Source organism: Eurypyga helias, unplaced genomic scaffold (assembly GCF_000690775.1).
Source record: "Eurypyga helias isolate BGI_N326 unplaced genomic scaffold, ASM69077v1 scaffold5824, whole genome shotgun sequence".
Lineage (NCBI taxonomy): Eukaryota > Metazoa > Chordata > Aves > Eurypygiformes > Eurypygidae > Eurypyga > Eurypyga helias.
Genome location: NW_010246699.1, coordinates 1 through 66241, shown reverse-complemented (window position 1 = coordinate 66241; position 66241 = coordinate 1). Strand labels below are relative to the sequence as shown.

The 66241-nt window shown below is 37.3% G+C and overlaps 1 protein-coding gene across 1 annotated transcript; it reads left to right on the top strand.

The window, feature by feature from the left end:
• Positions 1-31545: 31545 nt before the first annotated feature.
• On the top strand, positions 31546-63446 carry LOC104504182 (glutamate receptor 2-like; the record flags this gene model as incomplete). Its single annotated transcript, XM_010150482.1, has 11 exons — positions 31546-31712; positions 33583-33644; positions 35131-35370; positions 38605-38801; positions 43000-43053; positions 45426-45587; positions 59901-60068; positions 60348-60452; positions 61158-61268; positions 62364-62570; positions 63076-63446. Coding segments are annotated over 11 exons (1844 nt in total), but the record flags the coding sequence as incomplete, so codon positions are not given.
• Positions 63447-66241: the final 2795 nt, after the last annotated feature.

Here is a 66241-nt window from a genome sequence, read left to right as displayed (position 1 = left end):
CCCCTGAAAGGATATTGGAGTCACCTAAAAGAGAGATTTCCTATGGAGTACTATAAAACCTCCATAACTGTAACAAGTTTTTCATATAGTAATTTCAGCACAGAGGTAATAAATGCATGATCTTGGATGTTTAATCCTGCTGGCTCAAGAGCCAGTGTTGAGCATTTCTGTTTTAAATCAAGTCTTACAGCTCTGCAGGGATCACTGCACCATGACATTATGACAAGGGGATGCTGATTCATGCATAAACCTTAGATCCTTTCATTATATCTTCAACCAGCAGCTTTGAAAACCTATGAATATCTAGCATGTTGCAACCTGGGAGTTGTGGCAAAGCTTTTCCCAGCCATTTTGGAAGATAATGCTATAGATGACATTCTTAAAGAAATAGCATTCAGCATACTGCTAGCAAAATGATTACAAAATAAGCAAGAAAATATAGCCTCTAAGTGATAAAGATGGGAGGAATTTATATGTGTTTATTGGAATTAAAATTACTGTGGACACAGCTCAAATGTATTTCACAATAAATGATTAGAACTGATTTTTGAAGGAAAGGAGGAATATATTAAATGCTTATGTTGCAGTTAATTTGTGTTCTTGGTCCTTCTCATTTCCTTTTCACTATTAAAACAGTTCTTGGGCTCAGTGAGCAGATGTGAAATGGGTTTTGTTACCCCCTTGTAATGAAAATGGACAAGATCAGATGAATTTCTCTAGTAAAATGGTACAATAAAACCAGGATGTAGTCTACGATAGGAACTCTTAGGCTTTTGCTGCTCTCAAAACATTCCTCCCCTCAAAATCAAGCTCGGTAGCAAACTTCAAATGTTCTTCTACTCCTGAGTCTTATTCATAAAGAAACCTGGGGTATTTATTGTGTGACAGGGCTGTCCCTGCTGTGCATCTTTGCTCCTGGCTCACAGAGCATTTTCACACAGATGTGATCCAGAATGTGGGCAGATAAAAATATGACAGTTTTGGCTTGGCTGCTTGGCTTTTCAGATTTTTATTATGTGATTATTGCATTAATTTTGTACTTATATCTGAAATAAAAATTCACTGTGCGGTTTTGAATATAGTACGAATATATATTTTACTCTTATAAAGCTTGAAGTGAGTATATTTAATAGCAGTTTGTGAGTAGCATATCAATCAAGCCTTAAATATACCAATCAAGCTTTTAAATCGATATTATTAGTCAATCTCTTCAATACGTTCATACAGTTATATATGCTTTTATTTAAGATGTGAAAATGTAGTAACCTTTTTCTATTTATGGTGATGAAATCTTTAATTTGCACTGACTTTGATAGAACTATTGGCTGCACGTAGCTGGGGATGTACTTAACTCCTTGCGTACATACGACTTAGTGTACTATGCAGTGTGTTATGCACCCTAAACCAAGGGTCGCTGCGAAGTGATACTGTCGCTGCCTTTTTCTTTAGTTCTGCTATGAAGCTGCTCATGAATAAAATATTTTTGATAATTAAGTCATGTTTAACAGATAATTCTTTTTGAACAAGTTGATAATTACTGGGGATGTATACAATAACTGGGAATGTGTTAGTAATTTGAAAAGGCATTAAACGGGTGAAGACTATTCTATTAGCATTATGTGGAAAATTAAGATAATCAGCATAATTAATTTACCAGGCGAGTTCTGTGAAAACATGATTAAATTGTAAAAACAAAAAATTTGCTCAAGGAAAATATATTTTAAATTAGTAATTCCTTCATACGTGCTGGTAGGACGTATGAAGGAAGCTGAAAGGAAAATAGGAAAGCTTTTAGGAAGCTGAAAGGAAATAACCAACTCTAAACATAAGTGTGTGTATATATGTATGTATGTATACACACACACATATATATATATATACATGTGCATAGTAACCAATAGTTTACTTTGAATGTCACATAAATAAAAAGCAGAACATTAAACACCTACAATCTATTTTCTGAAGATTATCTCCGAGCTCTTACTAGTGAGATAATTTATCACTTTAAGTCAGTGTTCTCACCCCTATGAACTTAGTGCATGAATTACTGATTTTTTTTTTATATTGAAGGTTCATGCCCATATACTGGAACCAACGTCACTGCAACTGAAGCCAAGCAATGTCAGGTCAGACTGAAAAGATACCTGAATAGCTAAAAAACTTAGTTGTATGTATCAAACTCTCTCTAAATGTGAGTGGGCTTCTCATGTGGCAATTAATTGGAAATGTATTTTCTGAAATGAACAAAATTTTTCCATTTTTTTGTAACTGTTCATTCCATTTATCAGAACATGAGTACAGAGGCACCTGCTATTAGAAGTCTGTAGGTGAGGGATTAATTCCTTTTGCCATCCGGATTTCTGAAAAGGTGTAGGGCAAAAGGCTGCATATTTTTAATACACAACATACAGGTTTGTGGAGCATCATTATTATTTTGTCTTGAAAGCTCAATGTTTTCCTTCAGTAATTTAACAAATCTGCATTGACTGCAAGTATGCATTAGATGTAACCTTGTTAAAGCTGAAGATGAGCTTTGGTTTAAATTAATAAGCCCTTCCAATAATGACTTCTTTATGGGTAAACAAGGAGTGAATAAAAGCGTTAGAAAAACACAGTCAATGTTTATTTTAAGAGAGATCAGCAGTAAGGAGTAGAAGTGGGTTTTAAATAACTGCATGTTGAACAAATTCATATTGCACCTTCTAAAATCAATAACTGTGCTTAAAATATCACTATTGCATTTATTTCTGTGCAGTTACAGAATGGTATAGATCTTTTTTGAGATAGTATTTGCTTTTATCTATCTGTATCTAGGCCCACCATAGAACATTTTTGACTTTCTAATGTAACCCTGCTGTGCCCCTTTGTCTAACAATTATTCTATTACAGATCTTTGATTATTTTTTCCTTCTGTGCTTTAAGAAAGGTTCTCAAATCAGGCAGTTTATAGGGATATTCCTGGTTTCAACCCCTAAAGCTCCCATTTGGAAATTAATATACTGAGTTAACATTTCTGTCCTGAATCTGATTTAATGTACAGATACTTAATGCATTTACCTATGGCTGGTTGCTTTATGGGAGTGTAAATAAAATTTTACGAGTACAAGATATTCATTATGATTCTGCAATGAATTGTGGTTCAACTCCATCTACTACTATCTCCTGCCATGTGCTCCTAATCATGACTCAGAGAAATTAATAGGACTTCTTTTGAAGGTTGAAATGTTACATGCAGTTCAACTCAAGGTGATGGAATCAAGCATGAGAAATGTCTTATTTCAACTCTAATCTACTATTTTATTTGATATCAAAGGAATGATATTCAGGTCTGTGTTCATTAACTTAAATTAGTGTCTGATTGCTTTTTATGCTTGGGGTTCTAAGTCTGTAACTGAATTACCAATCACTTCTGGTAGTCCATGAAGTGTTACTGGGCATTATGGTATGTGAAAATAGTATCTTTGTTGCTTAATTACAGAAGGGAAATGTGCTTGCATTTTGCTGCTGAAAAGAAAGGGTACTCTGCCATTTGTGTTTTAAAATGGACATACTCTTTCCAAATGATTCTCCCAGTGAAGAAGAGTAGGACAAAATTATTTAAAATGTTCATATTGGCCCTGACTCATAAATGCATACTCATACAACTGGTGGAAGAGTTTCAAAGCTCAATAAGGGACAGTGGATAACTGTATGAAATGTTCAAAACACATATATGAGCAGGTGCTTGTTGTGCTATCCTACCTATTCAGTTTATTCTCAATTTCAGGTAGTTAATATTGCATTGGTTTGATGCTGCAATTTTTCAGGCCGTGGTTAAGGCTGTCATACCACTGTAATTTATTCTCAGCATACATGCGTTTGAAAGGTTAAAAACGTGACTTGGGGTGGAAAAGATGCCACTGCTTATTACAAATGGTCTGAACTGCTTTTCTTTCACACACGTTGAAAATTACAAGTAACAGATTCTTTCCGAGCACTTGGTATGATAAATAATGTAAACAGCAATCAGGTGGTGTGGAGGCTTTCTCATCATCTGTACAGAGAAGACTGCTTTCAGAGGTCATGTCAGTAACAGGGCTGGAGAGCTCAACAGAAGAGTTTTGCAACTGCTTTGCAGCCTGGAGAAAGGATTTGTTTTATTTTCTTTGGTTTTCTGCCTTTTATGAATGTATTTGGAAGTTGTAGGATGCTGGCCTATAGCCGTAAAACAAAAAGGCTCATGTGGTTTACCATCCCATGTAATGTGGGTCGAAAATATTTGAACGTGTTTCATTCCCTTATATATGTGTAAACTCAGAATATCTGCAAATTTGGCTAATGAAACAGACTGTACAGCTGTCTTGTTGGAGTAATTGGTTGAATAATCTCCCAGGTCTTTGAAATTGAGGACGTTGAGGGTTAGCTTGCTCAAAATGTGCTTCCTTGATACTAGTTATGAGTTGTTTCTCACAAAATGTCTTCCAAACCCAAATGATGGGGTTTTTTCTTATTTTTTTTTTTCCTCTGACAAATGTAGCAAATTCCATAATACTTTAATAATACAGTCTCAGAGGGGGTTCTTGGCACAAATGTGGGATCTTGCAAGCAACCAGACCTTCCTCTGTGATTGTGCCTTGTGTATACATACTGGTCTCAAGGAGTTTATTCCAGGTGTAATTTTGAAAAGCAGGGGAAATGGTTTACAAGGCTAGTTTATAGCACACTCATATAAGCTACAACAATGTTACTTGTAGCTGAGGCTGGATTGATCCACACTGGCATTACAGTGAGCAGTTAGGAGAATCATCCAGGATTTAACCCAGTTATATCATATCTTGTCCCTGTTAGCAGAGGACCTGAATTTAACCCTTTGTCTTTCACTTCCCAGTTGAATGTCCTTATTGCTGGGGCTTTTTTGTTTTGACATCAGTCTCTCTCTGTTGGTCACTCTTCTTCATTTTTCTTGCCTTGATTACTTTTTTTTTCCCCTCACCAAAAATGATCTCAGTGATCTTAATGATCCTGATGCAAGAAGGGGGAAAAGTAACATGTAGGTTTTGGGAGCAGGAAGACAATTTCTTGCCTTTTGTTATTATGATAAAGTGTAGAGGAGGGAAAAAAAAAGACAGTGTTAGGAAGCTTCAGTTGTCAATAGTTGTTCAATCAACAAATATTAATTGCCTAGATTATACACAGCTTGAAATTTTGGAAACCATTGTAAATGAACACTTGGTAACTTAATCATAAAATTTTATTAAAGACTACATGGATTTGAGGGATCAGGAAATAGATGAAAATATGAGTCATTATACATTATAAATTGCGGTATAAGTGTGGTTTTAATTTCACTCACAGCCTTACATCTGCCTCATTTTAAGGTGCTTTGATTTGGTGAGAGTAGATCATGCTGAAGTTCTGAGAAGTCATTCAGTCCTTTTACTGACTAATTGGATTAGTTCATGAATTGACCATCCTGATCCTCTAGTCTGGGCCTTCAGAATAATGAGGCTGGAATACTTTTGCTCAAAAAATGGTCAAGCTTCCACTGATGGTAGTAGGAACAAAACCAATTTCAAAATCCCTATTATTTCTGATTCTATATGAGTGTGGAAGACTGATGTAATTTTTTCTTTATAGAAAGAGGCAGGGATTAAACAAATCCTAAAAATTGCTAAAATGTTTGAGCATCTCTGGCACCTACAGAATGTTTTTTTCCGAACTTTACAGTATATGCTCATATATGATCCTTTTTTTTTTTAAAGCAATACACATGTTCCTTAAGTGTGTTGTCAGGATTCAGTATGGAAACCCTAGAAAAATTATTAGACCTTTTCAATTTAATATAAATATGTAATTAGAACTGTTAGCTAAAAAATGAAAGGTTTGGTCTGTGCTTGTATAGGTGAAGAGGAAAAACATAATGTTCCTTGCCTTCCTTTGCAGTTAATCATGGATGCTGTGCGAGGATTTTACTAAAGGATAAATTTGAAATTTTCATGTTTTCTTAACTCCATTTTCACTCATAGGAAAATGCATTTTGGCTGGACTTCAGAGACCTCAATAGTGAACTTCTACTACAGAAGTAAGAAAGCATATGTGAGCTGCAAATACTGAATGTTTAGCATGTGGAGCACTTAATATTTCTTTGAGCTTGTCTCTTCTATGGTGATATGATAAAAAGGTAATATATTCTGCAATGTCTCAATTTGTGGAGGCACTTTAAATTCACATGCAATTAATATACCTTAAGACCTAGTTTGTGATACTCGTGCTATTCTGTGTGACCTCAAGGTGCGGTTCCAGAAAATATCAGTGTCCTGTAACACATCTTGCAGCCTATGGGGGTGCCTCAGATACTCCTGTATCAAAATAGCACTTGGTATATATACTTAGTAACCTGAATAATTTCTTGAGTTTGAGAAAAGTGCATGTCTGTAAACACCCAAACAACTTTTAGAAACTCTGACATTTTTGTAGGCTGTTAAGTTAGCTGGTGTTTGTAGCGGAAAGTGTAGATCATACTAAGTCATGATGTAGTCATTCCAAATAAATACATACTTTCAAGGATACGATATGCCTATTCCAACATGTTGAAGAACCTCCAGTATTACTAAGCATCTGCTTTTCCTGTTAGATTTGTCCTTCTGGAGATGATCAAAATGGTTCACTTCAATTCAGGATTTTTGTTTTCCTTTCTGTATGGAACTGTTTCTGCCTTCCTTTTGGACCCGTCAGTACAGTGGTTCAGTCAGTGCTGTGACTGCTAGCGTTGCTTTCCTTTTTCTGGTACAGAGAATTGCTATTTCCTTTGCCTGTGTTTCTGGCTTTATCTTGCACTCCAGGAACCTGCAGTGTTCAATTTTTGAAGTATTTCGTTGTTGCATGACCTCTTGAGGTGTGCGTGTTGCAGCATGTACAGGCCGTTTTCCAAACTAGGTATCAACTGCCTTTAAACAGATGTATTAGAAAAAAGTTCACTGGTGTATTTCCTCTTGTCAGATGAGTGATATATTTCAACAACAAAGATTTAATTTGGAAGGTTGTTTATTTTGTGTGTGTGTCTTTGGTTTTCTGTTTGTGTGGTGTGTGGGGTTTTTTTTAAATCACCTTCTTCTGTTCTCATACTGCTTTAAACAGTTCTTCAAAACAAGTGATGTTACTGCTAGGTCACTAAAAACACTATGAAAATAATCGTGCTGAGTATTTAATTTTGACACATTGGTTCTGTAGCAAGAAATTTGTGCCTTTAAGTGTCTTTATTACTAAATGTTGTTTGCAACTTCCCGAGGAAGTTAGTGGTGTTTGCAGCAACCTGGTTAACCTAGTCATATCCTCCACCTTTTTTTAAAGGTGGATTTCCTCCACCTTTAAAAAAAAAAAAAAAAAAATTGGGTTTTCTTCTTAAAGCTTCCTTTTCCTCCTTTCATCTCTGCCAACCAGTTAAGTATACCAAAAGTACCTGTTTCAGGAACCCTAGTCCTTGTCTTCAGAATTGTCTTCTGCTTTCCAGGTTCACGTTTAAGAATACCCTGCTCAGTGACTGATTTTTTTTTTTCTTTTTCTTGTTTCTTTAGGATACAGATTCATTGAATGATAGCGATATTAGTGATGCATGTAAAGTGTGGTGGGTGTTTTTTTGCATGGGAGTTTTGTTTGGGTTGAGTGATTGGGGTTTTTTTTGTTTGGCTACTTGGTTTTCTGACTGCTTTCTGTATTAGAACTCAAGATAACTCATCTTGATCCAAAGCAGCTTCCTAAACGTGTATGACACACTGAGAGACTGTATAACTTGACAAGCCAGGAACAGCTTGGAGTTCAGATCCGTCTGTCCTACACATCCTTCCAGACTTTTAAGTCAGAGGTCGGATATGCACATTGCAGTTTACATGGCTTCTGGTATTTCTGGGAATTCCTCATTCTGTAACTCTTGGTGGCTAGTAGTCATATTTGTTGTGAGTGCTTCCTAGCTCTGGTGACATCTCCGGTTCTATTCCACAAAGTAGGCTAATACAGGCCACTCCTCAAAGTGGAGTGATTACATCAGTGGATAAGGGAAGAGCTGTGGAGGTCATCTATCTGGAGTTATGTGAGGCCTTTGACATGGTCCATCAACATCCTTCTCTCTAAATTGGAGAGATATGGATTTGATGGATGGACTGTTGATGGATGAATAATTGGTTGGATGGTTACATCTAGAGGGTAGTGGTCAATGGCTCAGTGTGGAGATGGGGATCAGTGACTAGTGGTGTCCCACAGGGGTCCGTGCTGGGATCAGTGCTGTTTAATGTCTTAATCAGTGACATAACAGGATTGAGTGCACCCTCAGCACGTTTTCAGATGACACTAAGCAAGGTCCTGCACCTGGGTTGGGGCAATCCCAAATACAAATACAGGCTGGGTGGAGAAGGACTTGGGGGTACTGGTGGATGAAAAGCTGAGCACAAGCCAGCAGTGTGTGCTGGCAGCCCAGAAAGCCAACCGTATCCTGGGCTGATTTTTGATTTCCTCTGTAGAAACAGGAAGCAGAATTTCAAGGAAAAGAAGGCTTAAAACCGAGTAAAGCAGTCTTGTTGAGATTGGGATTATTTATACATAGCATGAAAAAAGAACAATTTAATCCTGAAATCAGAATAATAGCATGAATAACTATAGTGATATGTTGTTGAGTATGAAACGTACATCAAGAGAAAAATGAACAGAACCGCCTATTTCTTGTGTGCCTGTACCTTTTTACAGGGAGTGAAATAGGTGATCACAAAATCTTATGCAGCACTCAGGAATAGGTTTACTAGATTTTCCTTCAAAATATGAAATCAAGTTGATGTAATTCACTCTGGGAGCTACTGTAGGGCTGAATCCTGAAAGGTCTGGGGTAGCTAACCTGCCAGTGACAGTTATCTGGAATCGCAAAAGCTCAGGAGGCTTGTGGTTCACAGGGTCTGTGCCTGTTTTATCCATGCATTTGATGACAGTTCATCCTATTTTAGCTCAGCCATGTAATTATGAAAAAAAAAATACGGAAAACATTTGGAGTCTTTAAGAGTAAGCATTGCAGAGAGTTCACACGTGGCTGAATTAAATAGTGAATTTTTTATTACTAATTTACAATGACTGACAGAAGAGGCTGTAATTCTATTCCTGTCGTGATACTGGCTGGGGACCAGTGCACACTACCATTCTTTTTTTTTTTTTTGTGCGTGTGGATTTCCTTTGCACACTGAAGGTGTTGTTTTGAAGGGACAGTCGGTGCTATGACACCCCCCCAAAAGTCAGCGGAACTCTCTCCCAGACCAGAGGTGTTCCACAGGGCTTCTGGGTCTGCTATTCACAGGTAGCCACAGTTGAATGGAACACACAGTCCTTACTAAAATTAAGCCACTTGTTTAGGTAGCAATACCACCAGGTCTTAATATTAATTCGGAATATCAACTGACTGGCCTAAATAAACTATAATTGGTCAAAAAACTTAGGAATTCTGCTAATTTTCAAGATGGAAATTGCTTTGAACTACTGCTTGTTCTTCAATGCAAATATTCTCTTGCATATTACTTGAAAACATGGCTTAAGAGGAAATCTTGTTGAACAGAACAGGCGAGAGTGAAGGTCTGCACGTGCACCTTGCTTGTCTTTAAAATTATTCTTTCCCAGATTCATTATCTTTTGGATCTTCAGCTATACGTGTCCTCTCATAGTGAATGCATGGAAGTTTGTTTTTTTTTTTTTTGAGAAGTGGTTGATGTTAATTACATATAGTTGTAATTCATTACAACAACATGTTTTTAAAAGGAATAATTTCAATTAAATCATCAGCATTGCAATTGAGGTTTTTGATAAAATAGCAGGTAGCAGTTACTGATTCCTCTGAAATATGTAACACCTTGATGGTATTTCTTTCAATATTTTAATCCTTTTCACAAACTCTTTGACAAGTGAAACAAACCCAAACGCCTTTCCAGAAAATATGTGTGTGTACCATCTTGTGGTGATGATAATCTACCACTTTTTAAGATTCAGGCAATGCTTAGAGCACAGAATGTTTATTTGTTCACCCTTTGAGCGTAGTCTAGAAAATGTATACAAAAGATTTTTTTTTTTTTTTTGTTCAATAACACTTGAAGATCGTGATGTAATGGTTTTCTTTTTCTTTAATTTCTAATTTCATGTTCTGAAACTTGGACAATTATGCTCATTTAGCAGAAGCTGATTATACCCATTTAGCAGGCTGGATGAGACTTTGAGCAGCCTGGTCTAGTGGAACGTGTCCCTGCCCATGGCAAGGGCGTTGGAACTAGTTGATCTGTAAGGTTTCTTCCAACCCAAAACATTCTATGAATCTATAAGATTAATCTACTGTATGTTAGTTTGTAACCAAAAGACTGAAACTAGACTGTAACATTGGAGAATAGAGCTCTTCCCTCCCTAGCATGACCTCTGACCTGCCTCTAGTCGGTGAAGATTGTGAGTGGTTGGGGCTTAAAATACAGGGACATGTGTCAGTTAAAAAAAAAGTCATGTATACTGTGAAGGGATTGAGTAGATTTATTATAACTTAATCTTGTATGTTTGGAGTCCTCCAAAACAAAAGTTATTTTTAAAAGTGCAAGAATAAGACAAACTTGAAAATAATTGTGAAGTCATTATTTCAATGACATACAAAAGAATGTCTGTTATAAAAGAATACTCAATGGTGGTTAAACAATTCCATAGTGACTGGATGTGGTATAAAATTTTAATGAGTAATCATTTAGGATCCTCTGATTAGCATGAGTGATTTCACCTTTCAATAAACATTCTAACTACTTATTTTGCAACTTGCCTTCTCTGGCTGCTGGTAGTGCCTTACAAAGTGCTATCATCTAGTGGGTTTATGCCCTTAGTTACACTAGCTGTACCTGCACTGCAGGCTTTGGGCCAGTTGGCTGCAGCCAAAGTCCAGGCATGGTTAGGGAAAGCGCAGGCCAGAACCTCTTTGTAGTAGGCCATCTGGTGTTGGCCACCTTGTTTTTAAGGGAAGAGTGGTTATCTGTTTGGATGAGTTGCCCAGACAGTGAGAGTAGGGATGGAGAATGTGTAGGAGCTTATCTTGTTTGCTGTATTACTATTGTACTAATTATTTTGGGACATCAGGGATTTACCTGGCATTTTGTGGGTGACTTCAAATTCTCTTTCCTGCTTTCTAAATAAATAATAATTTCTAAATAAAAAAAAGAAGGGGGGAAGATGTTACATTATCAAGAAAAGGCCTTATACTTCAGACAAAAGATGCCAAATTTACTGTGGTGTGTCTTTTTTTTTCAGTTTTTTTTTTCTCTGCTTTCCAGGAATTCTTACTAACTTCTGGCAATGCATTATGGTGACACTAGAAATCTCAGAGCCTGTTTCAGATGCTCATGCTGCCAAGTTCAATCCAGGTATAAGACATGATACATAATAGACATGATACTTTCTCTGGGAGAAAAATATATTGCTATTTTGAGAGCACTCCTCTGTTGTTTGCTTTGCTGTGTTTTACCTCATGTAGCATTAACAGAAGTGAAATGTTTGATATAAGAAATTGATTGTTTTACTGGGTCTAATTTAGTCCCGAATGTGAACAGCAGTGTTTGCATTATTCAGGAGTTCTCTTTTAACTGTCAGTGGTGTGTAATTCTAGTCTGGGATTTGATATTTCCACTTAAGAAGAAACATAAATTGGACTGAAGAATGGCTTTTTCATACCAAGCTGTAGTTTGAAGGCTTTCTAGTAGCAGCCAGTCCTTCATTTACAATAACGTTTGGTAGGTTTCAAGACCTTGCAATCTCTGAAGACAGATGCTTTTTTCAAACTGTAGGCTGATGTTCTGCTAGGCTTTCAAAGTGAAATGATTTTGAAGTGGACTTGTCTTCAAGCCTTTGCAATTCTGTGGGAGCTGAGTTTTTTGAGGGGGTTAGTTGTGTTTTATTGGAGTTTTTTTGTGTGCATGTATTTGGGGTCTGTTTTTGTGGATTTTTTCCTTTGAAATTATTTACTGGAAGACTTAGCTTACCTTATGCTTAAGTTGAACAAAGTATATATGCTCTGGATTAAAATGTATGGCCTAAATATTAGTCCTTAGGGAAGAAAAATGGAAAGAGAAATGCTTCTGTCAGTCAATTTGCAGCATAGCACGAAATGGTTGATTTTAAAAAGGTGAAGATACTGATTTTGAATGCAGACTGTTATCAATCAGATGTAGATCATATATGTAATCATCTCATAAATCAGATCATTACAACTCACACCAATAATCAGTGTACAGAAGACTTGCATTCTGATATCAGTGCCTTTTCTGAAGTCCTGGTATTAATTTCAGATTACTTCCTTTTCCTCAAGGGTATCACACACTAATGACAAGGGGAGTGTTGAAGACGATTAGAAGCTGTTAAGAGCACTTGGGATATTACATTTAGACAGGTCTGCATCTGTCAGTAGTTTTGAGGGACTTGAACTAAGTAGCCTTTTTATCGATCAGTTCTTGCATCAGACTGCTATAATACATGGGATTGCTAATTGGAGATGATGTGGGTTAGTGTTCCAAAAGCCTGCAACTACTTCTGCATTTATAAGCAGGTATTGAGTGATTTGCTGTAGAGGTAGTAACTGTGCAAACAGTTTCATGGTAGAACCCTTCAGCAACTGTAAATAGGAACCAGTTTGTACTGCAGGGCATTGTCCACTTTTAGTTGCGCTACGTTTGTGTCTGGATGCCCCTGGAGGTGTTACAGGTTTATGACATTAGGCATTGCACAGCTGTATAGAAAGTGCCAATCGTTGGCCCAAAAAGCTAAGAACTGAACTAGTCAAGGGAGACAGAAGAACTTTCTTTTCACATGCAGTGCAAAAGAAGGGTGAAGGCAGATTCAATTATTTACTCAGGGTCATAATTAATGTCTGCAGCAGAGCTGGATAGAAGTCTAGATCTCCTGAAGACAGGTGAGAAAAGAATTGTCTGACAGAAAAAGTCATTGTTTTGACATGAGTTTCCTTTCTATTAAGTGAAGGAGAACAATCCATCAGGAATTTCTCATGGTTAAGGGAAAAAGAGAAAGTTGAAGAGGGGGAGGAAGACATAGCAAGAAAATGTAAGTAGGCAGGAGGGAGGGAGAGAGTGAGAAGTGTGTCAGCATTTGAATGAAAGGAGGAAAATCAAAATCACTTTCTCTTCTGCATGATTCAGACCCTTGAAGTAATGTATTGTTTTAAATAAGTGCCAGTTGGACAACACTTGCACTTTTCCCTATCCATTTTCATTATTTGTGACCCAAAACTTTATTTTGGACCTTAGAAATTCATTTTTGGGATAAGGGAGAAGGAAGAAATGGGGAAAAGATAGATTTCAACGTAAAGTTTCAGTTGACATGATTGTCTTACCAAAATGTTTCTGACCAACCCCATTCTTAAATCCCACTCCAGAATATTAAGTTGTCTTATTCCTGTCAATTATTTTGTTACACTGCTTTCGGTCAAGAATCATTCTATTCCAGAAGTTGCGTAGGTGCATAAAAACAGATTAACTCTTACACGTTCTATCTTGGAGAGAAGTCACACTAAGGCACAAAAAATTGAATAACCTCAATAAACTGAGATGGTCTTAAGTGACCAGAAATTTAAACATACAGTAATTGTTAGAAGGAAGGAAGAAACAAAGTTAAATGCATCTTGATCAGTGAGGAACTGGTGTGAATCCAGTGTTATGTAATGATATGTATATTGGAAATGGTCTTACAGAACCAGGCTTTCTACCCAAGGTGCTTTGCATCTTTCCTTTTTTTTTTTTTTTTTTGTGGATGGGAGCGGCTATTCCCTTTTGTCCTTGACTGATTGACCAAGCTATTACTTCCTCTTTTTTTCCCCATGTCCCTGAAAGTCAGAAATAAACTAGTTTACCTGAGACATCTGGCAGAATAAATTATAGTAAGACACCAATTCCAATTATAGTAATAAAATTAATGGTTACTTATTGGAAAAGAGAAGATCAGTAATTAAGTAATATATAAATAGAGCTGAATTCATGATGCTGAAATTCAAATATTTCTATACCTAAAGTTTATTTTTAAATGGAGGACATTGGATAAGATTGAGAGATGCCTCAAAACAATATTGATCTTGTTTAAACAATTATACCAGTTGTCCTCCTTCCAGTATGTGAATGAAATTCTCAGAAACCAGAGATTATGTTTCTGTTGCCATTGCAGAGATGTAATTGTTTAAAGGAACTGATTTAGCATGTTGTTATTTTTCTGTAATATTTATTCAGAACAAATCTCTGGTGGTCTTACCAGTTTATAAGACTAACTGTTAGAAGTTCTGCTGTAGTCTCTCTAATTGCAACAGGGGGAAAAGCAATATTTCTGCCTAAATATTTGCTTTTGGTATGCACTAGAAGACCTGTAATTAAGATTATAGAGTACTTGTTATTCAAAATCAAGTTCTGCATCCTCTGCATATGAAGAACAACTTGAAAACTGGTTTGACAGTGTAGTGATCATTAGACCTTTATTATACAGAAATTGGACTCATTTGATCAGCAATACTTTGAGAGATTACTTCCAGGGAATGACTGGTTGTGCAAAGAGGAGTATAATGACTCAGGATTCATATGAGATTTATCGCATCAGGATGATCGTGATGTGATACAGTATTTATCTAACAGTAAATAAGTAATGAGAAATGATAAAGTATTAGATACAGTATGTGATGGTGATGCAATGGATAGTAGGTTCCTATGCGTAGAGACAGAGGAAAAGAAATACTTTGCAATCTGTAAAGCAATTATGAGCTGAGATGGGAGAATGCAAATTCAGGCTGTCTTTTCCTGCTAATTCAAGTTCCGTTTTTAAACTCAACAAACTCAGTGTTAACCCTCTAACAATACTAGTCATAGGGAAATTAATTTTTACTTCCTCCTTTCTAAAATGAAGCTAAGATTCAATAGGCTCTCTAAAGACAGAGCAGGCAGTAAAACAGAAGAGAGACATGAAAAAGACCAATCCCATCCTCTTAGTATTACTACTTGTAATCAAGCTTGAATTTAATGTGTCAAATCTGTCTTCCTGGATATCACATCAGTAATAGGTGCTTTAATTGCTAAACTTCTGTCCAAAAGGTATGAATATATTCCAAATAATATTTACCCAAAGGCCAGAATTCCCCTTGTGATGGTGACATGTGAAAGAAAAGCAGAAAGTATACATGTAAAATGACTAAACTCTCCAAATCAACTGTCATTAATTTCCTCTAGGTTTAAGCAGATCAGTTGCCCATGTCTTCCAAAATATTTGGACAGATTTTCCTTGAGTTTTTCTTCATTCTTTCCCCATTAGTTCAGTCTCTGCTCTCAATCCTTTTCTTATATTTGAAGTACCTAGTTGGCCTTCAAATGTGTTGTTTTTATTTATCACTTCATTATTCTCTTCAAAGGGTTGTTTGCCTCAAGTCTCACTCTGTTTTTCTGCTAGTTTATTTTGAGATGCCACTAGGTATTTTATAATAGCAAGTACACGTTTCCATAGCTTTCTTCTGTTTTCATTTGGTCTGTCTAGAAAATTGAGTGACTGAAGATCTCAGGAATTTCTCTCCAGAATATGTTTCTGTTTAAGGTCATACATTTCTGTCTCTAAGATCATGTATGTCTTTGCACAGAAAAAGCTAGTGGTTTGCCAAGAAGGTGATCTAGAAATGTTGCAGTGCATGCTAATGGTCATTGCTCCCCTCTTCCTTTTCCCTTAGTTGGTAGTTTTCATAGACTTATTGCAAATTTCTGCTAATGTCAATAAAAAACTTGACGTGGGTTTAGCATTGTTTGTGCTACTTAACAGGGTTGATGTCCTTGGCGGCTTTCATCTTTCACACTGTTTGCATGAGACCTAATGACCTCTTTTTTTTGTCATTAGCTTGCTCCAAGGCCATCTGCATTTTGCTGTGATTTGGTAAAAGTTGGCATTAACTGCCCACTCCCAACTTTGGTTTAGGATTTAAAGAGCTTTGGGTTCCTTTCTGACACTGCCATGCACTAGACTGTCACTCTCACAATGACTGCAACTTCCATAGGTTCTTTAAGTATTTATACTTGTTTTTTTTGAGTGTAGCCAATATGCCAGAAAGCACCAAATACACTGCAAGCCCTCTCTTCCCAAAGGACCATTAAAAAAGATTGCTTCTCTCCACTGACTGACCTGCCAATATTTGGATTGAGCATTTGGTACCTCATGTGAGCTTGTTACAAGGGATCTGATCACAAGTAGATAGGCTTCCCTGAAATATTTTGTCTTTTGGATCTTAATTCTATTCACAGTACCCATGCTATTTTTTTTTCACTGAAACCACTCTGCTAAATCACTCAACAGTGCTTCCATTTTTATTAAAATGAGACTGAAATGTGCCATACATGGAAGATGGTTCTCCACTAAAGATTACGTGGTTAATTATAGTAATGGTGGTTACTACTGTCATTACATTTATAAATAGAATTGATTTTTCTAATGATAGCTATTCCAGGCCTTTGAATCCAAATGGAAGTCTTTCCTTAATTTCTTCTGTTGCAAGAGTCACCCCTAAAAGGACTACTATTAATTTTAATGATCTATAAGGTGTTAGTCCCGAATGTTTTTTGAGATTTTTTTTTTTAAAGCAGCAATAAAACCAACATTCTGCTGTTCTTGTTTCCTCCTTACCCCACTCTCTGATGTGTGTACCCCAGTTCATCTGCTAGCGTGACTCATCTAGATGATGCTGGTATCATGACGCAGGCTAGTCCTTTCCTTTATTGTAAAGCAAATATTCTACTTCGTTGTGTATTGTCATCAAACAGTACAAGTTCTGCACTGTTGCAGAAAATGGCAAATGTTGGTTGCCAAGCAGCTTAATCATTCCAGGGGCAAAGAATTGTAGGGCTGTGCAACTTCTGGTCCTGAAACTGAAAGTGGTTGAGGTCATGCCATGTTAAAGGGAGACAGAAAAGCAGTGTGTGTAGAACTTGCAGTTGAAGAACACCTCTGAAAACAGCAGCTTGCCATCAATGACACAGCATTCTTTCTAGCTTAGTAAAAAAAGGGACACCTTCAGTGCTTAAGCTCTTTGCCATAAGAAAACAGCAAGGGATGTGCAATGGAGTTCTGTAACTGGTTATCCATATCCTGGGCTGTGTCCAAAGAAGTGTGGTCAGCAAGTTGAGGGAGGGGATTCTGCTCTCATGAGACCCCACCTGCAGTGCTGCATCCAGCTCTGGGGACCTCAACATAAGCAGATTATTGACCGGTTGGAGTGAGTCCAGAGGAGGCCACAAAGATGCTCAGAGGGCTGGAGCACCTCTGCTATGGGGACAGGCTGAGAGAGTTGGGCTTCTTCAGCCTGGAGAAGAGAGAGCTCCGGGGAGACCTTATTGCCCCTTCCAGTACCTGAAGGGGCTACAATGAAGCTGGGGGGGACTGTAGTGACAGGACAAGGGGTAATGGCTTTAAATTGAAAACAGGGAGGTTTAGATTAGATATCAGGAAGAAATTCTTCCCAGAGAAGGTGGTGAGGCACTGGAACAGGTTGCCCGGAGAAGCTGTGGATGCCCCATCCCTGGAAGTGTTCAAGGCCAGGCTGGATGAGGCTTTGAGCAACCTGGTCTAGTGGAAGGTGTCCCTGCCCATGGCAGGGGGGGTGGAACTAGATGATCTTTAAGGTCCCTTCCAACCCAACTCATGTTGTGATTCTATGCAATTATACTTTTTCAGTGATGGTTTTGCAATAGTTTTTTCTTGGCTTTGCCTTTAACATTCACAGATAATTTTTCTTTTTTTCATCTGCCTCCCTTCTTCCATTGCAATTAACGGTTTTGCCTTTCTTTTATGCTTCTCCCTTTTTACTTATAGAAGAATTTATTGGGGCAGTCACTCTTGTCATAAACGTTTTCACATTGTGGAATGAGGTACATCTAATAGTAGTAAAAAAAAAAACCAAAACAAACTCACAGAGGTTGTACAGTGTTCTGTGAGAACATTAGGGCATAAGTCGTCTTTGATCTATGCTGTACTGTATTGATTTAACTTCTAGTTCACTAATTAATATTGTGGCTCTTTGGCCTTTATTAAGCCTTTGAAAGTAAGTCTTAAGATTTCGGCTTTTTTTTTTTTTCTTTTTGCTTGCTTGTAGTGAAGGCTTTATTTTTCAAGGAGTATTCCAGAATAAGAGTGTCCACAGTAGAGTTATACTGTCATAATCAAGAGTGTCATTAATTCTGGTACAATTTGTGCTGGTAATAACTTTATAAATACAAATTCTTTGGGGGTGTGTGTTTGAGTGTGTCTTTTTTTTTTAAATTTTCTATCATTTTAAGCTACTGGAGGGGGGATTTCCCCAACTCCCTGCCCCCCCGATACCTCTCTAAGAAATGTTACTGAGGGCTTAAACATAAAAACCCACTTTGTACAAGGTGGTGTTGGTACTGTGCAGTAATAGCAGCTTAGCATCCGTTAATGGTACTATGTAGGTCCTTTTGCAGCGATTGAAATGCTGAGATTGCCTATGCAGACATACCCAACGAAAATTAGGATGGCTTAGCTAAAATCATAAAGTTAATGTGTATTTTGAAACTTCCTAACAAGGGCATGCTCTGGTCAACTAAACCCCTTTCATTTCTGTATGTTAGTGCCTGAAGGGAATTTTCATGTACTTTGTCACTGAATGTTAGAGCTTTCATTGCTTAGCTCCCGTAGTGGACCTGAGACTTGCATGATTAGTAAAAGTATAGTAGGAGACAACAGTAGGGTGGTCCTGCCCTGGAAGGACAGTGACTTAGATGAGAAGATCTTTGCAGTGTTAGTTATCCCCTGTGATTTTGTATAAAACTGGTAGGAACTTCCTTGAATCAAATCAAAAAGTTGTCCATATGGACAGCTTAGAACTGCAGTGCTACCATGGTAATAATAGAAAGGACTGAAAAAATTAAAAAGGGCAATCAAAGAAGTTGAAAGTAAAGGAACATTAACCATTACACCATTCTTTGACTAAATCATCGTTTACATTGTCATTTTAATGCAGTTTCACAGTCTAAGTCGGTATCTCCCAAAAAGAATCTTAGACAGTAAACTGTTTAATGGATTTTGTCTTATAAACACAGGCCAAGTACAGGAACGCAGGCATTTTTACGTAAGAGATAAATAATGTTTGAGATATCCTTTGCCTAAGGTACTTAGCACATGCTTGCTCAAAATTTGACTTTCATGGTTGTCATTTGAATTTGTCAATGAAAGCTGTGAATAGTTACATTTAGATAAATTACGTTGTTTATCTTACATATTTTTTGAAGCAGGTTAAGCCTTTTGCCAACAGTGTTGCTTAACCTTTTATGTTGTGTCCCTGCTCCATGTTGTTCTGAACTTCTATTTTACACTGAGGGTTATTAATCTATTCTGTCATTGTTGTGTAGAACGCAATACTGGTTTTCTCTGACAGCTGATGTAATTGAGCCTACTGATGGCAAGTAATTCATTAATTTTAAATTAAATCCCTAACTAGCATGTTTTCAAGCACATTCTATCTTTGTAAGCTAGTAACAAAAGCAATATAAAATATTTTATATTTTTAAGTACAAAAAATGCATATCTCCTTTGAAACTAGCAACTAGATAATGAATGATAGATGTGTAGTATTTTAGTGTACACCCTATTGACCTAAGTAATGCAAACCAGATAAAAAGTAGTCCCTTTACTTTGAAAACATTCTTAAAATGTCTTTTGAACACACAATGCATACGCGTATCTTATGCATTGCATGCATATTTCATATAACAAACCTGATTTTTATGTTAGGATAGCATAATTGTCTACAGTTTTCTACTTACATGACTTTTAAAATACTATAAGGTAGTGACCTCAAGCCTCAGCGTACTTTATTAAGCAGGAAAGGAGAAGAGGTTTTGCCTCATTTCTGACTTCCAGCAGCCTGTGTCTTTCTTTTTTTTTTTCTTTTTCCCCTTCCCTTTTTCTTTGTCATTTAATCTTTCAGGATATTATATGATTTATTTACATTTACAGTTTACTTAACTATATTTTTGTCTGTAATTCTTTTTTTTTTTTAAACCTGTAAAAACACATCTCTTTATGAATTGCCAGCTACATATAAAACCTGCAGGCTGCTATAAAAAAAGTTTTATTTCATTTGCATTTTTATCTTCATTCAATTTAAAAGAGAATGGTTCCTATATTCACTTCTGTTGTACTGGGTTCAGTTCAACAATATGGGTTAACTGTTGGTGCAAAAACGTTCTGCTGAGGGATCTGCATATAAATTGATCAAGCCATACGTTTTAAGTATCTTATAAAGGTTCAAAATTTCTGTACCATTCTGGCAGTCTGCCTCCATAGTGAGGGCTTGATGAGGTATTTGACTTGAGTTTATTTGACAGAAGATAGCAGCAGAATCTACATTACCTCCTCTGTTATTTATCATTGTCTAAAGAAATGTATTCTTGCTGTTACCTAAACCATCTTCTTTAAGCTAAAGACTATAAAAATGCAACTTTGTTCTGGACTCATGAAAACCAAATACATCTGTGCTCTGCCTGATGCTGTAAACTCATAGCTGTATAGACTCTGTGTCCGGGAGCTGAGTGGAGAACCGTGTTGTCAGTGGGATTACTTTGGCGTCTGCAAGGCTAAGGGTGTGTTGGGCCCTGTAGCCCTGTGACCAGCATGATGGATTGCTCCCGGGGTGTCTGCGGTAGCAAAGTTTTCCATCCCTCTGGAGAGTGGGGCTTTGTTTTTTCCTGCGTGGAGCTGTTCTGTATGTTACAGTGGTACCTTGACTTAATCGAGTGCTATTTGCACAATGGTGAGGGAGCTTGGATTATTAAGCTTCTCGTGTTTGATCTGCTTACTGTTTCAGTAAATAGCAAAACTTCCAGTGACTCCAGTGAGAGTAAGATTAAGCTGTTACTGTATTCCATATGTTTGCATAATAAAATGGTGGTTCTCGCAAATACTTCCAGTGGTAATTTCAGGTACTGAAAGGCCAGCTCTGCTCAGGATGCTCTGAAATTGGCTTTATCTGTTTCCTCTGTTTCATTGAGGATGAACCGAGGCATCTTTTCAGGGCAAGGCATTTAACAGTACCTGCAAAAAAGGATGCTTGTTGAAAATGTCTAAGAGCTGGGGGAGGAGGGAGAAATCCCAGTTCTGGTTTATGTAATAGGTTCAGCTAGATCATCTCCAGCATTTTTAGCACGCCTTAATACAGAGAACAGCAAAAGGCGTTATGTGTTTGACCCTGGCTGGAGGCCAGGTGCCCACCAAAGCTGCTCCATCACTCTCCTCCTCAGCTGGGCAGGCGAGAGAAATAAAGCAAAAAGCTTGTGGGTCAACAAGGACACAAGAGATCACTCATCAGTTACTGTTGCAAGGAAAACAGACTCCACTTGGTGAAGATTAAATTAATGCATTGCAAATCAACTCAGAGTAGGATAATGAGAAAATAAAAAAACAAATCAGCTGATGTTGTGCAGTTTTGTTTTTTTTTTTTTCCTTCTTAAACATGTTATCTCAGAGGTGCTACCACCATCGCTGACTGGCTCAGCCTTGGCCAACAGCAGGTCCATCTTGGAGCTGGCTGGCATTGGCTCTGTTGGGCATGGGGGAAGCTTCTAGCAGCTTCCCACTGAAGGCACCCCTGTAGCCCCCCAGCTACCTTACCATGCAAACCTGATACATGCTTGTTCTGGCTTATGCAGTATTAGAGGGTGCTTGTGATTCTGTATTAAATTGGCAGTGTTTGTCTGCAATACAGAAGCCTTTCTGTCAGTTTGTGGCCTTTTAGAGAATGAAGCCTAGTAAGCTCAGGGACTTCTTGAAATGGATTGCTTCTAGTGAGATGAAAAGCGAGGGAGAAGGGTTGTGTTAATGGAGAGAATGGAGTTCACAGGCAGAGCAGTTCTGAAATAAGTACATTGGAATTGCCGAGGCCAGGGAAGACCTGTGAGCTGCAAGTTTTGGGTTTGCCTCGCTGGCATGCAAGCCAGAATAAATGAGACTTTGATTCCATACTGATGGCTTGGTTTCAGAGGAAGTTGGAGAACCCATTTGCTGTTGGTTAGATGCTGTAAATTTGTCCTTTTAAATGCATCATCCTTGTCGTGTGGTTTATGTTGCTGTCAGTGAGCTTTAGATCAGCCCTTGTTCTCCAAAGGGGAATGTTTTTAAGCAGTACTCAGTGTAATGAAGTATTTTGTTATATGCAGGTGTAACACAGAATTTGTTTGTTTCTTGTAGTAAACCCTAAGTAAATTTATACAACAGAACTGACATTGAATATGTGATGAAAAGAGCTGATTTCAGCTTTGTTGCATGGGTCGTGAATTCAAGTGAAAGCACACACACCTGTGCTTTAGTGGTGGCTTGCCACCTAGGATGAGCCATATGGTTAAATAAGTGTTATTGAACAAACTAGGTGGCATGCTACAGCTGAGATCTAGGCATGCCCTTCATTGCTTTGCATGCCATATGCTACAGAATGCTGTATTCTGGTATATTACGTGCTGATGAAGTGTGTTTTTTAGAAGCTATTTTAAAAGCCTGATGCTGTGCGCATTAGAATGCTATGAGTGCAAAAACAGATTACTCCAGGCAAACAGTGTGAGATACTGGAATCCCCTGAACAAAGCTAACGTAATATAGGTAGCATTTCAGCTAAATACAATGTTTGGCTTATTAAGATAAATATTTTTAATAACCTTCATTGGAGTAACCTAAATGCTGTTTCCTGATCTAACTAGGGAAAAAAACCAAAACAAACAAGCATACAGCCTTCCCCCTCAGCGATATTAGCCAGTATTTGAAATAGCTACTGAATTTCACGTAGGGGAAACACTAGAAAGTATATTCTTCCCTTCAGTATTAGGATAAAACAAGAAGTCGTAGCTGTTTAGCTTGAACTTCAGCAGCTGATCAAATTGTTGCTTCTTAGCTGTGAAATTTGTGGTCTTCATCAGTGAAAGAATAAAGCCAGTGTCATTATAAACTTGATCATTCTGATACTTCTATGAGGAAACAAGAAACATTTTCAGGCTACAAATAATTTCAGTTTGATTTGCCAGAAGTAACCGAGGATGTTAATAGAGCTAGGGCACAGTAATAGAGTATAGGATGTTAATAGAGTGGGGCACTGTAGGAGCTCAGTTGTTTTATAGCTCTGAAGTCTAATTATTCAAGACTGGACTGCTCTCCCTGCAATGCATAGTGATCATTCCAGCTGGCTTGGGCTAGAAATTTTAAATAGCCACTTGTAAGTAAAACAAATCAGTCTACGAGATCTGCAGCAAGATTTTCTGTAGGTTGCCAGGGCCTGGTATTCAATTCATTAAACAGAAACATAAATCATGACACTTGTTTGTAAGTCATGAATTTTTAAAAGTTGACAAGAGAGATGAAAGGTAATACTTGTTTGGGAAGTAACAGATTTAGAATTATTTTGATCAATTAGGACTTCAAACAAAACACCAAACTGGGCATGAATGGTAGGACTGTGCAAGATGTCAACATGGGTAAACAGAGTATCTTTTTTGTGGGAGTTGGTGTAACCTGTTTGTATGACTGTGTGAAAATTAAGTACCTGTTAAGAACAGGAAATTAAAGAAGCTTTAAAGCTTGATACTAGTATCCTTGGGGGTAAACTTTTTGGAATGCTGTCAGTTAAAGAATCTGAAATAATGAATTGACAAAATTTACACAGCCCAACATAACCTATTCTAGTGGTATGCCATCATACCAAATTTTATTTCTGTCTAAATGGAAATACGATTTTCATACTTGCTGAAAATACATGATGCCTCCACCTGAGTGATTCAGTTTGGATTAAGAATGTGGGGGTGTTTTTTGAGGGAGACTTCCTAATCAACCTTGACTCTGCTGCTTGGCTCTCATTATGGAGTGGTTTAGGAGCACAAGGAACACATTCTCTTTGAATTAAACTCAGTTGGAGCATGTGTTTTGGGAATTCTACCAAAGCACTCAAACTGGGAGTGGGCATTTAGTCCACAGGGATGGCCTAACGTTAGTCCAAAGTAAAACCCCTGAAACCCATATATTCAATCTTCAGTACCAACTTTCCATTCTACAGATGTGCTCCTTAGGGCAGTGCACTGCTTGCTAACGTATACATAGTGAAAGTCACGGTATGAATGACCAGAGCACTCTATATGCTATGAATGGCTTTTCAAGTAGCTGGCGTATTCAGACCAGATCCTTAGTCTTGCCTTTTGATGTGCCGTGCAAGTGGTAATTTGTTTTCTTCTCTAATGGCCATAATTATTTTTAAGGGACTTATAGGCTGCTTAAAAGTTGATGCATCTCCCTGAGCCTGGAGCTCTCTGGAAGGACCCTCTACTAAACAGGGTTTTTTTGATATTTGATATAAAGTATATGTGGATATTCATCTCTGTGATGTAAATGTGCCTGTGTTTTGACTATATCTGTGCCTAGAAGCTCTTAATAAGCAGAGTCAATTTCAGGTGCCTATGTGCAAGGGAAATTGCAGAGCTTTATTTGCTTTACTAAATAGTGTTGGTAAATATTTTAATTATTTTTTTCTCAGTTTAATTATGATCAAGTTTTAAAGTATAAAACCAAACCCTTATGCTGAAAAAGCTCATTTTTCAAAAGTGAGTTACTGATCTATGCACACAGAAGTGTGTAGAAGTCATTTTGGTGGTGACTTGGGCTCACTACAGAAACAAGTTAGGGTGAGTGGATAGCATATATTTATAAAGCCTAATCAAGTAATCCTATAAGCCTCTGAAGAACTTCTGTACAGTGAGAGAATATACATGATATAACAGGAGGTTTACAGTAGGGAACTTGAAGACCCAGAAACCATGACCCTCTGGCACAGTCATAATGGCAGAGTGGAAATATGTTTTCATACTGTTTTAGATGTTGGACAGGTTTCCTTTATAAACAATTTTATTATTAGTTTGATATAGGGTATGTGCATGACTACATAGCATGCACTACAATACAGGTGCTCAAACTAACTCATGAAATCAAGACAAAACTTCAGAGGTTAAACAGTGTAAAACTTTGCCTTAGCTAGTTAGCCCTGCTCCTGTGATAGGAGCTAAAAATCTGGAACTGTAATTTCAGCCACAGTGAAGCATATATTGTAATATTTTCCACTTTGGAGGATGAATCACTGCTTTGTTAAAGGAGCTGATAATTATATGCTTTATCACATCTTTGGAAGTTTTGGTTAACAAGAATTTATTCCACCAGAGCTAAACTATTTAGAGCTAAAAAGGTAGAAACTTTTAATGCATTTTGAAGTGCATCAAGTTGTTAAAGATTAAAGGAGCTAACAAGGGAGAGGCAAGGAATATCAATTTTATTCCTGGGCTTGCAATGAGTGCTTGTTTGACTTTACCATTTTGAAGCTCTCAATGCTATTTTATTTTTGAATAACTTCTTTTAATTAATACAAGTTTCATAATCAGGACAATAAGCTGATCACTAGGGTGTCCTAATTAAGAGGATTTTACTGCATGATTTTGATTGGTATTCTGAATAATGTTTATTGAACAGTATTTGAGTACTTCACAAAAATAAATGTTTCTGTTATTTCTGCAGTAATTGGAAAAATAGGGCATGCAGGTGGGAAGGTGTGTGAGTATTAGACCTTTTGTAAATACAAATAAAGCCCAGCAAGTAGGTTGACAGCTGATTATCCCAATGAATGTCATAAATCCTTAAGATGTTACAGGAAATTAGTCTATGACTGGAAGCGCAGACTAAAAAGCCACAAAAGAATCACCTGCAGGATAAGCCAAACTTTGCTGCAGTTCAGTGGTTCGGGTTGGAGCAGTGCTGGGTGGAAGGCGTTGCAGGTGGAAAAGGCCCATTGTTTTTCCTACGAAGGGTAGAAGCAGTTAGCCCCAAGACAGCATAGGGAATCGAAGTTTCGCATCTTGCTTATGGTTACATTTACGATTAGTCTGTGTGAGAGGCTGCTCCCTGAAGAGGTATTTTAAAATCGGCTTCATCCATCTGGATGGACGGAGACTGCAGGACAGGTTCGGGAGGTGGTTGCAGTAGAGCTGCGTGCTGCGGTGCTTGCTGCGCTGCAGTGACAAGAGGTGGTCTGGGTGGTGTTGGGGGGTGAAGGAGTCTCACAGTTGCTTCATTTCAGAGCGAGATATGTAAGCAATAAATGTCTAGGACTAAACATCTGAACTTCCCCCAATAATGTGTGTGGCAGGTCACAAATGACCAGTTGGAAAGTAACAGTTGGCATCTTTAAAAATGTAGTATGAAGTCTTCTCATAGTAACAAATCACTTCCAAATCTTCTGCTATACCTTCTCTGCCTCAGGAAATCTTATTTTTGCCTTGTAGCAGTTGCCTTAAGATGGATTCTTTTTTTTATTAGTGTTTTTATGAGTCGGCCTCAAAGTCTCCTAGCTCGCTCTATCCTTTTAACAGAGAAAGTTGATTTCCTTTTAAATGGTGTAAGGTGTTGTCAGGCAATATTAGACAGTCTGTTCATGAGTTGTTGTCCCTTCTAGCTCAAGACAAGGAAAACAAGTTTCATAAATTGAATCACAATCTGCTGATGTTTTTAACACAAAATAGGTGTATATACCAACTTAATTTTCTGCCTTCCCTAATCCTTTTACCAGTTTTCAAATACACAGTTTTACACAACAGCGTTTTCTTGGGAACTGAAAGATGATTAGTTTAATGAAATGTAGAAAAGGGATGCTTTCAGCAATGCTGATTAAGGGGAAGAGGAGATAAGCCTTCTGTTACATATGACATTTCTGGTCTGAAAAGTTTGTGAAAATGGTTATGCCAAAAATGGAAAAACATATTTTTAGTTGGGGCAAATTACATTGGCTCCATTAAATTCAGTGAAATTATGCTGATTGCGCGAACTAAGAGCCTGACCCTGAAAAAGCCGGCTTCTGTACGACTTGCAGCGTGGCTCTGAAAAGGCAGTAATTTCTTCTTAGATTTGATTATCTACTTCTATATCTAGGTGGTAATACTTTGTCTGACACTCACATTTTTGTGTTAACTGCAAAGTTGTAATTGTTGGAGAAGGGACAAACAGTGAGAAAGCCAGACAGGCAGATCTGCAAGGTGAGTTGTTAGATTTGAAGGAAATAAATAAATGAGTTAAATTTTATGTAATGAAATGGAAATATCATGGGTTTTTATTTGGGGTGGTGGGAGGAGAGTAAGGAGGGAGGCAGGGGAGAGAAGCTTCCTAAAGAATATCCTGGTTATTGGAGACACAGTTTTTTGGAGGCGAGATAAAGTTATATTTCAGTTATTTAGTAGAGTTACCAGGTCACCACATTCAGGGTTCAGGAAGCAGTGTACGTCCTTCAGCTGGCATTAATGGGGACTTAGAGAAATAGAATAGTTTCCCAACAGTTCTGGGAAGAGCTGTGTAAGAATTGTGTGGAATATGGGCAATTTTTTTTTTTTCTTTATAAGAAGACTTGCATTGCATTTTATTTTTATTACAGGAATCTTGTTTTATTCATAAAAGTGTAATTGTTTTAACATGGTTCTTTCAGTGGTATTTGCAGTGATTTCTTCTGCATCATGGTAATTGTCCTAGCCATGGAAAAGATTTTCAAATGCTTACAGTACACAGCCAAGCAGTATGTAATTGAATGCAACTGTCACTGAAACAGACTGTTTTTTCTGACTTGTTGTTTCAATCTGAACATGATGTTTATTTACCACCTTCATTATTGCAGCATTAGAGAAGCTGTGCTGTATCATCATGTACCTTCGTAGCAGATGGCCACTATCCTCTTCAAGGTTTTTTTATGCTTGCTTAAAATACCTCATATTGGCACAAAGTTTCTTTCCTCAGTGTGAAGTATGATTGACTGGTTGAAATAGATTAATCTGCTTCTCCTCTGGTCTTTGAGCTTGTTTCATACTGCAGCAACCCAGGTTTTGACTCTAATCTTGCACATGGATCAAAGCCACTCTTGCAAATAACATGGTGTGGGAAGTTCCATTCGGTCACCTAATTTCTGAGCAAACTGTTTAGGTGGTAGCAACAACTGAAGACTATGTTTTTTCCAGAAAAGGTGCAAAAAACCTCCTTTGTACTTGCTCCATCATAATTGTCCTCTACAGACATTCCGGCCTCAGGATTTAAATTTTGCTCTCTTCCCTCTCTGAGACTGAGAATTTCTCTAGTAGTCTCTGCAAAACTGAGGCCCCCTTTCTGTTGCAGATTGTTAACTAACTGCCTGGCTGTTACTAAGCTGTGTTCTGTGCTCTAACGCTGTGTGGTGGTGTGTTTCCTCCCCCCCGCCCATATATATATATATATATATGCACAGTCTGCAAGCAAAAAATACACAGTTTAGATCAGTATTGAATATCCAGGCACATAGATTTTTTTTTTTAAATATGTTCAAAATAAGGTAAAAATCCACAATTACTGGCACTGGAATTAAACATGGCGAAAAGAGACAAAAAGGAAAGTATTTTCTATGTAATTCAGGGTTTTGTTATCCAGCAATAGAGCATATTTTTAGTTCTGGTTGCCACTGATGTTTTAATTGACAAAGGGTATCTTGGGATTTTAAAATGCCAGGTTTTATTTGTTTTTCATGTCCATGTTTTCTTGAATCCTAGCATGAAGCTTTGGTCCACTGTGTTATCTTTCAGTTATTATGCTTTTCTTTAAGCTTTGGGGAACTGTTTTTTACCAATTTTAGTCAGCCTACCATGGCTCTTGAAGTAACTTCATCTCAAGTTGTGCTGTTTAAATACATATCCCTTCAAGGTTCTAAATAACACTTTGGATAGGCTTACATGATACCCTATGCCTTAGTCACTCTTCCTGAAGAGAAGTTTACACCTCATATGTAGAAGGTAATAGTTTAAGTAGGTAAAACAGACAACGGAGATTATATACAACATCACTACGCTAAAAAAATCCTTCGTCTATAAAAGTGTATATACAACATGCTTTCTGATATGCTGCAATTTTTTTCATGGCTTTGGAAGCAATCTATATTGTTTTATATTCTCACAATGATTTTCGATGCAGTTTCAATCATATGTGAATTCTCTTGGCAGCTGCACATAGATTTTTTTTTTTTTGTTGCTTATTTTTTGCTATTTTTGTTCCATCTATTGTTTGTGGTTCCTTTCTACTGTTTGCTTGTTCTTAATGTTGCCTTTCAGAAGCTGAAATTACTGACGGGGCATTCACTTTCCATGTCTTGTTTCTGGCTGCTTCCATCTCATCTATCAACTTTTCAGGCCAATGGGTGTTTCCTTTGAGTTTTGGTCCTCTTTTGCAAGGGCAGTTCTTGACTCTTTATTTATACTTGCACCATATTTTCTTGCTCTTAGAAGTAAGAGAATGAGTATTCTATTGGGTGTGATTAAATCATACACACTGAAGACTAATTTCCCCATGTTTAATATTAAGACACTTGGTGCAGTAAGTTAGGTGAGCAATTTGTTAATTTTCTATTTCCAATTTAATTGTCCCTGAAAGTAAACAATCTGTAGATTCATTACTCTCCCTTTGGAAAGGAAATCTTGGCTTTGGCAGATCTGATGAGGAGTAGTTTCTAAGCATGTGTATTCAAATGCAACTATTTGTAATTGATTTTATGCCTCTAAAGATTCAGTTCTTCAGTCATGAAAATGAGTTATCATTCCTAAACTGGCATCACTTTACAAATATTCTTAGCTTTACATAATAATATTTTTATATTTTGAATTTTCAAATGTGTACTCTTCAGCTGGCACTTTTTGAGTCCTAGGAATAAGAAGATATGCATCACAGAAATATGTCCTGTATGATGAGAGGCAAAGAATGTATGTTACTGTTACTTATTTGTTCCTGGAGAACCAGTTATGTCCACAGCACTAAATAGGTTACCCTGCCTGTAGAGTTCCTTTACTAAACAGGATAGTGAAATGGAGAAAGTGTCCAAGAGAAAAAAATATGAGTGCATCCTGGCAAAAAGGAGGTCTAAGAAGCAGCAGATGTAGTTAACAATGGGAGAGTTAATAATTGAGCAAGTAGTTTTGGCCCTCCTTTGACATGGCTTCTATTTCTCACCGGAAGCTTAAGCTTAATTTTGTTATTGAACAAATCTGGGCCCTAGTTTTTGGAAGAAAAAACTAGGACTCATTTCAGTGTTCCAGAAAACAAGGGCAACTAGGCTTTTGTCTGGCTGTGTTAGCAGAAAAACAGTGAGAAGTGAAATACAAAATACTTAATTCTAAACTTCAACAAAACCCTCTTGGAATTATTGTTTCTCAAGTACCTTTAATTATTTACCTTGTTTCTTGGGATTCCCAGTTATTTGCCAGCCTAGTCGAGTCTCCATAGAAAAGTCATCACAAAATGAGCTTACCATATCCTTGCCCTCTTGTTGCTAAGTAGGCCACTGACTATTTCTGGAAAGGACAACATAAACCCAAAGAAAAACAATTCATATAGAAGAGCTTGAAAGAAATTATTCCTGGCAGTTGCTTCTAATGTCTTTTTAATAAAATAGATCTTTCATGTTTCAATGGCTTATGAGTCCTCATCATCATGACTTTTTTAATCTAATAACTGTGAACAGCTTGTGATTCACCGTTATAAAACTAATGTCTCCCAGCAATAACAACATGACTGTAGACTCAGTCTAAGGTGGGAATCCTGCCAAAAGCAATTATGCTTTCTGCATTATCCACTGGATCACCGTTATATGCTTGGAAATACCATCCCTTTTTTTCCCTCCTCCTCCTGAGAGACCAAATGCTTCGGAACAATTGCAAGCATTTGTCTCGAGACAAAGTCTAAATGCTTAATTTTAGCAAGTTTTTATTGCATGGCATAGGTACCCTCCCACTTATCTTTAAGAGGAATTATACATGCAAAAGCACAACACTGAGGTTCTTCAGTATACAACTGTGACACTGATCACTGCTGATGAAAATTTATTTTTACCTGGATTAAAGTTGATCCTGGATTAAAGTTGATCCTGATTTTCTGGCTGATCCACACAGCTTAATATTTGCTCATGTGTGATGTCCATAATTTCAAGATCTGTGTTAGAACGAGTTTTAATTTCACATCCAGGGGGCCTTGGTTTGAATTAAATGAGTTTTATATCTGGGTGTCAGGTTTCTTAAAAGCAAAAATATTTATTTTTAAAATTATTATCTTAGTATTTGTTCGTATTGAGTACATGTGTGTGAAAATCAGCTTTGGAGCTGTGGCCCCTGTATGTAGCTAGAACTGCAGTGACTTGACTTGCCTTGTTGGAGATGGTGCTTTGTACTCGTCTCTCACTTTTGTGCAGGAGAGGAGAACAAAATTCCAGTTTTACCCATGGTCATGGCTTAACCCCAGCTGGCAACTAACCACCACAAAGCTGCTCACTCTCATACTCCCCACAGTAGGATGGGGGAGAGAATCAGAGTAAAAGTGAGAAAACTCACAGGTGGAGATGAAGAGTTTAATAGGTAAAGCAAAAGCTGCACATGCAAGCAAAGCAAAACAAGGAATTAATTCACCACTTCCCATTGGCAGGCAGGTATTCAGCCGTCTCCAGGGAAGCAGAGCTCCATCACACCCGACAGCTACTTGGGAAGGCAAAATGCCATCACTGTGAATATGCCCCCTCCTTCCTTCTTCCGCCAGCTTTATATGCCAATCATGATGTCATATGGTATGGAATATCGCTTTGGTCAGTTCGGGTCAGTTGTCCTGGCTATGTCCCCTCCCAGCTTGTTGTGCACCCCCAGCCTACTTGCTGGTGGGGTAGTGTGAGGGACAAGGCAGAAAAGGGCTTGACTCCATGTAAGCCCTGCTCAGCAGTTACTGAAACATCCCTGTGTTAGCAACACTGTTTTCAGCACAAATCCAAAACATAACCACAACTCTGTCCCAGCCAAAACCAGCACACCTGTCTTCCCCAGAAGATGACATATGTGTAAGGACTGATGATTTACCAGGTGTAAAGATTATTAAATGGAGAACTGCTTGCTGTGTTAATGCCAGAGAACTGTGTTTGGTCAATAGCCAGTAAGTAATGAGTGAAGAGGGGTAGTATGAGTTTGTGCCATGTCATGGAGGATGTTCAGTTTGAAAGAACAGCAGCAGGAGAGTAGGTTGGTTGCATGTTTGTATCACTGAAAGAGTGCAGAACTCCTTCCCCTGTTTGAGTGCAGGCCAGTGGTATGAACAGGTCTGTCCTGTGGGTGGAACGTGGAGTAACACCTTTTGCCCTGCGGTGGGTTTATCTCAGCCAGCAATGAAGCAGCCACACAGCTGCTCACCCACTCCCCTCTGACCCTGGTGGACAGAAAGTAGGATCATAGACACTTTTAGATTGAAAAAGGCTTTTTAAGATCATCAAGTCCAACCGTTAACCTAACACTATCAATACCACCACTAAGCCATTTGTCTTTCAGCACTTTGTCCACATGTCTCTTAAATACCTCCAGGGAAGGTGACTCAACCACTGCCCTGGGCAGCCTGTTCCAGTGCTTGACTACCCTTTCAGTGAAGAAATTGTGCCTAATATCCAATCTAAATCTTCCCTGGCACAACTTGAGGCCATTTCCTCTTGTCCTATCTCTTGTCACTTGGGAGAAGAGACCCACCCCTACCTCATTACAGCCTCCTTCCAGGTAGTTGTAGAGAGCGATAAGGTCTCCCCTGAGCCTCCTCTTCTCCAGGGTAAACAGCATGAGTCTATGACTTCATGAACCAAGAGAGAGCCTTAACTAAAACTTGCCAACAGCTTGGGCACACTGAACTTCATTAGCTCAAAGATGTTTAGCTGAGGCCTGATGAGTCCAGATCTTTCCGGCATCGGGAAAGATTGGGAAGGAAGTGAGACAAGACTGGAGTACAGTGCTCCAAAGTGCCAGGACTTTCTTTATTAGGGGTGGCAGTTGTGCTTCTGAAAAGGTAACATCTATGGGTTTTGGTTTTTTTTCAGATTTCCTGGTGTAGGCAAATGGCCCCAGTTGTTGGCTGTTGTAGGCAGCGTTATTTCATCTATGCCTAAAATCACTGACTCGTGATTGAGGAGAAGTATTAAGTGTGACAGGAGATGTGATAATATCCTAGGAGTCAGCAATACCTGCATAAAACTTACTTACTTTTCAGTGATCCTTGGATGACACTGTTGTTGTCTCTGTCATCTTACATGCAGCATTAAAATGGCTTAATACAGAAGATCACAGTAGTGTGCCAGTAACACTCTTCTGTGGAATTCTCACCCAGGGATCGAAATGTAAACTGGTGCTTTATTTTAATGTGCAGTTTTGAAAGTGGATTATGAGACATTAACACCTTTATTGTAGCAAGTTCAGAAAGTATTTAGCCTTTGCTGCAGATGGGAAACAATTGTCGATGAGTGTGTGGGGAGGTAGGGAGTTGGTTTTGTCTCAGTGAGACCATAGTGATTTGGACTAGAACAAGGAGTTTCAGTAACTTAAGCAGAAAAGCTGTTCAGAAAATTCACAGCCTTTTTCAGAAATCTTTGTTCACCATGAGCAGTGTTATACCCTTAATACACTTTAGATAAATATTGAAACTTTACATAATGATTTGCAGGTGGTACAGAAGAGGTGTAACCATCTTGTACCCTAGCCCTGGAGAACCTGCAGCAGGCTTTTGTAAGGGGGTAATACTCAGAAAGTTTTTTCATGGCTTATATTCTCTCACCTGGGGTGAAATTCTGACCTAATTAAAGTTAATAGGTGTTAAGTGTTGAAAGTGGCAGACTGAAAATTTCAGCCATACTGTTTATTTAGTTGCTTTTAATTGGAGCATAGAAATAATTAGGGTATGAGAGATGACTATGGTAGCCGAAGATTGATAGGCAAAGGCATGGAAAGACAGCAGCTATGAATAATAACAGGCATAAAAGGGTGATATTTAAAAAAAAAAAATTAAACATGTAGTAACTTCAAAAGAGAAAATACTGTATTAATCTGCCATAAAGAGAATTTTTTAAATTAAGTAAACTTATTTTTGCCCATATGTGAATTATATTCAAGGGTTAGTGAGTGCACTGAGTAGCTGGACAAGATTAGCTTCAGTTACACCGTGATTGTTATCTATAAGCAGGTCAGGTGAGCAGGATTTGCAATGCAGCTGACTAGATGTTTTCTTCAGGAGGATGTCTCTTGTTCAAGGTGACTATGTGCAAACCAAAGAATGCATAAATGATGAATGAGAATTAATCAGAGATGAATATTTCCTTACTGGAGCCTGGTTTCAGAACTTAGGCACTAGTATAGCCTGCAGTGGCAAAGAAGAGAATAACCCGAAAGAGCTAGCTCTTTTAAACAGGCTGTGGTGATTGGTAGCGTTCACAGAATCATAGGATAGTTTGGGTTGGAAGGCACCTATAGAGGTTGTCTAGTCCGCCACCTCTGCAATGAGCAGGGACATCTTATTGCAGGGGTGGTGTTCATCAGTTGGCTTGAATTGTCTCCAGTGATGAAAAGTGAATAATCAGCATGTTACTTACATCTGTGAGGTTATTCTTCCTGCAGCATGACTGCAAGTGTCATCCAGAAGGACCTGCTTTTGCTGAGTCCTACAAAGCTGAAAGTAAAAGAATGCCTTGAAGCAGAGGGGTTTTAAGGCAAATTAACGTCTTTTCTGCTGTTAATAGAAGGAAATCTGCTTCTAGTTGGCCTTTATATTTTCCCAAATGGAAAGTTATTTCAGGTATTTTGCAAAAAGCTCAGTGAGTTTTGACCTCAGTTCCAATTTATTTTTAACATGACAATAAGTTACCTATTTCCATAATGCTGTGTGTGGTCATAATGACTCATTTTATATGTTACAGCTGCATTGATGTTTATATCACTGTTCTTTACAATATAAATAGAATTTAAGACTAACTCAGTAAGTTTAATTTCTAAATTAATCGTCTAGGAATGTGAAGCACATCTCTGATTATTTTGTTGTTGTTTCTAGAGGAAGCTTTATATTACAGATTAATAATAATAACAGATAGTAATCTCCATAGCAGTGTATTGCTGTTTTCTCCTGTTATTTGGGTTATCAGGCAATTTATATACATGATAGTTTTCAATACATTTTTTGAAAAAATTCTCCCACCTAATTGTTTTTCTTTCTCACTCCTAGTCTGCTCCCAGTTTTCAAGAGGAGTCTTTGCAATTTTTGGATTCTATGACAAGAAGTCTGTAAATACCATAACCTCTTTCTGCGGGACTCTTCATGTCTCCTTCATAACTCCCAGCTTCCCAACAGATGGAACACATCCTTTTGTCATTCAGATGAGACCTGACCTCAAGGGAGCTCTTCTTAGCTTGATCGAGTACTATCAGTGGACCAAGTTTGCGTATTTGTATGACAGCGACAGAGGTAGGATGTGGTACTTTATATCAGTATGCTGCTTGCTAGATGTATCTCACTGAAATGCTGAATTTGCATGACACAAGTAAATGAGAAAAGGAATATTTACCTTCCACAAGTGTAAGCTTAAATTTAGAAATGAGGTTTTGGGACAAAATTGTTTAAATGAGAATGAAATTGTTACAGTATGTATTAATAGAATTGCAAGAATGTGCTGATAAGCAATGTGAGATTAATGACATGTAAAACAGTTCCTATGAAAAGTTTTTTGGTGGTGGTGTTTTTTTGTTTTGTGTTTTGTTTTGGTTTTTGTTTTTTTTAAGAATTATCTTAGGAGAAAAAAGCATCTGAGCATGAAGGGCAGTCTGCTACCACAGATTCACTCCACATTTGCAAAACGGATAGACGGGCACCAATCAAACAAGAATCTTGGATGCAGTCCCTGCTTCTTTGGAGACTGCTTTTGATAAATACTGGAGTTCCTCTCCTCTGTTGAGCTTACATTTTTTTTTTTGTTGTTGATAAACGCAAATCCACTGTTTATGAGCTATTTAATCTGCGGTACAGGCTTTTAAAGTGCTATGCCCTTTTATGGCTGTGGTAATAATAATAGAAAAGTTTATGAGCTGGGAAAAATTACTTGCAAATTATGGTATATTAATCAGTTTTCTGAGAAGAAGCAGTATTGTACAGAAGTGGGTTTTTTTTGACTGCCCTTTCTGGAATTTTGTTATTGTCATTCTGTTGTTAGGTTCTCCTCACCTAGTAACCGTTGTCTTTTTTCTGTTCTTACCTTCTCCTGTTCCCATTAAAAAGGCCATTGTGTGGCTCAGCTGCATATTCTCTGGTCAGAGTTGAATATTAAGTGCACATTAAATGGTAAGATGCCACTAGATTTAAAGGACTGTTTTACCGCACCATGGTTTGTTGAGTAATGGGGTGACATTAGACTGTATTCTGATGCCATTCTATGTGCTATGTTGTTCAGAGGCTGAAGGGACCTCCTTAAGACAGTTCTTTATCACTGTTGTAAGCACTAAAGTTAGAAAAGCTAATGCTGGTAAGTAGCCTTCAACAGTAATGTCGTGTGGGATGATGAACCCTAAGCCCATTTCTTTGGCAGATTCTTTCCAAATTCACATTAGAATCAGAAACTTTCACTACCTTTTTAGAATGAACAGATGTAAAACTGCTTGCTTACCAATCAGCTAGCAGTGTGCAGTACATGACCTGCATGTGATTTATATTTAGGAAATACTGAAAAACATCTAGTTCTTGTGAGCTGCACTGGCTAAATCTGGCCAGGAATAACAGCATGAGATTGTTATTTGTAGTCACCCTTTGGTTATGCCTTTTTTTTTATTTGTTTAATTGTGGCAAAGCACCCCAGTGATATCAAGCTCCAAGGCATGAAACTCCTACCTTTATGCAGAGTAAATCGTGGCTCCTCAGTGCTCACACTGATAGCACAAGGTTGACCTGCAGAGTCAAGCAGTATGTAGTCAGCAACGCTGACATCAAACCCTGAACACGCAGGGTCCACAATTCCTCCTAACGCTTTTGCATAGGTCTTAATGGAGTGATGTATGTTTAAGGAATGATATATAATTTAAAATGTTTCCACCTTCATGAATGAGATTAAAAAGGCAAAAAGACTTACTCTTAATGGAAGCTGTGAAAGCTAATAGGAACGAGTTTGATGACTTATTCCAAAAGATTCATTTATTGCTACTTTTACAGCTCATCTGTGGTTAGGGACTAACTGGTTGAAGTGCAGGGCAATTTCATGTCTCATTCCTGTCTGTAAGAATTACGCCATTCAGTACAGGTATCTCCAAGCTATTATTGGCTTAATATGGCAGTTGCTCTCATATAATGCGAGTTAGTGTCCTTTATCCTCCTTGCCTCCTCTGTGGTGCCAGTACTGAACAGTGGGTTTTGGAAAAAAACAGTGACATTCCTGGAGTTTTCTATTTTTAACATAACTGCTAATTTACACAGCCTCCATTTAGTCCTCCTTTTCAGAACTTGCTGAATTAAGAGTTTGTCTCATGATAAACTCATGTGCCTGAACCTCTCTTGTTCACAAGCAGAAGTATTCCTGCATTTTAAAAAGAGTAACTGAAGTTCTCCCCTCTGCAGAGTCCCACTTCTCCAGATACTTCCATGTCCACAGAAGTATTGCTGTGAATGCTTTTTGTTTGGTTGGTTTTCATTCTTTTGAAATATGTTATTGCTATCAGAATAAACTAAACTATATGGTGATGACAAATCTGCCACCTATAAAAAGCAAGGAATCCAGGAAGCCATTTGACATCTCTGCAGAGAGTGCCCCAAGAAAAGGTAGTCCCTAGGAAAAATGGAAGATCAGAGGAGTAAAATATAGAAATTTTTCATAATAAGAATTAACATTAATAGCCCTTATTAATTGATGCCTAACCAAGGTTCTGTTTAACTCAGAAAAAACACATATAGACAGATTGGTAAATGAGGTCTGAAACAATTATTTGAATTCTATCCATTTCAGTTTGTTTGTTGTTTTTTTTTTTTTAAACTTAATTTAAATTACAAGGGAAAACATTATCTTCGAGGTATAGACTTATTTTAGTGCTTTTTAATATTTTAAAATATTCCCTATATCTTTTAGTTTGCTTACTTTTCCTTTTAGCATAACTTAACCACATTTATCTTTAACACGTGTTAAATAGTTTATATGTACAGTTGGACTGTAGTTATCTATCATTTTAAAAGAAATATTCATTGCATGATGTATAAAACTTCCCATCAGTTCTTCTTTAAAGATGACTGAATGAGGTACTGGTTTACATGCAGTACTGCTCAAGCGCTGAGAACAAAAGCAGTTCAATAGCGTTTCATAATAAGCAGCTTATCCTCTTGCTGTAATTGGATCACTTTTCTCCTAGAAGATCTCTTTTCCAGCATGTGGAATTCCAGCAGTGGATCAGTGAAACTGGCAAAATCCTCTTCTGAAGAAGGATGAAGCAAAACCAGAAGGTTGTACTTAAAAGACTCTACCCTGATTTCTTGCAGCGATGTAAATAGAAATTTCATGCAATAAGAACTGATTTGGCCTACACATATCTTCATTTCTGAGTCCTAACAATGTGTGACAGGTCAAACAAGTTCCAGGGAAATCTTAAATAATCATAATCAAGTTCTAGAAGCTTGTTATTCCCAGAGCTTTATCAGTCACATCTTCTGTTTTCTCCTGTGCTTCACTAGGCTTATCAACACTGCAAGCTGTACTGGATTCTGCTGCTGAAAAGAAATGGCAAGTGACTGCTATCAATGTAGGAAATATTAACAATGACAGAAAAGATGAAACTTACCGTTCACTGTTTCAAGATCTAGAGGTAAAAAAGGAAAGGCGAGTGATTTTGGACTGTGAACGTGATAAAGTCAACGACATTGTTGATCAGGTTTGCTATTCTCCGTTATTCAGTGACAGCAGTTAGCTATATTTCATAAGTAAATGTAATTAGTTCATTTCTCTTGATTCTTTTTTTGTGATTATTATGCATCATTTAGAAGTGACAGGTTTGTATTGAGGACCACGTATATATCAGGCAGAAAGTGAACGTAAAAATCCTAATCTCTTCCTTTGCCCAAAGGCAAGATAATTATATCTGGATGATCCCGTATGATATTATGACCTGATTACTGATGAAAAAAAACCTGTAAAGACTATTTCACAACTGAAGTAGTGTACTATATTATATGTAGGTGATAAGCTATTATATATGGTGCATTATAAATAGTTATGTTATGTCTAGGGATTAGTTATCCTTACATCTAGAAAGTAGTTTCTGCTTCTAACGCTTTTTCCAAGAACCTTGGAAATGTACAAATGACAGTCCTTGGGTCTCTCTTCATTTTATCTCTCTCTTAGTGTGTTAACCAAATTTGGATGTTGTCTTCTACAGCTAGTCTTATGAGCTTTAAACAGAACTGAAAATTATGTCTTGTCTCCATCCACACGTATATTATTTGCCAAAATGAATTTAAATTTTTTTTAACAGTATCACAGTGCTCTCATTCAAAGTAATGTCTTACCTTCAAATCAGCCTCTTCTGTCCTAGTCTAGGAAGGTCTTACTGTCTCTGTATTTTACTTCTTTTCATGCATGCAGAGCACAATGCAAAATTATAAGGATAGCTCCCTACTGGCTTGAGGTTGACCGTGTGTGACTCTGCAGCATCTGTAGGGATATGTCATCAGAATGTAGATGTATTGGCTTGAAGCTTTTTGAAGGGCTTGTTATTTTGGTCTTTGTTTTGAAGGTCGTTACATTTTGGAGAGTCTTGGGCAATGAGCAGTATCCTAAATGGAGTGCATAGTATTTACCTGTTTTATTTTTTATCCACAAATGGTTTCTCTAATTTTCAAGATTAAATTGGGTTTGATCCTGTTCTCCAGAGCATCCGCAACCTCTCTATTATCTGCAGATTTTTAAAGTCATATTTTCTGACTTGTTACCCTTGTCAAGAAATGTCCTGAATAGAGCAATTCTTGAGAGAAAGAGTACTTATCGTTCCTCATCAGCTGGTTCTGTCTGACTTTTCAAGTGGTTGTTCACGTACCTTACAATGACTTTTTGTCTTGCCCGTGTTCCCTTCAGAACTTCTAATGATGCCATACAGGATGAAACCCTTCTTAGACTCAAGATATGTCACATCTGCTGTTTCCTCATTATCTATTAGGCTAGCTATCATGCCAGAGAAAGGAAAGAAATTGCTTTGACATATTGTGATCTTTACAAGATTTTATTGACTGTTTATCATCTTACTATGCTATAGATTCTTGTAAAATTATGTAATATTCAATATAATCTCTTAACTGATATAAAAGTTTGCTGAGTTAAGTTTCTCTAATTTACCCTTTTACCAGTTTTTAAAGCCAAGAACCCTTTTTACCCATTAGTTAGCACTCATTTTTGTGTCTTTGTTTGTTTAGTAATAGACCTATTATTTTCTTTGGCTGCTTCTTATTTTCAATTGCAGCTCTGGGACATTTTTCTTGCCCTAATTGCATTTGGATGGATTCTGCCTTGTGTTGCGTCTTAGATTTTCTCAGCTTATCCACACAGACTTGTGCTACGGATGGATAAACTGTTGTTCCTGCTGCTTTGGTTTGTAAGTCACTTAAGAATTCTAGGTAACTGTGGATCAACCACGCAAGTAAGTTAATACAATTCCAATTAGCTCTTCTCCTCAAAATAATTTACTGATACACCTTCGAATAGTCTCTTAAACTGCTGTCAGCTGTCTCGTATGGGTTTAGCCTTGAGATTCGCTTTGCAAGATACCCTAGCAGATTCTGGAGTTTGGTCCTTTAAGTCCATTATTCTTACACTCTGTTTCTGTAACTTCGCTTCCTTACATATAAAGGTAGACCCAATTTAAATTCTCAAGCAGCCTACACTAAAATCTAAAATAACTGTTTCTCTATTAATTTTCTCCATCTCTTAAAATTAAGGTCTGTGCTGAACAATGGGTTTCTTAGGCTGTGAGTATCCTTTGAGTGTATTCTTCTGACTTTCTTTTCTAAAAGCATATTATGTATTTCAAGTCTTTCTTTTCCTCCAGATTTTTCTTATAAAATCCTTTTAATTCCTGCCCCGAAAAGCCTCTGCAATTTCTTTCTTTTCATGAGGGTGCCTGAAGTAGACCCTTTGTATCAGTATCCCTTTTCTTTTTCTGTGTATTTTTACTGAGACATATGCAATAGGTTTTCTCTTGACCAAATTTTTCTTGGATACCGAAGTATTATTTGCATTCATTCTTGATAAATAAATAAATAAATATTTGCATTCATTCTTGATAAATAAAGCAGCAACTTCTTTACTTTCTTCCTTGCTTTCTATGCTTGAACAAACCTTCTATCGTAGGGCTTTCATTTATCCCACGAACATTTTAAGCTGTGGTGGCAACCTCAGGTTCACCTAGTTACACTCTACAATCCTTGGGTCTTTGTACAGAAACACGATGTGTTTTGCAAAGTTGCTTCATCATTCTTTGTTTTTGTCTCGTATTAGAGTTTCTCTTCCACACTGTAATAGTTTAATGTAAGTTGAAAAACGTTTCAGTTCTCCAGCTCTCCTCAGACTAGTTCATTTTTCCCTTTTCTGATTTGGCAGGTCAGCGTTACCATGCTCTTCATTGCATAGCCTCTGTCTTTTCTCAGCCAGCTTCCTTTGCAGAATCTCATTTCCCCCGATAACACCCTCTGGGCAGCCATGCAGCTACTGCCACTTCTCATCTCTCCCTGCTTGAGGCCCTAGTCTAAACTAGGGACGCTGGTAAATACCTTTTGTGTCCACAGCTCCTTCATCACGGCTTTTGGAGCCAATCAGAGCATTAACTAGTAGCTTCCTCAGTGTTCCTAGGGAAGAGTGGCACAGGGCAATGTGTTAGAAAGCCAGATTAATGAAATAGTACCCAGTGGCAGTTAGAGCAGTTACTAACCATTGATCCAAAGACTTGCAGTTACCTTTTTTTTTTTTTCCCCCCTCAGAAACGAATGGTAAAGAAGCTTTTTATACAGAAGAGCTCATCTGTTTGGTCTAACTGAAATTTCTTTGGAAGTAGCAGCTGCCTATGAAATATATCTGAACGTGATTCTTAAACCTTTTAATAAGTAACGATTTTTAAGTAGTCTGAAGCACATAACTGGTTTAGACTAATTAAGTTCGTATATCATGTATATATGGAGCTCAGAAGAGGAATAATTTGGTAACTTCTATGGCTTATGTAATGTGATCCCTCTGTCTCAAACCCTAGTAATATAAAACAGTGTTAAACACTGCCTTCAGTTACATTCCTGTAACTTCAACGAAGCAAGTACGTGGAATGTTGTCCACTACTATTCTGGCATATGTTACAGGATACCTATTCTGAATATTTGAGTTAGGTGTTAAATGAGGAAATAAATGAAGCATCCTCTTGTGATTTAAGTTCTTCTCATTGTTTGAAAAATGGATCCTCTTATCTCCACATCCTTTCTCTGGTGAAATGTTTTGCTTCAAAATGCAAACTTTGCCATGCAGACATAGTCGTAATTAGGATTATTTGGGAGAAGAATCCATGCTACATGCCTGTCAGTGGAGACTGCTGAGAAACCACCAGCTGGCTTTGAGGGAGATTATGAAGGAGCCTTAGGGCAATGAACAACAGTTTGAACTTCAAAAGACTTGCTCATAATGTAGATGCTTTCATTAATGTCAGTGGGCTTTTAAACCTTTTCTAGTTCAAGGGATGTTACAATTCAGCTACAAAGGGAGCACAATCTAAGCAGGAATCTGTGAAGCACAGTGCTTCTACTCTGATGCTTGCTCCCTTCTGTCCAGGTTGTACCTTTAATACTCAGCGTTGTAATTAGCATTCAGCTCCTCTGTTTAAAGATCTTGCGACTTGGACTTCAACATGACTAATTTCCACCAGCGGAGAGTGTGTTCAGTGGTGCATTAGGTGAAATTAAAAGTGCCAAACAAGCTTAGTATTGCATACAATAAAGCTCATAATTAGCTTTTACATCATACTGCATTTTGTAGTTTTTAAGTCTCAATCTGCATGTCAGGTGAACATTCTCCATTATGGGGGTATTTCTTCTTTTTTACAGGTTATCACAATTGGTAAACATGTTAAAGGATACCATTATATCATTGCAAATCTGGTAAGCATTTTTAATATTTAAAATACCTGTATTACTCTACTGTTTATGGAAGTATATCATCTAGTATTTTGTTTTAAAGGCATTTTAGAAAACAGAAAAAAGCTAAATGTCTTTATCCTTGCTAAATGAATGCATGTGTTGAGATGGTATTTGTTTTATTGGCTGAGTTTTTTCATTGCTTAATCGCCTTCTGTGATATCCCATCAATAAGAATGAAAGTTGTTCGGCACTGTCAGTAGAGCTTCATCCTTTTTTTCTACATACTGTACAAGAGTAGGGTATGGAAATCGGTAACATCACTTTCTGGATTATAGGCTGATACGTTCAATCTGTAAACTGATACTTCTTCTCTCACCTCTAAAGTACTTAAAAATTATAGTTCTTAGCTTCATTCTGCTAGACTAGTGAATCTCAGCTTCACGCATCTTCTTTTCTCAGTTTGAATTATAGTTTCTTGAACATGGGTGATCAGTCAGTGTAGCTAATAGTATTTCTAAGTTGGAAAGTTCAGGAAACTCGCTGAATTCAGTCAACGTAATTTTTTAGAAATATTGTCTCGAAATGAAGGGCCATTTTACTGACATTAAAGTCAACAACACTTATTTACTGAAGCTAGGGAATCTAATCTCATGCGGTTTTGTAACAGATAAAGCAAATTCTGCAGGCTTGAATCTCAGTTACCCTGTTCCAGAAAAGAGTTTTGGGGTTTGCATGGTGTGAGTGCCTCTAAATATTTTTTTTTCATCATTTATTCTTGGATTGTGATAGCGTTTGATATAAATTCCAGCAGGGCCCAGAGTTGCTTTAATTTGCACCCTGCTTTCCATAGTCCTTTGAGGGGCCTGAGGAAGTAGAACGACCATAGTGTGTCTGTCACACTTGAAACATTGTAACTCCTGTCGCCTCTCAACCTTTCATTAAAACGCTTCCCCCTGCCAGGCAGGGAGGATTCTGAAGAATCAGGTATGTCACTAGGCAGGGGTGAGGAAGCCTTATGCTCTAAAGGCCTGTTTAAAATCAGAACCGTGGGGTTTCATTCTTATATGTATTAACTAATTTTTAGAATAGAGAAGTTAAGGTACTGATATTCACAAAGCAAGCATAAAAGTCTTCCAAAATTTGAAAAATGCCCTAATTGTTAGGCATTTGTATTTTGCATTGCAAATGTATAAATTTTATTTCAATTTTAAGGGAAATAAAAGTTTTAAGAAAATTGCCTGGCGTATCTCATTATGCTGACTGGTTGCTATTTTAGCCATTGCTTTAAGCTTGTATCAGTAAGTCCATAAGATCTAAAACTTACTGAATCTTTTATTTTAAAGCTGTTTAATGTCATATTTGCTTCCTATAGATTTATACAGTTTAACTGCAGATTTTGTAAATCTTTTTTATAATATCATATAAAATCTATGTGCTAATGATTTTAAAACTGTTTTTCTCTGTCAGAAAGAAAACTTATCTAGTACTGATCATTATTCCATCTTCTTTACTGAATCTACCTTTTTTCTTGGCTGTACTAATGTTCTCTTCCTATCTGATCAGTCAAGAAAGTGATCAAATTTTAAAACAAGACATGCTGATAGATGGAGAAGGGGTCAAAGAACACAACAAACGTTCCTGTTCAAACTTCTAGCTCACAGTAATATTGAAGAAAGTTTCATGATCCCTGTAGAAGTGTCTATTAGCATGCAGCAACACAGTTGATAGCTATCATTAATATGCAATAATTAAAGCACCCAGTATAGCAATTGTAGCAACTTCTGATAATGTGGTCTGAAGTTGCTACTTCTTTTTATGTTCACTCAGAGCATTCATTCAAACTGAAGTGTCTGAAACGAGTGTTTCATGTAAATTCATTTGTATGGTTATTTGGGATAAGTTAAAACACAGAACAAGGACAACTAAACATGTAGCGTTCGTAAGAATGAGAAGTAGTTCTTTATGCTGGAGAGAGGAGGCAGAGGAAATTGTAAGTCCTCCCACACGTTTTCAGTGTTCCTTTCAAAAAGAGGACACAACTGTGGCTGTAACTATCCCTGGCTAAAACTTGCTTGCCTTCAAGTTTTGTTCCTTTTCTCATTTAAGCAGTCCCATTAAAATTAACAGGATTGTTTAGGAAAGTAAGCATGGCGAGGACAGAACAACTCAGCCCTTGCTCTGTGAAGGTGTATGTTTAGGAAGCATCAAGAGGCATTGCTGGCTGGCGGAGCTGATGACTTAATGCTGGCAACCCAGGATTTAACCTTGGATCCTGTTTGAGCAAAACATTGGCTTGCTCTTCTACAGTAGAACTATTTGTAACTATTTGTATGTACTACTGAGAGATCTGCCAAAACTGGTGGAATAACTGACATAATGTTTTCTGTGCCCAGGGATTTACCGATGGAGATTTGTCAAAAATTCAGTTTGGAGGAGCCAATGTCTCAGGATTTCAGATAGTTGACTATGATGATCCTCTGGTGTCAAAATTTATACAGCGTTGGTCAACGCTGGAGGAAAAAGAATATCCCGGTGCACACACCAGTACGATTAAGGTATGTCCTATATTTGTTTTAACCATGACAGATGTACAGGAAGTGAGGGAATTGGAATGGAAAGACAAGAGACAGAGCAAGCCCTTCAAAATCAGCTGTGCTAACACAATTTTAAATTTCTCTGGGGTACTCTTAACATTCTCCGTCATAGGACTGGTTGAGCAAGGATATGGCACTGTCAAAAATGTTCAAGACAACTTTAATTATTCTGGTGTCTCTGTAAATCTTCACCTGACAGCTTGTTAGGTAATTGTTTTGGATGTGATGATATATTAAGTATCAACTGACTTTTAAAACTCTTCTCTGTTTTGAAATGTCTTAAAGGAAATTTGTACTCGTATGCATTGGGCCCACGTATAGCACTTTCTCATATAATCTCCCAAAGAAATGGCAAGACAGTTGCTTTGAGACAGAGGCCTAGATCCTACAAAGACTTTTAAAATTAGACAGTATGCCTGAGGTATAGAATCATAGTCTGATTTCAGGCCTGAGTAACACAAGATATGACACTGGATAAGTGGTTCAACTTCCTTACCTTAGTTTTCCACCTGGATAAAATCTTCTGTGACTGTAATAAGGATCAATTAGTGCTTGCAAGATGATAAAAAGAATAATGCAGTTTTAATACTAAATATGTTTTGAGTAACACAAACAGAAATATTATTACAAATCAATATACTTAAGTAACTCTAAAATGTGTTAAGTCAAAAAGACGTGTGACACATGTTCCAAGCATAAATTTTCTTGTTTGCTGTAGTTTGAATATGAAGCGTGTTCTGGATTTATAATGAGATGGGTAAGATGTTTCAGCAAGGAATGGAAGAAAAAATTTTTAACTAAAATCCTGTGAGGTGCACAACCTTGATTTTAATTAAAAAATGAAGTTTGTAGGTTCCCTTTTTCTGAAGCCAAATTTGTGAGGGCTCCTAATTAAAGCTATGATTTTTCTGTGGTTATTTTTTCATTTTAAAATCTCTATGACAGAGTGAATAAATACCTCATTTGATGTTCGAGAAAATACACTAGAGTCTGTGTTATGCCCTTTAGATGCATTCACATTACATACGTGTAATATACGCAATATGAATTGCTCTCATTAGGAAAAATGGAAGGGATCTGGCTGTGCGTGATTCATACAATTCTTTTGTCTCTCTGATTCTTCAGTGCCCAAATCTACCTATCTACCTACTAGTGTTGCAATCGTAGTCTGGATATAGTCACAATGAAATGCATGCCAGAATAAAAATATCTACTTGAAAATAAGATGCAGTTTTTCTCATTGATGGAAAGATAAATTGGTGGGACACTGTGCTAAGGATTCTGGTACCTCTAATATTAGTGTAGGGGGGAAATTGTATGTGTGTAAGATGAAGTGGTTGCAATGTTTTGTTACAGCATTAAAATCTGTAACTGTATCACAGGTATTCCCTTTATTTCTTCCATAAGAGGTTATTTCTTGCCTACTAGAAATTGAAAGAGTTGAAGGACAGTATTTGGAATATCTTATGTTTTTGAGGTTTGTGGTGGATAGGAAAAATAAACTAATTCATGCATTTATTTTAATTAATTTCATTAACCTAAACCACATTTTAAATTCCATTAAAAAGGTTTATTGGTCTTCCTTTATATATTGTCTGATCAAGGAATATACAGGAATATACACTGATATTCCTTCAAGAGATTGAGATGTTGTAAATTACCACATAATTTATAAATGCTAGAGGTATCAAGGGGGAGGGGGCAGGGGGAGTGGGTACATATTGTAATATTTGGAGAGATGAATTGTATCAGTTACTCTATTTCTTTGTGTAGCTTTCTGTCTTTTGCCCTTATTGCATGTATTACTTGTCATTTTTGCCCATCACTGCATGTAAGGACGGAGCTATGTCACTCCTCATTCCCATCCTTAACGGAGCTGGAGGCAGAGCAGAATCATAAAAATCATAGAAACAGGGCAAGAAAGGTCTTTGAGCAGACAGCCAGCCAGTCCATCCTCCCTGTCTGAAGGCAGAATCATCTATACCTGTGCAGTTCCTGTTGATAGTGATTTCACAACTTCCCCAAGCATTCTCTTTCAGAGCTTAAATAATCTCATTTTTCAGTTTTTGTCTTAACCTAAATCAGCCTTTATATTGCCTAATCCTCCTTTCTGTTTCAAATGGATATGAAGAAGTTCTTTTTAACTGTCCTGTATTTGAAGATGGTTGCCATATTTGTCCTTGCTTTCCTCCCTGCTAAACTAAATATGCCTTTTCCCTTTGAATTTTTTACTCTCAGATCCTGCTCATCATTTTGCTCTGGAACCTTTCTAATTGGTACTCATCTTCTTTGAAATGCCAGACAGGGTACTGCTCTGCATCTGGGTGCTATGCTATAGAAAGCGAAATAATAGCTTCATGTATCTCAGAGACAGTACTTCTTTCAGGGCTTCTTTTCACATTACTCTTTTTTTTTTTTTTTTTTTTCCCCCCTCACCATCATGACACAGTTGAAATATATTTAGCATGAGATACTAACATCCAGGTATTTTTTTCTGCATTGCTTTTCTGCGCTGCTGCCAATTTAGACAGTCTCATGCCGTATCTGTGCACTTGATCATTCCTTTAAATACAGGATTTGTCATCTATTCTTGTTGAATTTCACTTCCTTCCTGAACATGCCATTCCTTCCTTATTTAATAGTCTGGCTGTGTTTATTATCCTTTGCTTCTAGCAATGGTGTATAAACATCTAAGTTATTGAGCAGGTTAACCCACTCGTCTCCCATTTGTCCCTTCTGTAAGATTGTGAATAACCTTTCTCCCTTTTTGGTTTTGAGGCAGTTGTCCAAATTGTCAGTGGTTATAAATGAGCTTTTGCCACTAGTTCCCATGGAATCTAGGAAGCTGTCATTCTGTATGAAACACATAGGAAGGCTAATGAAAGTCCTGTATTACCAATACAGAAATGAGAGGAGGTTGCACGCCCCTAGCAGGTAATTATTATCCCTGGCTTCACAAATGTTCTCTCATTGCAGGCAATAGCAATGCAACTGTGTTGCATTATCTTCCTTCTGTAATCCAAAAAGAAGTATGCATTCATTTTATGTTATAAACTACAAGTCAATGGAATATGACTGAGCTGACGTGACAAGGCATATCACAGCACCCAAGTACAGTTCTGAAAATGGAGAAAGACTCCTCTGTAAAAAAAGTGCGTTTCAAAGGAACGTGCCTTTCAAGAAAGAAAAACATTGTTGAAAACACGTTCCACAGATGCCCAGAAGAGGACCTGGATCAAGTAGCTTTAAAAATGTATCTTTACAATTTATAAAATATTAATTATAATGAATTGCAGTCTTAAGGCATGGATAAGAAAAACACGGGATTTAAAGATTAAACAGGACACTTAACTCTAGTGCTCTGCTGCCTTTTTACTAAAGGTCTTTTCATCGTTCAATAGCAAAGCTGATATACTGTTTACCTCAGAGTAAATTCAAAATTTATCTGTTGTAATCAAGGGTTTATCAGTGTCTGCATGCAATTCTAGAAGAGCTAATGATGTGTAGATCTTGAAACATGCCACTCAGCCTCCTGGCAAATTTCTTTGTAAGCAGCAAAACAAAAGCTGCACTTAATTTTAGAAAGACCTAATAATAATAAATTGAAGTCCTCTTTTGATCCATTGTTGTGTATTTACAAATACACTCAACTTTCTGAGCCGGAGTGTGTCAGGCTGTTATGTTTAAGGCAAACCTGTTGCTGTTTTGGAAGGACACTGAAGGACAACACATCCATTCACATCTAACTGCTCCAACTTCCTGATCTGAATAACCTATTCTGTTTGGGGGCATTCTTTGGTCTAATTCCAGGAAGAAGCTCAATTTTTACCTCTTGAAGGCTAGAAACATGTAAGTACTAAGTCATCCAACTTTGTGGTGAGCCTTTCTAAGAGCAACCTTTGGCTTGATATGTGCAAGAAGTGTCTGAGACAAGTTGTATATGATACATAAAGAAACTGTGTGCAGCATAGAGAAACAAATTTGGGATTGCCTGGTTGAAAACCTAAAGCAGCTCAGACTCAGAGAATACCATTGTGTTGAAAGATGATAACAACCTCAGTACTCATTGCAGGTGTTGTCAGTGGTTCAAACTGCTTCATGATGGTACGTTGTGTTTCAGATGTTCAGAATTTATACAATTGTATTTCAACCTTAATAATCTTTTCCCAAACACAGAATCAATGCATAGCTAAGATAACAAAATGATAGGTCTTTTTTGCCTTCTGGTTTTGCCTTTAGTAGTTACACATTTTCAGGTCTCTTTTTTTTAATAGCCAAGACATCTAGTCTCTTAGAAAATAATTATGAAGTCTTTTTTTCAAAGATAATGTGATTCTAGAATTTGAAGTGTCTGTATAGTACTAAACAGTATGCTTTTTATGATAAAATTGCAAGAGTTGAAAGTGGCCAATTTTAAGCTCTAAGTCAGGAATAAAGAAGCTTGTAATGCAAAGCTGCTGGTTTAACTCTGCTGGTGCTGATTTACCTCAAGGATGGAAGAGAGAGAACATGCAGTCAAATATGAAAATACTTATTTAACTTGCAGAAGTAATTGAAATTTAGATGATTTATTGATAAGGTGCAAAAAAGAGAACACTGAAAACCTTTCTTCAAATCTGAAATTCAGAAAACATTTGATCTGGATACAGATGCCTAAGCGAAAGTGTGCAAGTAATGAATTGCAAAATACCTTCTTTTTGGGGCATGCCTCATGATTTCAGTGTGTTGGAAAATGGTTTTGCAACACCAGACATGTTAATAAGAGTTATAAGTGATACTCTATTGGACCTGCTACAGCTTTGATGGGAAATGTGATGGATTATGCCTGAATTTACATGGATTATGATTGTTTATAAATAAGAATTAAAAAAAAAGCTAATTTTTTATTTATTATGATTTAATCAGGAACTGAACTCAACTCAAGGTGGTGTTTTTTGTTTTTGTTTTTTTTTTTTTTTTTAAAGTGTCCTTTTAAAACTGTAGGTTTATGAGATTTTTCTGCCTCTGTTTTCCAGTCCTTGTGTTTTGGTTTCCTGAGCATAAAAAATATACATCTAGCAGTTGGCGTTCTAGCTACCTGGTTTCACTGGGCTTTTGATTCCTAGTATTCAATCTTCTCTACTTACAAACATATATATGAGAAATGTGAATGTAAGAAATTACAGTGTTAAAGTTCATGATTATTTTCAATAGCTTAAGGCTCTTTTGCATAAGTAATCACTTATTTTAGCATAGTTGGGTGGTGGTTGTTTGTTGGTTTGGGGTTTTTTTTAAAGAAACCTCAATTAAAGAATGGAACATTTTAGTCAGTGAAAGCAGCGGGTGGTTTGAGGCAATATCTGTAGATTTGTCTCAGATGTACAAAGGGCCTATTGACCCAGATCCTTCAATCCTGCAAGTAAAAGTGGCTGAACTGTGCCAAAGCAAAAGTATTTGCCAGGCTTCAGAAAACTGAGAGCCAAGTCGTGATGTCCCTATGCAGCTCTGGGTTTTTTTTTTTTAAATTTGAATCCACTTATTCTTAATAATTTTATGTATTTAAGGATCTTCAGCCAACAAAGTGTGATGGATTCCTCCTTCCTATTTTCCCGTGAACTTTTTATGATTTTTTTTCAACAGCAGTTCACCAAAATATGGTTAATATAAACAGAAGAAAGCTAATATTCCTTCATGGTCCAAGTGTTCAGCAAGATCAGGCATACCTCTGGCCTCACCAAAATCAATGCCATTTGGGACAGGAGAGTCTGATGGAAAATGGGGATAAGAGAAGGAGGAGTGATACACAAAGCTGGAAGGAGGAGGAGGAGGAAGGTCTCATTCAGAAAAAGGGGTCAGCAAGGTGGAAAGAGCCTGTTGGGATATAAGTGGAAGGGACAGAAGGGTTGTGGCAGCTCTGACCTGGAGAGGCGTCTATGGCAAAATGTTTTTTGCATCTGGGGAATAGGGGAGGAGGAGAAGAGGGAACATGAGAGGAGACATGCAGTCTTATTGCTGGGCAAGGCTGGTATTAAGGACCAGTCAACATAGGTAGCTGCCTATACTAACCGGTATGGGGTAGACAGAAAAGCAAATATGAAGTGTTTAATATTCTCTGACAATGACTATTTCTTGGTGAAATCAGCAGCCTGGTAAGAGTGGTGCATTTAATTCTATTAGTATTTTACTTGGAATTAGATTGGAGCAAACAGAAGACACTGTTTCTCCCTGATACAACAGGCAAATACTTGTACTGGTTGGTTTAGTTGAGAATAGGTAATTAAAATATGAAGGTGTTTTATTTGGGGTTTTTTTGTTTGTTTTGTAATTTAAGACTTGAATTATTACTGCTAGTTTTAAATGTCAGTTTTTCAAAATATTTAGAAGAGTACAGGGTGTATGATGAGAAGTCTCACATCCTGTTGATGTTGGTTTTTTTTTTTTCTTTACACCCTGCCCCTGTTAAGTGAATTTGTGCAAGGTGTATTGTAATATCAAGTCCAGGCACCTCTCCTACAGATTGTTGCAGTGACTGACAATGATTCAGAACATATTAAAACCAAATTAAGAGATCATTTAGTGTTGCTTATTTAATAGTCTAGTCAAAGATGTCAGTTTAAAGAATCCTCACATGAAATCTCAGTTTAGAATAATTTCTGTTGCAGTGTTGTTCATCTTCTAGAATAAATAATTTATTTCCATGGATCTATATTGGACTTTTAAAGTTTTATTTAAAACTTTTATTTAAAAGACTCTTTAAAGTCCCTTCCAACCCAAACCATTCTAGGATTCTATGATCTTGTTTTAATATCTGATAAGCTATTTCTCATTAAGAAGTGTTTAAAGGAAATATATTTTTGTATGGCAGCATAGTATGATACATTTAGGAAAATAGGCTACAGTTGTAAACTATTTTTGCCTTGTTGTTGTTTTGTTTTTTTAATACTAGCATAAAAGCTACAATGTTGTTTTTAATGGTGCTGGCTAGGAGAACATCTTGCGGAACTTTTTGTCTGCTTCAGTGTTTCATTGACTTACACATGATAGTGGAACAACAGCAAAATAAAAGCCTTGTCCAGCAGTGCACTGTACTGTAGCATCATTTTTGAGTGAACAGTATTGAATCATCTCACCAGTAATGCTTTAGAACCATTTGCCATGTTCAACAAAAGCTGAGACAACAACTTGATGGACCCATAGTAAAGGGCAGGACACTTCTGAAAGCATCTGCCTATCTTTCTGTTGGGCACAGGTGGCTCAGTTGAGACACAAGTTAAAGGATTTCTAAGACTCTCTGGCATGGCAGAGCTCTGTAACGCATTTTCAGAAAACAAAGGGGGCACAATGTTAGGCTAATTTGAACTCCGGATAACGCAAGGGATGAACTCCCGCACAAATTCACTGTTAACACTCCTGAACGAGCCTAAGACATGCGTGCTGACTTTCTGTTCTTTTGAATGGAAAAAGTTTGGAACTTGGGTAGATCCAAATGCCGGTGTCATCATTAATAAGATCCGGCAGTGTTCTGCTTCCTCCTAGAAGACAAAGGGTTCACTTTGTTGTTAAGACTTTTGCTGAGAGCCATAATTGTTTTCTTTGACATCTTTCTGATATTGTGAAGAATCATCTGTTTTACAGTAGCATTAGCTCTTTTCTTTGGACATTGTATTAAAAATAATGAAAGACCAAGGTACTTCAAAACCTCTGTCCTCTGTGTAAAATCAAAAAAAAAGAAAAAAAAGAGAAAGTTGGGTGGGAAAGCAGGCACTTGCACTCTTTTTTCTCTGCTGAATTAGCATCTTCGATGACTGTAGTGAGAAGAGTGGTTTTTTTGATTGGAAGTCATCTTGGGGGGAAGAATTACAGTCCTAGAATTGCCTTCCTATTAGAGTAGTAGGTAGAAAAAAGTAGATAGAAAGGCCAAGCACCTTGGGGTTCATAAATCTTGTGATCTTGGCTATATTCAGGTTTCAAAGGAGTGAAAGAAGATCACTTTCCCCTGTAAATATCCTACAGTGGGAGTATTAGAATAATTCAAGTGCCCCAGTCTAGTCAGTGTCTGCTGCGTGTGCTCTGAGCATGTTTTTCCCACAGAAGTTGGACTTACAGGGATGTAGTCTTAGGCAGGTGCCTAGCTACTGGGCTAGAAAACTCAGCTTTCCTGAGTGTGCCCAAAAAGCAGCGTCTCTAAACCAAGCAAGGCAATACCTGAAGAACTTAAATCATAGAATCATGAATCACAAAATCAACAAGTTTTCTGGATAGCAGTTTTGGACCTGAACACTTTAATTTTTCTACTGTGACATTTTGCTTAAGGTGTTCTTTGCATCTGGCATTCTGCCCAATACATCATGCCATTTCAGAGCAAAAATAATTATTAATTGTTTAGCTGTTCTGTGCACACAGAATGCGAGAATTGCATTTTGAATATCCACCAGCCCCATATGCTACTTCATACAGACCCCATTCATGCTAAACACCTGTACAGAACAAGTGAGAAGAATGCATGATTATAGGCACAGTTGAAAGCCATCTATATTTACAGTGATATTTATGTGTAGAGTATTTGACGTCTCCTATTTCTATTGAAAGTAACTGTTTGCATTGCCATGCTCTGTCGTGACGCTATGCAAGAATCAAGGAGGTAGTTATTTACCATCTGTCAGGCCACTTTCAGATGTTTTCCAAGGTGTATGTAATACCTCAGATACATTAATTAAGGACAGACCCTTAAGAAATCGGTGCCTGAGTTGCATTATTTTGTCTGCATTGAAAGTCAACAGGAGGTAGTTGCCCAGTTCCTGTACTAGTTCTTGACAAGTAACTTTGTCTTTCAGTCTTTTTGCTTGAGGGTTTCTATATGTATAGACCCATTTTTTAGATATAAAATATAGAAATGTAAGAATGCTTCTATGTCTATATACCAATCTAGCAGTTACTTCTGAAATTGCAACCAGTTTGGTAGAGTTCTGTGAATGAAAAAAACCAAAAAGCACAATTAATGGTACAAAGCACTATGAAAAGGCAATTGTGCATTTGAGGGGTGTGCTAGCACTCAAGTAGAGAAATACTTCATTGTGGGAAAAATGAATAAAACACAGATGAGAGATTTTATTGAATATAATTCTCAAAGCAAAAGAAAGCTGCAAGATTTATTAAAACAAGACATGATTTGATGTCTCAGTTTCATCTCTGTGTAGTTTAGCCAAGTATTACAAACAAGGGGATAAAATGCATAGTGAACCATTGGAAAAAAGATTGGTAGTATAGAGCAATAAGCTGCAAACTTAATATACTCACAGTCTATGAAGACACACAGTTTGTGTCTTTGTTACATATTTATTGTCCCTGATATATATTTCTTGGGTTTTAAGTATATTTGAGAGGTTTAAATATAAGAAAAAATTATGAACATTTGCTTATACCAATTGATTCTACACGCTTGCTCTCGCAACAGAAACATTTCCTATATTACCTCACACTGAATGTTACTTCTTTCCAAGGAAGAATATTTGTATCTGGTTTTAGATCTGCTTTCTCTTAACTTCTGTTAGTGATACAGTGCTGTTCCAACAGCAGCCCCCCATGTGTGGTGAGGGAACCCTCTTCTGTGCCCATTTTCAGACCGATTTCAGCGTTCTTGGACACTGCTTCAGCTGCATGTGCCATTCAAGCTGAGGTCTCTCCCTAGTGTCTTGTACACTATTACTGTGTTCTTTGACTTTGCTGGTACAGTCTCTGCCCAAAATATCTTATTATTTTGTTTGTCTTTCTCACTGTTGTGCTAGATTAGGGCTGAATGGCTAGTTCATAGTCCCCTTGAGTGGGTTTAATTTGGTTTTAGTCTGTCTACACTGTAGACATATGTATCTCAGCGGATTGCCTTGGACTCCTCCAGTACGCTCAGAAGTCACTAGAGATCAAATTAATGGAATCTAAGGCACGATTCATTTCATCTTAAAGATGTCTAACATAGCCCAAATAAATCACACCTTAAAATGCTTATTTTTCTTCTCTGACCATAAAGAAACAACTAGTATGTCAAGGACATATTTAGACATTGCAGATATCGAAATCAAGAGAAGAAGAATTGTACTCCTTGTAATTCAGAATACTTCCCCTTTTTTCATTTATGTTTTCACGTTATCATTTATTTTATTCTGCTGAAATGTATTCTTTTACTATTATATTTTAAACCTAATCATAGCTCTCAACTTTGTGCCTTCAGCACATTGACAGGCATTGTGTTAAACACAGGGCTAAGAGGCTAAGCTTCTGTGATTAAAACTTTCTGTGCTATCTTACAGCTTTAAATATATATTTATTAAAACATTCTTGTGCTTCTGGGGGCGTCTTCTGCAATTGCATCTTCAGAAGATTCAGTTACTGATTGTATAAAAGAGGATACTGGACCTTTTAGTTAGGGTTTTCTGGTATCATCTGAATCACTGGACAGTTGCCAAAGTTGCGAAAAGTCAACATCTTGCCTGTTTATCATCACGCATGATTAATATTTTCACCTTAGTCTGGGATGACTGTTTTATCTTTACTTCCCAAATTCAACTTCTCAGTTGCAGCTTAAAATTTTATTGAGGTCTATAGTACATTTTAAATTTAATTTTAATAAAATCCCATATTGACCTTGTGTTTTCTTTTCTTGGCATTTAGGACATTTATTTAGGGAGAAAATTCTTTTAACCTGACATGCATGCTATCCATTTTTCGTGGCAAATAACATAAAATCCTTAGGCACTAGCGGATAAGGGAAAAGCAACTGATGTCATCTACCTGGACTTGTGCAAAGTACTTGATACAGTCCCACATGACATCCTTTTCTCTAATTTGGAGAGACATAGATGTGACAGATGGACCACTTGGTGGATAAGAAATTGGCTGCATGGGTGCACACAAGGACTTGCAGTCAATGCCCAAGTGGAGTCAAGCGTCAAGTGGCATTCCTCAGGGGTCGGTATTGGGACCAGTGCTGTTTGACATCTTTGTCAGCAACATGGATGTTGGGATTGAGTGCACTCTCAGCAAGTTTGCTGGTGACACCAAACTTTGTGGTGTGATCCACGTGCTGGAGGGAAGAGATACCATCCAGAGGGAGATGGACAGGTCAGAGAGGTGGGCTTGTGCCAGCCTCATGAAGTTCAGCAAGTCCAAGTGCAAGGTGCTGCACCTGGGTTGGGGCAATCCCAAGCACAAGTACAGGCTGGGCGAAGAATGTTTGGAGAGCAGCCGTGAGGAGAAGGACTTGGGGGTACTGGTGGATGAAAAGCTGGACATGAGCAGGCAGTGTGCGCTGGCAGCCCAGAAAGCCAACTGTGTCCTGGGCTGTATCAGAAGTGTGGCCAGCAGGTCGAGGGAGGGGATTCTCCCACTCTACTCTGCTCTTGTGAGACCCCACATGCAGTGTTGCATCCAGCTCTGGGGCCCCAAACATATGAAGGATATAGACTGGTGGGAGTGAGGCCAGAGGAGGCCATGAAGACAAATAGAGAGGTGGACCACCGCCCCTATGAGGACAGGCTGAGAGAGTTGGGCTTGTTCAGCCTGGAGAAGAGAAGGCTCTGGGGAAACCTTATAGCAGCCTTCCGGTACCTGAAGGGGCCTACAAGGAAGATGAGAGGGACTTTTTACGTGGGCAGGTAGTGACAGGACAAGGGGTAACAAGTTTAAATTGAAGAAGGGTAGAATTAAATTAGGTGTCAGGAAGAAATTCTTCCAGGAGAGGGTGGTGAGGCACTGGAACAGGTTCCCCAGAGAAGTGGTGGATGCCCCATCACTGGCTGTCTTCAAGGCCAGGTTGGTTGGGGCTTTGGCAAATCTGGTGTAGTGGAAGGTGTTGAAACTAAGTCTTTCCAACCCAAACCATTCTGAGATTCAATGCATTATATTACATTATCAGCTTATCATCATAGTTCTAAAGTTGTGATGATGCACAATTGGGTTTTTTACATGCCCTATGCCATGATTTAATGGTGATTCTGTAGGAACTGTAGGATAGTACCTGTACCATTTTATATTAAAGTTGCTGGTTTTATCATGTAAATTTGAAAGTAACTGAAATCAAGTTAGGATATTTACACTGATGTAAAAGTAGTAGCCCATAGAGCCCATCTCTTTCCACAGAATAGTATTCCAAATAGTGTTCCTACTTATTTTAATAGTGCAGATCAGATTGTGGATCAATCTCCAGTATAAAACAGAGTGAATCAAGACAGAGCTAATGTATCCTTTAACTTCTGCCAATTTTATTTCTGTATACAGACACACACAGAGACACCCCTCTGCATCAGCAGGTTATAGGTCTGTCACTTCTTGTTTATGGTAATGAGTTCACTTTGGTTTAGTTTGTCAACTTTGAAACTATCTACAGCTTAATGAAGAGATGTAATGAGCCCCATGAAGGTTATTAGGAGCTGAAAGTGTACAGAGAATAAAGCAGTAAGAAATGATGCATGGGCTGTTTGCTTTCATGGCATCTCAAACAACATGAAGATGTAGGATGCTTTTAAATTGTTTCGAAATCCTTAGATTAAGGCTGAGTTAATCTAAATTAAAGCTTTATGTAATGTGATGGCATGTATACACATACAGATACATATTGATAGGCAAGCCCTACACAGACTAAATATATGACCGAGTTGTGACTGTTCAGGCTAGTAATTATATACTGGAGGGATAATATTCTTGAGATAATACATTAAATGTATCCCAGTGATAGAATGAAACATAGGATAACTGAATAACACTGTATCTTCTCAGTTTGAAGCTCTTATTTTCTCTGCTACCCAGATTTTAAGTGGTTTATGACAGTCATGCATCCAAATTTTCTTAAAATGCTAGTGTGCTACATGCTTCTGTTGCCAAAGAGTTGCGCTTAAATCAGTATTGCTAGACAGTCAAAAAAAAAAAAGTCAGAGTCCTTTCCTCTCTCTCTGTTATTCTGTCCTCATCTCCAGCTCCGTGTCCACCACTTAAGCACTGCTAATACAGTTCCAGCCAGTCTTTCATTTCATTCTTCTACTGTTCTGATCGCTTTTCATATTTCCATACAAGTCACTGAGAGAACTTTCTGGAGAAGATTCCCATTAATCACTCAGTAAGCTCATGCATCTGAAAAGAAGAGTTCCACCTTCCTTTTCTTCCTTTCCAAGGTCTAACCGTTGCATACAACAATGACCTTAATTCACGAGCCTGCCTTGGTTACAATTACAAGAGCTTTCTGCATGACTTGAGCTAGCTAATTAAAATTCTCATTAAAGTCTGAGCCATTGAAGCAAAGAGCTAATATATCATTCCTCACCACTTCACAGTTTATATATTTTCAGCATCTAATAGCCTTCATAGGGATCATTGCATTCATTCATAAGGCTGTAAGTAGTTACATTCTGGCCCATATTTCCAAAAATGTCCCTTAAATTTGGCATAATTGCAATGTTCTGGACTCATAAAGTCCATCCAACAAAGACCTTAGTGTACATGCACAAGTGGTTTCTGTTCAGTTAGTTAGTTAAGATGTAAAATTTTCCGGTCACTGAAGATAACTGCTTTTGACTGTTTAGCCTCAGCTTCTGATGCGTGTGATCGCAGGAGTCTTTTCTGATTTCTCAAAAGTTGTAAAGCTCCTTATATTCTGCCAGACTAGGGAGATGGGGCTCTTCCTCTCCTATACTGTTGCTTGAGGAGCACCACTTCTTCCAGCCACCTTAGCCTAAAACCTGTTTTTGCAGGGTGTTGACAAGGTATTGTATAATTGAAAATAGCTATCCCAGAGTTTTTATGTTTAACAGATAAAAATTAAACACATGTTTATATAAATACATGTTGTTTGGTTTTGTGTATATGTATGCGGTAGGAGATGCAGTCTAGAGATCTGTATATATATAAATGCATCTCTATGAAGAGTGTAATCAGAGAAATAATTTCTTACTTTTAGAGGCTAACTTCCTCTTTCACCTCCATGGACTTCCAGCCATATCTGCATACGGAACTGTTATGCAGTTGTAGTGAGAAAAGAATATAATTCATACTGAAAACAACTGTAAATCTTCAGCTTCAGCTTAGTGGCACTGCCCCCAACCGTTCTGATGAAGAACACTTCATTAATTTGCATAGATGCCCCTTGGAGGGTAGTGACTGCCAAATAAAAGAAAAATTCCTCTGATTTCAAGTATATCTGACTGTCCTTTTTATTTGTAGTATGTTTCTGTGCTTAATGCATTAACGAGGATTGGATGGTGAAGTGAATCTGCAGCTGTTTTTTAATTATATAGTTTCACTTCTTTTCAGTATACGTCTGCCCTGACCTATGATGCTGTTCAAGTGATGACAGAAGCTTTCCGTAATTTGCGTAAACAGAGGATTGAGATTTCCAGAAGAGGAAACGCTGGAGATTGTCTTGCAAATCCAGCTGTACCCTGGGGTCATGGTGTAGAAATAGAAAGGGCATTGAAACAGGTATCTTCCTTGGAGTGAATGCTGGGATGAGTGCATGTGTGAAATTCTCTAAATGCTTGAAAAGAACCTTCCAGTATTCTAAACTGCCTGGATCTTGCTAAAAATAATGTGGAAATGAACCCCTCAGGAGTGTGTCTTACACTAAGATTATACACTGGGTGTGGCAAAAAGTCTAACCTGTATGTTTTTAAAACACCAATAATCATTTAGACTATAAAATGCATTTCCTAAAAAGAAACAAAATTAATTCTTCTACCACTTTCATCTTCGTCTGTATAGGTTCAGGTGGAAGGTCTAACAGGGAATATAAAATTTGATCAGAATGGAAAGAGAATCAATTTTACAATAAACATCATGGAACTCAAAAGTACTGGTCCTCGGAAGGTAATTTGAATTGTCTTACAGTGTGTTTAAAGGTTTTACCATGCTAAGCAACAGGTTAAGGTAGGTAATGAAACACTATAGGTTAATTAAAGCATGAGTTGTGATACTATTTATTCGTAGGTGTATTCCACAATGGTCTTGCAGAACAGACTAAAAGTATGTATTATTTCTTTCAAACAAATACAAGTTGTTATTTCTGGTAAGTACTACGTAAGAGTATTTTCTTTTCAGTTCTGTGGATTAAGGTTTTTGCTTTCTGATCTGAATTAATAAATATGAGCCAGTAATTGGAGAAATATGCTTCCGAATGACAAATGGAGAATGTTTCTTTAAATGTGATTATCTTTCTGCTCTAATTCCAAACCTTACAAGGAAAAGCCAGTGTCTCATGTCTTCCTTAATCTGGAGTATTTCATAACCCTTTCAATCCTACGGTGTGTGATGTTGATACTAAAACCTGTTAATATGTGAATAAGAATGGTATATCTGTATTAGACCAATTAATGGGAACAAATATAATTAGTTCCATTTTGTTACCATTTGTTGTAGTCTTTAGCTACATAAATAGAAATATTTACACTGGTAAATCTTCAGCTGAAATAGTTCTCTGTGAGCATAAATCAAGGGCTTAGTAATAACATGCTTTACCTTTTCTATGAAAGTTCATAATCATTGGTGTCTGTGCATCCTATAAACTCTCTTTAGATTGGATATTGGAGCGAAGTGGACAAAATGGTTGTGAATCCTCTTGATGGTCCTCTTGGAAATGAATCTTCAGGACTAGAGAATAAGACTATTATTGTCACCACTATTTTGGTAATTAACCTCATATTTTGTCAGAAGACAGTCTGTCCTACAGTGATTTGTTTTTTGTCATTATGTTAGTTTAAATATACTGTCTTTTTATTATTTGAGGTTGTGACCTGTTACTCTTTATGATACATAAATAAAATCTGGAAATTCAGGAGATATATGTGATTCAGTATGTGGTTTTGTACTGTAGAAGACAAACAGTCATTGAACATCCCAGAAAGACCTGAAAATGGAAATGAAAAGGAAGCCTGCTTTCAAAGGAGAGAACTTTGTCTGAGGGGCAGAACCATAGTATTAGTTTTAGAGAATGGGTTTTGCCAGACAGGAAAGAGACTGGGGTTTATGTTTCAGAATTGTAGCTGCTGTGGATTGGTGAAGTGTAAAATAAAACATTAAAAGTTGTATTCTGTTGTCTAGAAAATAATGTTATGTACTGTCATAGAAAAGCATTTTTCTGTAAGTTACATAGCTTCTTTATCAGTTTCAACAAGACACAGGCTAGCATAGGAATTTCACTGGATGCAAGAATAGTTCAGTAACAACTGAGCAAAGAGAATATACATTAATACAAGTTATGACTCATCACCAGTTTTGCTGATCGAAATTTACTGCGTAGACCTATTGTATGTGTAGTAAGTCAATAAATATGTAGTCTGGAGAGTCTGAAGTGTTTTCCCAGGGAGGGATGTGGTTGTGAAATAAGAAAGAATTTTCTTGTATTAAGACAACAACAAAAGCAACTAAATACCTTTGCCTTCTTCCATCCAAACTGTATAAGAGAAAGAAACTGATTTTGGAACTTGCTCTCTCTTCTCTGAATGCATAACTCCTGTTAACATTCATGGTCATTATTAACATACTGCTGGGAATCACTGTAACTGTAAGTATTGTTATTTGTATATGACTGTGGAGAATGCAGCTTTTAAATGTGTTAAGGACATGTCACATTAATAACAGCTAACATACATAGCATGTATAGTTCAGATGTTATCTTCTCTCTTTTTTTCACATGTAAACAGAAACATAATAATCTATGAAATGCACAACTGATACATCTGTCTCTTTACCAAGTAGCTAAGCCAAGTTCTTTCTGTGCAGGAGTCCCCATACGTCATGATGAAGAAAAATCATGAAATGCTTGAAGGAAATGATCGATATGAGGGCTATTGTGTGGACTTAGCTACAGAAATTGCTAAACACTGTGGATTCAAATATAAACTCACAATTGTTGGGGATGGCAAGTATGGGGCAAGGGATGCAGACACGAAAATCTGGAATGGGATGGTTGGAGAACTTGTTTATGGGGTAAGAACATTTTTATAATAAAGCCATTAAAGATGACTGATGGAAGGATTGGGATTTGGTTTAGTTTTCTCTGTAGAATAGCGGAAAATTATCTGATTCCTTTGATAGAGAATAAGTAACTTGAGTTGGCATGAAAAATTTTGAAATTAAACCATAGAATTATGTTTGTAAATGCAAATGAAGCTGGGGGGAAGTGAGTGCATATTTCATCCTTCTGACCAGGTGAAAGGCAAAGTAGTTTAACAACACTTAAATGTTATATACTTTTAAAACGGCATGTGTAAAAGGGGAAGCTTGGAATACGCCAACCATAGGTTATATGTATTTCAGTAAGAAGAGTATCAACTAAAAATTTCTGAAATGCTCCATAGGACGTTCTTGGAGAAACGAAGGTTGCTAGTGTCTCTGCTGTCCTATTTTCCATTTGTGAAATGCAGTGGAAACTAAACTATTCTTTGCTGTGATCATTTTATTAGTTATTATTTGCTTTTTTCTTCCTTTACAGAAAGCCGATATTGCAATCGCCCCATTAACTATAACATTGGTGAGAGAAGAGGTGATTGACTTCTCAAAGCCCTTTATGAGCCTGGGGATATCAATAATGATCAAGAAGCCTCAGAAGTCCAAGCCAGGAGTGTTTTCATTTCTTGATCCGTTAGCATATGAAATCTGGATGTGCATTGTTTTTGCCTACATTGGGGTCAGTGTAGTTTTATTCCTGGTCAGCAGATTTAGCCCATACGAGTGGCACACTGAGGAATTTGAAGATGGAAGAGAAACGCAAACTAATGAATCAACTAATGAATTTGGGATATTTAATAGTCTCTGGTTTTCCCTGGGTGCCTTTATGCAGCAAGGATGCGATATTTCGCCAAGGTTGGTTACTCGCCCATTTCAACTTTGTGCATTTTTGGTCTCAGCCGTCTCAGCCAGAGGAGGTTCATGGTGCATATATTTTCACTCTCAGAAAGAAATTAATTACTATGTTTTTTACCTCCCTAAAATAACAGAAGTCCTTGAAATAAAAGCAGTTGTCTGTGACATAGGGTCATTGATCGATAAATGTCTTCACATCGGTCATACATTTGCTAAGTGAAGTTATATACACCATGCAGAGACTGTAAAATGCATAAGGTTCAAGTCATTCCATGCCTTCTTGGAGGGGTACCGTGTTTTTGCTGCATATTCCCATTTTACAGTTGACAGTGCATATAGTTCACAACAACTGTAATGGGAAAAAAGGGTAACATACTAGTCACAAACTACACAGGTAACACTTTCCCTGTAAAACTCACTACATACCATAACATGGTTATTAACCCACTGCTTTTCTACAGGAGAGCCTTGAACTGAAATAGAAGTCATGTGATGGATCTAATTTAATGTGAGAAGTTGCAAAACACTGATGATTTTCCATGGCCTAGTTTTAGGAAAGTCACAAAGGATATCACTAAAATGAATTTAAAGGTCCAGTTTATAAATGCTTTATTCCTCATGGATTTTCGCCTACTTTATTAGGGACAACTGTAAAGCACTTAAGTTAATTCCTTTGCAGCTCATTAAATATTCTATTTCCCTTGTGCACAAGTGGTTCTAGCCTTGATTCAGCGAAGTGGTAAGTAGGTAGGCAAATAACTACTTGCTGCTGGAAGGAACTATAATGACAACTGAAATAGGGCAACTGGGTTTAAGGAAGTCAAATGAGAAGACCTACCTAATTATACCAAGCAATTTTAACTTTCTTCTAAACATCCTAAAGTAAGACAGGGAATGGGTCAATTTTTTGCAAGTCTGGTGGCTAGTGTGCAAAGTAAGTCACACTAAGGGAACAGTTCTTAGATAGAAATTGTGCGTTCCAAAAGTCAACAGCAGGTTTTCAAGTTGGTCTACTGTGGAGATAGCAGAACATTTCTTGTGTGAGAACTTTCACAGTTCTGTGTAAAGGCTGGTGTATCGCAGTGAGATATGCCACCTTTATGGTGAAAGATGGCAATAGATTTTGCATGTAACTCCATAAGAATTGTATACAAGAAGCGAGACAGTGAAGAGAGAGGCAATTGTTTCAGGTCATGAGAAGCTCTGTTAATTTCAGTCTTTGAGGAGTTTGTATTGATTACACACTTTGCAGGTTTAGTTGTCTGCAAAGTCCTCTATTAGCTACAAAATTATTTTTATTGAACCAAGGCCATAATAGAATTCCAGTCTTTTTATATTATTATTATTTTACTGGCTATTAAAGCATGACATTGTTGTGCATGGTTCGATAACTTTTCAAAGGTGATGTAGGAATAATGATGGTACATGGTCATCATAAAAGGTACATAAAACTCTATAATCATTTCAAAGATTCAAGATTCAGTTTCAGCGAAGTGGTGAACAGCACTTTATTTCATTACAAACATCATTTTGAAGAAAGCAGTTAGTTTGTATGTTATCTGTTTATTATAGAAATAGAAAAGGGTTGAAAACACCTCAGTTAATTTTGTTCTTGCACCAAAACCATCACTATGGAATTTTAACTCCCTGCAAATGAATTGGAGCAGATAGGAAAAGGAATCTCTTCAAATACCAGCAAATGTCTTTGTTAAGTTACCTTTTGCATAATTTCTACTATCATTTCACTAGTAATAGTGACCACCTCTGTAAGAATTGTAAAGTAGACAAGCAACTAAGCCTTCCTGACTCTGAAATAGAAGGCGGTGCTGAGTAAGACTGGACCACCTGGGAACTGGTCTGCAATGACAATCCCTCTGTTGCCATGTAGCACAGAAAGAATAGAGTAGAGTAGAACAGAATAGAATAGAATATTTTCCTCATCTTTTTTGAGATGTAGGTGTACTGCCATGTAATACCTTTGTAATATTGTGTGGTGCACAAATTCAGGTAATTGTGCAAACAAATTGTTATTTTAGTATTTAATCAAATGAAGTGCTTGTGCAATTGTGAGTTCATACTAGCGTATCATTATCAATCTTTAGAAACTTTTCAAAATGTACATAGAAAAAAGAATTGATTTATTTAACTGGGACAGACATTATGGGAAAATTTTGATTACAAATGACAGCCAAAAAGATTTTGCATATAAAATGTCATATGGGAGCATAATGTCTGGATTGGAGTTGAACTTACCTGTTTTTTACAAAGTTAGTAGCAACTTTGCTGACAGATGGGCTTTTGAAGATTGTTACCTTTTATGGCAGATGTCATCACTACAATATTAAGTGCCATAAAATGCACAGTTATTAGATACACATTGACAGATATTTTACCTTGAAAATATATATTTACCATATAATTCAATCTTTCAATTGCAGAATTATTTCAATTGCAGAATTATTACTCAGTTTACCTCCATGTCAAAAATAAGTATATAATGTTTTTTCAAAGATGATGGAAAGCAGGTTTGCAGAATCCATCACAATTTAGAAAGAACTTGAAATAATTTCTTTTCTACGGTCATAACGTATTCTGGACCTTATCTGACTTGATGTTCATGTAGTACAATGAATTAGTGAATCTGTTGTGACATGGAATAAGTCTTTTCATGTCTGAATTATCACAGAGATTTTTACAGTAGCAATTAGTACTAATAATCTTTCCAGAATTGGTTCTGTTTATTCTTGCTCCCAGTTTAATAAATCAGCTTTATAAAACTGGCATATTTTCATATA